Genomic DNA, 60,948 nt, shown 5'->3' on the forward strand with positions numbered 1-60,948 from the left:
TTTGTGCATGATTATAGGTGCTCTGGTTCAAGACTTAGATTTTCAAAATGGTGGCGAAGGCCATTTTGGATTTTGGCCTCTAGCGAAAAATGCCGGGATTTTCGCGAGGGACATGGAGGCTATTTTTCTAAATGGTCCATAGAAGTCGAATCAATCGTCAAACCTTACTAGCCAGAGAGTGGTCACCAAATTGAGGTTTTTGACTTAAATATATAGTCCTTTTCAGTTTCGAGATTGTTCTTTACGTTGAAATAATCACACGCACATGTGTTAAATCACGTATCAGCCAAATCATAACAAAACAGTAATGTACTGACTTCTATAGTGCAAACAATCTCTTTAATAATACAAGATTTGCCGAATGAATGTAATCTATGATGTCAGTATGTTAATCCTCGCATGTCAGGTTTGTTCGGTCAGAAAAACGCAATCTAAATGTCCGAATTTCAATCCGAATGTCCGAATTCTAATCTCAGCTAATCTCTAGGATCTACAATCAAATCAAGGATCACCGAACTAATTCAGCCTATCATATTTCAAGTTAATATGTAAATGAATTCAAATGACAGAAATACTTGTAAAGTAGTTTTCTACGAGTTGATATTTATTTTAATCTCACCTGATATTCCAACAATGCAAATAAATAAAACACACAGAAGGCTGAAATACTTCATTGTACAAGTAGATGTTATTACATTGGTTAAGTGTAAACACGGTGTATGCGGTACTCCTAAAGCCGATTGCACTATCTAACAAATTCGACTTCAGCATAGTCACCTATTTTTGTGCAATGAACTGCTTAGACCCATTTATACACACACTGCAAATACAAAATTTCTCAATGTTTAGTAAAAAGGGAACAAAGCAGAAAAAGAGTGAATAGAAATTAGAGTTGATTAAATTGTACTAAAAATTTAATCAATTGACTCTTTTTTGTTTCTCTGTTTCCTTTTTACTCAACATTGAGCAATATTTACAATTTGGTTTATAAAGAGTGCAGGTGTTATTTGTTGTAGTTGATTAATTTCAATTGTTAAGTTCCAGACGACTCTCTGAAGTTAGTGGATAATTAAATCTGGTCGACCAGAAAAACTCACTTTTTGGTCAGATGGAATCACCGACGTTTCGGCCAAAACCTATGGCCTTCAGCTGGGTGGATGATTTAGGGTCATCCGAGGTCAATCGATGAGGAAGTTGCTTGATGACCCGATCCCAACCATGTGACAGATTCACTCTAACGCCCCCGCTCCTATTGAGTGACGGTTGTTCGGCTCGTACCCACACTGCTTCTTTGACTCCCCGTTCAAACCAACGGGGTTCACGGTCCAAAATGACAACGTCGTCAATGTCAAAACTGTGACCACTGCCCTTAAGGTGTTTGTAGACAGCGGAATCGTTGCCACTTGAACTGGCGCGTCTATGTTGGGACATGCGACTCTGCAGTGGTTGGCCGGTTTCACCAATGTAATGTTCTTGGCACACCTGATCTTCAGCGCACTGGACACAATACACTACACCACTTAAACGGCCCTTGGGCTGTTTGTCCTTTGGGTGTACTAGCGACTGCCGCAGGGTATTGGTTGGCTTGAAGTGTGTAGTGATGCCGTGATCGCGGTAGATCCTCTTTAATTTCTCTGAAACATCCCCATGGTAGGGGATGGTGACAAAAGTCTTGGTACCAGGAGACACGGTGGGTTCGCTGGCTGGTTTAGCGTCTTTCTCACCACGATTTAGGGCCTTGTCAATTGCCCAGTCTTTGTAACCACACGTTTTCAAGGAGTGGCGCAAGTGTTGGTGCTCATTGATCTTATCAGAGTCCTTTGTGATGATGGTGCCGGCCCTGTGATAAAGAGTGTTCACTACACCGAGTTTCTGGACCAATGGATGATTAGAGCTGAACTGCAAATATTGATCTGTATGTGTTGGTTTGCGAAATACTGATACTGAGAGAGTGCGATCTTGGTTGACAGTAACCAAGCAATCCAAAAAAGGAAGTTTATTGTCCGTCAGACCTTCTTGGGTGAATTTGATGTTATTATCCACTTGGTTAATATGCGCAAAGAACTTGTCGAGCTCCGAAAACTTGACTATAACCCAAGTATCGTCAACATAACGATACCATTTGGAAGGTGGAGATCCGGGGTAAGACGACAAGGCACACAGTTCAAATCGCTCCATGTACAGGTTGGAAATAATCGGAGACACAGGGGAGCCCATCGAACAACCATGACATTGTTGGTAAAAGTTATTGCCATAGCTGAAGTAAGTATTGTCCAAACATAGGCTCAACAATTCACAAATCTGATCTGGCGACAAGTCTGTGCGTTCTGACAAAGTCTTATCCTCCTTCAAAACGTCCCGAACCGCGAGTACCGTGTCTGCTGGAGGGATGCTCGTGAACAAGGCAGTGACGTCGAAGGATGTAATCGTCTCGTCCGCGTCCAACACAATACCCTGAATTTTCTCCGCGAAGTCCTTTGAATTCCAAATATGATGTTTCGATTTGCCAACCAAAGGGCCTATGATATTAGCGAGGTACTTGGCAATGTTGTAAGTGACCGATCCTATGCTGCTGACGATACGACGTAAAGGTACACTGGCCTTATGAACCTTCGGAAGTCCATAGAAGGTAGGTATAGTTTCAGACGTGGGGTATAATTGATGTTTCAATTTGATGTCAATAACCTGTCTTTCTCCAAGAATTGATTCAACTTAGCCGCGATCTTGCGTTTAATACCACTCGTGGGGTCTTTATTGAGGGGGGTGTAAGTCTTTGTATCCCCTAACAACTCTTTGGCTTTCTTGTCGTAGTCTGTCGAATTCAACACCACTGTGCACCGTCCCTTATCAGCTGGAAGGATAGTAATGTCTTTGTTCTTTTTAAGACTTTCCAACGCAGTAAATTCAGCTTTAGACAAGTTATGCTGGGGGGGTTAGCGCTGATGACACTAGCACTTACCCGCGATCTCAGTTCTTCAGCATTAGCTGGTCCCAAACGAGCATTGCGAATCGCCGATTCAGTGGCAGTAATGATCATCAATGAAATCATCCACCCAGCTGAAGGCCAAAGGTTTTGGCCGAAACGTCGGTGATTCCATCTGACCAAAAAGTGAGTTTTTCTGGTCGACCAGATTTAATTATCCACTAATTGATCAAATCCCAGATGACTGAAAGTATACACAGTGTGACTCTCTGAAGTATTTTTCACGCTTTTGTCCCACAAAGTCCACTGTAGACTTGGAGACAACTGGCCTATCCTTTGCATACACAATCCTTGCAATGATGACAATATCAAATTTCACGATTCACTCCTTTCTTCTGTGAACAGTTTCCATCCAGTCTGTGAGAGGAACCTGTATGCAATAATATCAGTCCTTAGAATAGGGTTGTCTGTTTCGAGACTGCTTTTATATCTACCAGGAGAGTTGAGAATATAATCAACTTCTCACAATTTTGACTCCCCTCATATGTGATGCGATCGAGCAAAATCAGTCGGAACTCGGAAATATTGATTTTGAGGTATAGCCAAACAAAGGAACTATTTCCTTTTGATTCCTATTGTTTTGGAAACTCTTTAATCGTTCATATCTTTGGAACTAGTTGTTCAATTTCAATGGGGTTTTCTGCAAAATCGAGTATGGAAAATGCTTTTTATTATCCTATCAGAAACTCAAAATTTGATATTTCCGAGTTCCCACTGATTTTGCTTGATCGCATCACATATAGGCCTAGCTTCATATGGACCAAATTACCTAGCTTGTAAAAGCAAAATGTTAATGTTTCATACCTGTAATAACTGATATTGTCAACAAGTCATTAAGTACTGGTACCTTTTCTGACCCATTGAAACATGCAATTATTTCACCCATAATTAAGAAAGGGTCTCTCAAAGCTGATGAATTAAAGAACTATAGACCTGAACATCCCATATAACACTGTGTATACTTTCAGTCATCTGGGATTTGATCAATTAGTAGATAATTAAATCTGGTCAACCAGAAAAACTCACTTTTGGTCAGATGGAATCACCGACGTTTCGGCCAAAACCTTTAGCCTTTGACCACTGGACAAGTGCGCTGAAGATCAGGTGTGCCAAGAACATTACATTGGTGAAACCGGCCAACCACTGCAGAGTCGCATGTCCCAACACCTTGAGGGCAGTGGTCACAGTTTTGACATTGACGACGTTGTTATTTTGGACCGTGAACCCCGTTGGTTTGAACGGGGAGTCAAAGAAGCAGTGTGGGTACGAGCCGAACAACCGTCACTCAATAGGAGCGGGAGTGTTAGAGTGAATCTGTCACATGGTTGGGATCGGGTCATCAAGCAACTTCCTCATCGATTGACCTCGGATGACCTTAAATCATCCACCCAGCTGAAGGCCAAAGGTTTTGGCCGAAACGTCGGTGATTCCATCTGACCAAAAGTGAGTTTTTCTGGTTGACCAGATTTAATTATCTACTAATTGAACAAATCCCATATATATACCTCGAAGGTTGTTGAAAAATGTGTCATTAATAACATTCTCTTACACAGCTCCTTGCATCTGGAACAGTCTACCTGTCATCATCAGAGAGTCTGCCACATAACCTGCTTTTTAGAAATCATTGAAAACATATTTTATAATTTTGCATAAAGAATCTGACTGAAACGGAACTAAACGACTGGAAAAATCTTGAATCACAGGGAAGACTTGCGGACCTCTGGAAAGGAGATTACGCATGTTAGACGGAGCATGAAGTTGATCAGCAAAGCTAGACTCCAAATTGTTGAATCAAATTCATTGCTCCATTTTATGTTTCCTCAGGTTAGCAAGTCGTGCCCTCTTTGAAATCCATATGATACAATTTCACATTTTGTTACAATTACATTTCAAGACACAACCGGATCATCAATATCTTTGAAAAGGAAATTAAAAAATACAACGGGTGTGATATCTACTGTGAAAAGATCATCTCAGGTGCCCTGATCACGAATGACGATGATGGAATTGAATTCGCAAACATCTTTCAGGACATTCAAGCAAGAAAACCCACGGTTGTTTGATGTATATAGAATTGGCTTCTTTATTAACTAAATGGAAACTATAGATGGCGCTATTTATCCTAAATCATATTTCTTTATTTGCAAGGGGTAGGTGATTAATACTGCCATTAAAACAGATGGAATAGGTAAAACAAGCAACAAAGAAATTTTATGAACATATTTTACCAAACAATAAAAGAAATTATTTGTAAGCTTGAAAGGGTAATTTCTAGTAACTAAATAGCGCCACCAATTTTGTCATTAATAGATACATTTTATGTCCGAAAAAGCTTTAAAAATGCTATAAAAGTGAATAATTTTGTAGAAGAGGGGAAATTAAAGTTGAGAATGACTCAAAAGCATCTGATATCACTTTTAGTTGTTTAAGCCTAAAATTTGGTTGTACATGATGTTTTGTTTAAAAAACAAATAAATTATCCCAGACTTATGTCTCATGAAGTGTTTCATCTTTCCAGTAACTTGAGGAAAGTTACAACACAAAGTTCCAAAAATTATACTCCCCTTTGTAGCTAGCTCATATTGTGCGGATTTAATTGCAAAATCCTTGTCTTCGTGATTCGGTCACTCGGCCATGTACATCCCCGTTTTCGAAGTGGGTTAAAGAAACTTGGCTTTCCCAAACGTGTCGCCAAAGCTGTTTCCAAGTACGCCTCTGTCAGTTCCATGATTGGAACCAACATCATTTGGAGACTGCGAAACAGGCTCACCAAAGTCAATTATCTCTTCCTGTTTATCATCACGTTGTTTGTAATTCATTCATGTAATGATTTATAATGCCGCTTTGGTGACCCAAATGTATTTGTTCATTATTGAATAAAAAATTATGTATGTGTATGTATGTATATACAGGGTGTCCCAAAAAATAAGAGGCCCCTCATTTCGCTTTTTTTCTCCTAATTTTGAAAAGTTGATCAAACATATTTTGGTATGTAAAGAAACCTTGAGTCGTTAGCTTTAATAAAGCAAAACAATTATATCAATCGGCTCACAACTTTTGAAGATATGCTTTTTTAAAGAAATGTATCCGTTTTTCACTCTGTCCACGGAGAAGGTTTGGCTACTTCAAAGATTGAAAAGGAGTACACATACCATGCATGAATATCAAACATTCCTCAATGATAACTTTCTTTATGGAATGGGCTTTACCAGTGGGTTTATGGGCAATGGATTTTGTTAAAAGTGTCATTAATTTGTGAGTAAAATGGATGCTTTTTGATGATTTTGCTTTACTTGCAATTACTTATTTTTTCTTGGTTATTTATGCCTTTTTGTTTGATTATGTTTTTTACTTTCTTAATTTGTTGTTTCTTGCTTTTTTTATTTTTTATTTACAACATAAGTCATTTCTCTTTTTGGGATAAAAGGTAGCCCTAAAAGGCTGTTTGGTTTGTCTTTGGTTCTTCTGAAGTGAGTTTATTGTGGTGCTCTGCCCTCTACCTGGTTGCATACTTGGCGAATACAGGTTTCAGCCCAGGTCCTCATTGCATCAATTGCGTTGCGTACAGTCCTTGTGCGCCGGATACTTGCGAATGCATTCAGTTATACGTTTGCGAAGATCTTGGATTTTGCCACAAAGGAAACAAATCAAGTGGTGTGAGGTCTGGTAATCGTGCAGGCCACTCCACAGCATGAGCCATCCCAACCACTCTGTTTGCTATCCGTGGACAGAGTGAAAAACGGGTACTTTTATTCAAAAGAGCATATCTTCAAAAGTTGTGAGCCGATTGAAACAATTGTTTTGGTTTATTAAAGCTAACGATTAAAGGTCTCTTAACATACCAAAATATATTTAATCAACATTTCAGAAATAGGAGAAAAAGAGGGCGCAATGAGGGGCCTCTTTGTTTTGGGACACCCTGTATGTGATGCGATCAAGCAAAATCAGTCGGAACTCGGAAATATTGATTTTGAGATATAGCCATACAAAAGAAATATATTTTGCTCATATCTTTGGAACTGGTCGTTCAATTTCAATGGTGTTTTCTGCAAAATGTAGCTTTGTAAATGCCTTTTACTATCGTGTAAGAAATGGAAAATTTAATATTTCCGAGTTCCGACTGATTTTGCTTGATCGCATCACATATGTGCCCTGTAATTGGCAAAAGTACTAGAACTCAATAGCTCTCATTCCCCTATTCGAACACTCTTTCGCTGGTATTTTTGTCACACCATTGTTTCATTTTGGTCTGACCCTGTTTGCAAGTTTCTTTACCGATATCAGTTACTCTGTTAAATGACTATATTGACACCCTCTGTTGGTCAACGTTACATTAAGGTTACACCTAGCTTTCTTGCCTTGCGGGGCTATTATATATTGAAACTCCATTAGGTGCAAATCCTCACTATGGAAGCCTCCGGCCTCAGCCATGCCGACGGCCTGCGGCTTTGAATGTTTTTTAAAACCTGGCGGGCTGGGGCCGTGAAGAAAAAATATTTAAGCCGCAATCCCGGTAGGGCTGAGACCGTAGATTTTTATAATGAGGACTTGCAACCAATGGAGTTCCAATATATAATAGCCCCGCAGGGCAAAAAAGCAAGGCGAATGCCTAACCTGAACGTTATAGACAGCTCTTCATACTTAGAGACAACCCGTCACCCACTTTTATTTCTTTACCCCTTCACCCCCTCATTCTTGAGACCCTACCAGATGCGGGGGTTATTTTTACATTATGTTTGCATATTCTTAGCCACTGACCATCTGGCACCACTATATAGGCTGCATAATACCTACTCTACAATGACATAAACATGATCAAAAAAGTCAAAATGTAGTTTACTTTACCAGCGAGATAGCATACCAAAACACCTGAGCGTAGATTGTAAACGCACTTGTGGTTCCTTTCTCGTGATAAACTTATTTTCCTAAAGCATATTTATAGCCAAATTAGTGAGCGTGCTGAAGAAGAAGTAGTTGGTGCGCATGTGTCGTGGGTATGATAAGCGAGAAAAATAGCCTTGAGTCCAGATTGCATGTGGTTATCGCGAACGTATTGTCTGTGAACATGAAGGATCTAGTTGATTGTGATTGGCCTGTTGATTTGACTGACATCAACGGTTTACTATGTTAACGTCCCAATTATTGGTCAATAATATTGAGTGCGGTGATCAGTTAATATTATTGAGGTACGCATGCGGTGTGCGGTGATCAGATGTGTGCCTATATTAAAATATCTTCCCTGAAGTAATACACTGCGCCCAAAACGTATCAAAACACTCAAAACAAAAGACATTTCTTAAAGATACTACAACTAAATTAAAAATAAAGAAGTCGATAGATAGAGAATTTTGTTCTGCGTATTTTGATATGATATGATATGACTTTATTTTCCTAGCTTATAGTAATTTGAAAAAGTAAAAGAGCTTTTCAAAAGTAACAACAATTTGCATTGGCTTTTCCTCGAAGCACGCAGATGTTATCACAGCAGAGTGAGTGTTCATCCATTTGGCTTTATTGAACCCGTAACAATAGGCAGCATAAGTCGCCTTTAATGAGGAAATATTTGAATTTGTTACTTTGAAACTCGAGACCATTTGTCATTCAAATGAGTATAGTTTAGGTGAATAAAATCGCATTGTGCCAAATAAAACTCTCCATCTATTGACTTCTTTATTGTGCAGTTTTGATATGGCTTTGTACCCCTAAAGCACTCAATGGTCCTTTCTGTTTATTAACCGGAAAATTGAGGCAATCAGAGGAGTCGTTGCTTCTGCTCGATTGCAGATTGTTATTTGCGATGAACGACAGAAAGCGACTGTGAAGGAGACTAGGGGAAAAGCAGGCGTTTGGAAGGGGACTAGGATCCGGACTAGGATGCGCTTTGGGTTACAGGGGTGCTGATTGAGAGTTATGGCACGGGGATCATCAAACTAGCATCAAGACCTTGTTCACTACTTCATCAACTATCTTCAGTTGACCGCACTACTTCATCAGCTATCTTTAGATAAGAGCATATTACTTCATCAGTTAGCTTTAGATGAACACACTAGTGCTCTGTTATTAGCACCAAAACCTTGTACACTACTTCAACAGCTCTCTTCAACTGATAGTACAATCTTTCATCAGCTATCTTCGGGTGAACACATTGCTTCATCAGCTCTCTTCAGCTGAGCACACTACTTCATCCGCTTTTTCAACTGAATATACTACTTCATCAGTTATCTTCAGCTGATAACGCTAATAACACTCTACTTCAGCTATCTATATCTTCACATAAAATATGTAAAGCATGAAATACGCACATGTATTTTCATTTATTCATTCTATCGATTGCGGTAAGATTTTCCAATACATGTAATAAGTACTGAACTCCCAAGAGCGTGCCTGGACTTTTTATCACACATTGTGTTCATTTCGCGTGAAGCTCGCAAAAATTTTCACAATATTTTTTTGATAAAATCAAGATGGCCCCGAATGTGTGAGTCTCTCATCCCCCTCCCCTTGTCAAGCACACAACTGTTCCAAGAGGTCCAGATCAACAATATAAATCTATAATCAGACAAAATCAAAAATGCAAAGAATACAATAATACAAAATAAGGATGTGAAAATAATACTTACATGCCAACGAAATAACCAATATAAATGTAATTTACATAGCAAAGACCAAGAGCATGTGCCCAATTTTAACAAAACAACAGGACAAAGTAGTCAAAAATATGTACATAAAGTTTAATATCAGAAAAAAATTATTGCACTCCTTTGTTTAAAACTGTAATATACAAAAAGACATAGAAATTTGAGGTCTTTGGGGAAAAATGTTTATTCGAAAAGTAAAATTTTTAAAATAATGGACTTTTAATGGCTTTTCCTCCTAGCTACATACTCTTTTTAAAATAAATATCATTAGTTATAAAGTTTACTTCGAGGACTTTTAAATATGACCAATGTCAATTTTCTTATTTTGCCATAAAATTTGTATTATATCGCGAATTCAACAAAATTAAAATGATTTGATATCAGAAGTACATTCCCCGTATTTAGAATGCAATTTGGTGTGTCTGATGTGCTCTCTGGCCTCACAAAAATACAAAGATGGGTGACCGACACCTAATAGATTTTATAGACAATATGAAAATTCACCATTAGTATTTCAATTAAATATATACAAATTTCACAAGTAATAAAACAGTTAAAGATTTAAAACACATTAAAATTGATATATGAGAAAATGTCGGCAATATTTCAAAAAACTAATTATTCATTTAACCTTTAGCCAAATACAAGCTTAAAGCCATGTTTGCAATATTTTATTTCAGTGTATGAAAAGAGTTTTTGCCATTTATTACAACAATATTACACACTTAAAATGTCTTCTTCTTTCTTCTTTCAATTTCTTCTTCTTTCTATTCACGTGATGTACATCAATTTTTAGTATTATTGCACGGGGTTTACGTGCACATACCTATGCACGATCCTGGAACCTAGGATTGATTGCAGATATCAGAACCGGGGATGCTCCCTTCTCTTTCGAACAGCTCGGACACATAAGGGATACTACACCCTATCCAATTTGGTGCTTTTTTGCATTTTTCTCAAAAATTATAGCGCATTGGTGACAAATTAGATATGTATATTATAGGGGCAAGGACTACAACTACTGCACTGGAAACTTTATTGCAACACAGACAACAGTTGTTGAGTTACAGTCAAAAATGAGGGAAAACCAATATTTGATCAATAAATCAATAACTACTTGCCTTGAATTGCTGAATTTTCAGTGCAGTAGTTGTAATCCTTGCCCCTATAATATACATATCTAAAGCAGTATTCAGACTTTTTATTGTACGTACAATATTGTATGCAACATATCTACGTTGTTTAATCTATTGCCATTCTATTTCCAGTAATGTTTAAGTTCTAACGAATGTTTGATGACGTAAAATCGATAATATATTTCTACTAGATATTACATGTAACATATTATCGATTTTTCGTCATCAAACATTCGTTAGAACTTAAACCGTACTGGAAATAGAATGGCAATAGATAAAATAACGTAGATATGTTGCATTCAATATTAATACAATATTTAACGTGCACATGGGTGATTCTTTCTGTACACGGGATCAATGGCTTTACTATTTTGGATCTCATCACTTTATCATATCAATGATTCCTTACTAGCTTATAATTCCTTGCATCAATTGGTCGCATTGTCAGTACAGTAATAATCCAGGTAAATCTAGCAATTTGTTTTTCTCAACTTGAAACTTACTAAACCGACTTATTGTTTTCACTACACTGAATTACATCCTCATAACATCATACTAAAAGACATTGTTTTGTATTTATCTTTAAAAGAAACAACGACAAGTACATGAACTTAAAAATTTTCAGAAAAGGAAATGCTGCAAGGATATCATACAAAAAGGACTGAAGGTTTCTAACAAAATGAGCAGTGCGGCCAAATTGATATTCCATGACAATCTTTGTTCGTTCACCATTACAAGCTACCTAAAATCTCTAAATAGATAAAATTGCATAATTATGTCCCCGGGTTTCCCCCGTAAAGCCCCAACATTTCGAAATTTTTCACTTTTTGCAGAACTTCGGCAAATCAAAATTTGTTGATTTGACCCCCCCCCCTCCACTGGTTATAGACGCAAAACTAGTTACTACTTTTTCAAACATGTGACTTTGGACCTTATAATATTTTCATACCTTAAAATAACTGAAATTAAGCCTCTTTCAACTACATGGATTTCTAAGGACCAAGTGAAATATTCTTTTGCCTGGACTATACGTTAGGGTATAAAAAAAATAATGTACTTTTAGCTGGATTGAAGTCCTCTATGCAGCAGTGCATTTAATTCGTGGTCTGAACAATCAGTCGGAACCTGTTGAAATAAGTAAAACAACTATTCTGAATTATTCTCAAGAGTTTAGAATGTTGACGACTGAAGAATGCAAAAGAGAATAACAATTTGGTTTATTATATAGAGAAAGAAAGGAAAATAAAATAAAAATTACATGGGTAAAGAAGAAGAAACTCTGCAAGAAAAAAAGGTCTTTTGAAACTGAATTTGGAATTTATTTAAATAATCAAAAGCAATGTTTTAATATTATTCTGATCAAACATTGGTACTCACAATTATTGCATTGTTATTTTAACAAAAAGTTCTAATCAATCTGGTAAGGTAACGGAACCGGTCTTATCATAGAACCTTGTAGCAAAGCCACTGAGCCAAAAGTATAACTAACATACTCCAAAAACCTGAAATTGTCGGGACTATATAGTTGACATGACAGTGGCGACATGTGTAATAGACATCCGTATGTCATACAATCCACTGGTTAGTCCTTCCAATGATATCATTCTTTCGTTTTCCTCTGCATTTTGTAATATCATATCATATTTTGACCACATTGTTAGCATTGTTATAAATGATTTGAACATAGAAATGGTTAAAACACACGGCCTCTTCATAGCACCATGTAACGAAGCCAATGAGCTCAAAATATAACTGAAATATTTCACAAACCTTTAATAATAGATATCCGTACTTCATAAATTTCCCATACGGTTACTCCTTCCAACCATGTCATTCTTTCATTTGCCTCGGCATATATGACATTCCAAGTATCAGTTCCTGACAATCTATATTCAACCTGAAATCCAACTACCGGACGCTTTATTGGCCAAGACCAACGCACTTGAAGATTTGTATTGACGCTAATATCGATCCATCGTATAGAATAGGATCTGATACACTAGGATCTGAGCAAGAAATAAAAGAGTTAATCAAATAAAATGTAAGCTCGAGATTTGGACACAGCCGTCACTATAACTTTATATCATGATCCAGGCAGTAATCCCAAATTTTTGTTGCACGTCAGCGGGGCAGGGCGGTAACCGAAAGGGGCACCCCCTAAAATTGACCCGCCCTCTCCCACCACTAGCTCAAAATCAAGAATACAATCTATACTATCCGGGGATTCACCAAATTCTCATACTAGTAACCAATTGAAACTGATCAATCGTGTCGGGAAGAAACCAGTGTTGGACCGATATTGCGTATAAGCTCGTATGCTGATGTATGGTAGTATATATATATCAGTCGCAACCTTTCTGGTTGTCAGACTCTTAAATCGAAAATATTGGTTTTTTAATATTTTAATATTTTGCTGACTGCAATTATGAACAAATCTTTTCAATAATTTGCCATAAAATTTGTATTATAGCGCCAATTTAAAAAAAATTATTTGATATTAGAAGAACATCCTCGTATTCAGAATGCAATTCGATATGTCTGATGTGCTCTCATGTCCCAGAAAAATGCTGTGCTGATGTTGCTATCTGATGAGCCCTTAATCTGAAGGAGTGGTTTCAATCTTATAGCGATTGTAATTAAAGAACAAATCTTTAAAGATTGAATATTCAGTCGAAATGATTGATTTTTCAATCGTATGCTGACTACAATTAGGGACAAATCCTTTACAATATTGAAAATATAATTTGAAGTTTTCATATACAAAACCAAAATTTGTGACACTGACCTGACAGTTTCGTATGTCTTGGACGACATACTTCTTCAGAGTGATTAGTATCCCATCATCCTCTGTGCTGGTGGTAGCACAGCTCCATCCCTTGGGGCGTGGTCTTGAGGAGAGGGTCATACATGACTTAAATGGTAGGCCCCTCGTCCCTGTTCATGACGGCTGGGCCTCTCTTACGTATCCAGATTGATTCTCTGATGAAGCGAGTACTCGCATCACACTCCTTCTGTAAAACTTTGGTATCGTCCCAGTTGATGACATGGTTCTGTTGAATGGCGTGATCCGCTATGGCTGACTTGCTTTGCTCTGTAACTGACTCTTTTCTGGTCTGGCGCGTAAAGTTCTTTTTGCCCCTTTCCACTTTTTCCGTTTCTTTTTGGTGTTCCTTAAGCCGGGTGTTCAATTTTCGGCCGGTCTCACCAACGTATGTACAGTAACAGTTTTTGCAGGGAATCTCATAGATACAGTCAGTTTTGTCTAGCGGGTCAATTTTGTCCTTCGGATGAACTAAAAGCTTCCTCAGCGAGGTGTTTGGCTTCATGGCAGTGGCAATGTTGTGCTTCTTGAACACCCGATTGGCTCTCTCAGCCACGCCTTCGACATATGGAATAACTACAAGTCCCTTGGTCTGCTGAGAAGTGTATTTGGTTTTGTTTTTGGTAGCTTTCAAAGGTTTGTCCCTGATCTTCTTTTTGACTGTCTCAATTGTCCACTCTGGGTAGCCACACGTTTTCAATGCTTTCTTGATGTTGTCTTCCTCTTTCTGTCTGTCTTCTGTTTCTGTCACGATCTTGTCCATTCTGTCCAGTAAGGTGCGTACTACTCCTAACTTGTGATATATTGGGTGGTGGGATCTAAAGTTGAGATACTGGTCTGTGTGGGTAGCCTTGCGATAAACCAAAAGTTTGACTGAGCCATCCTCCTTTCTGACGATGAGCGTGTCTAAAAATGGGATACGGCCGTCTACTTCCTTCTCGTAAGTGAACTTTATGCTGTCTGTTGGATCAGTGTTGTTCAGGTGGTGTGTGAGGTTGTCAACTTGATTGTCTTTCACTATTTCAAGGATGTCTTCGACATACCTCTTCCAAAGTCTAGGCTTACAATTCAAGGGCGCTGTAGCGATGGCTTGCTCTTCTAAGAATTCCATGTACAGATTGGCTGTGATTGGAGACACTGGCTGCCCATAGCTGCGCCAAACAATTGTCTGTAAATCTTGCCCCTGAATGAGAAGTATGTTGTGGTAAGTACAAAAGCCAGGAGTTCCATCACGTCATCAACTGAGAGCAGTGTTCTGTTTTTGAGAGACTTGTCTTTAAGCAGGCGTTGTTTTATGACCTCAAGCGATTTATCCACAGGTGTATTAGTGAAGACCGACACCACGTCGTGAGAATTAAAGATCTCTCCCTCCTCTATGTATACTTGGGCTAAATCTTCTGCAAGCTGTTTGGAGTTCTTAACATGGTGTTCCGTCTGTCCAACTAGGGGAGCCAAGATGTCTGCTAGCGCTCTGGATGTATTGTAGCTGATAGAACCTGTATAATCAACAATAGGTCTAACTTTGTTGCCTTCCTTGTGGATTTTGGGTGTTCCGTAGATCCTAGGTACATTTTCCGCTGTGGGGAACAAATGGTCGTACTGCGATTTGGTGATCTTCTCTTCCTTCTTCAACCTACTCAAAATGCCTACAAGTTGACGCTTGTAGCGTGGAGTGGGGTCACGGTCAAGCTGTTCATAAGTCTTTTCATCGCTAAGCATACCTTGTAATTTTTGTTCATACTCATCAGCCTGCATGACAACTGTTGCTTTGCCTTTGTCTGCCGGAAGCACAATGATAGATTTCTCTTTGCGTAGCTCATGAATCGCCTGTCTTTCCTCTTTGGTGATGTTCTGTTTTGGTGTTTTTGCACTACGTAGAACTCCTGCCATCTCCGATCGCAGTACAGCAGCTTCGTTGCTAGGTAGTTTTCTACATGCTAACTCCGTCGCGACGATGTATTCCTCATGAGGTAACACAGTTGGCGAGGGTGCAAAATTCAGCCCCTTGGCGAGTACGGACTTTTGCGGTTGAGTAAGCTCAAATTTAGACAGATTGACGACCCATTTCTTTAGTTGTTCTCCTCCTAGTTCCGGGTTTTCTGCCGTATTCCTGCGGTTGCTGTTCGGGGAGCGAGATTTTTCTATCAGCCGATCCAACTTTTGTGTATGCCGCCATTTTGTTTTCTGAAATGTGTTCTCTGTTTTCCGGGTCACATGATCAGTCACCTGATTTTTGATGTCGTCGGTAACCCGCGAAGAAATGTCATTTTCAAGCCTCGATTTCTGCTGTTTGAAGCCATTTATACGGTTGTTAGTAACTCGGATTCTTTCCCGGAGAAGCTGGTGTTGTGCTTTTTCTATTATTTCTCTGGCTCGGTTCGTCTTGATCGGACATTTCAGTTTGAGACTCCGTGGTGTGATACGCAATTCTTTACAGCGGAGTGTGAATACGAGGTGGTTTCTGTGACGGGCGATCTTTTTGCCTACTCCTTCTAAGTCACGCACGATTTTCACGGTGTTTTGTCCATAGTTATTTCTTAAACTTGTGAAGAGATTCATCAGGTTTGTAGATAAATATAATTTGAAGTTTTCATATACAAAACCAAAATTTTTGACACTGACCTGACAGTTTCGTATGTCTTGGACGACATACTTCTTCAGAGTGATTGGTATCCCATCATCCTCTGTGCTGGTGGTAGCACAGGGGCCTACCATTTAAGTCATGTGTATGACCCTCTCCTCAAGACCACGTCCCCTAAATTTATTTATAAATGAGGATTCTGTTTTTATTGGGGCACTCTGTACATTGAGAGTGAAACATCACAATCGGTTCTGATGTTTTACTTAAAATATTCAATGCAGAAGAAAAATTAGAGTTTTTCATAGATCTATATCCTTGACCAAAAATTAACATGAAACATAAAAAGGTCTTAATAATACCTTGCGTTGATGATGCAGAGGTCATACCTTCAGTCACTTCTAGTGTGGTTGGTGCTGCTGCAGTGGTATCAGTGATAGATTCAGACCGAGTTACCTCTTTTCCTGCAGTTGACTCTGTGGGACTGACAGGAGTGGTAGATTCAGGCTGTGGTAGCTTTTGTCCCGTAGTTGATTCCACAGGACTGTCTGGAGTCGAAAATTGAGGCGTGGTTAACTCTTCAGTATTACTGACAGGGGTGGCAGATTGAGGCTGCGTTACCTCTTCTCCTATAGTTGATTCAGTAGGACTAACAGAAGTGGTAGATTCAGGCTCTGTTACCCCTTCTTCTATAGTTGATTCAGCGGGACTGACAGAAGTGGTAGATTCAGGCTCTGTTACCCCTTCTCCTATAGTTGATTCAGCGGGACTGACAGGAGTGGTAGATTCAGGCTGTGTTACCCTTCTCCTATAGTTGATTCAGCAGAACTGACAGGAGTGGTAGATTTAGGCTGGGTTACCCCTTCTCCTGTAGTTGATTCAGCAGGACTGAAAAGAGTGGTAGATTTAGGCTGGGTTACCCCGTCTTCCGTAGTTAATTCAGCAGGACTGACAGAAGTGGTTGATTCAGGCTGTGTTACCTCTTCTCCTGTAGTTGATTCAGCAGGACTGAAAGGAGTGGTATATTCAGGCTGTGTTACCTCTTCTCCTGTAGTTGATTCAGCAGGACTGACAGAAGTGGTAGATTCAGGTTGTGTTACCCCTTTTCCTATAGTTGATTCAGCATGACTGACAGGAGTGGTAGATTCAGACTGTGTTACCTCTTCTCCTGTAGTTGATTCAGCAGGACTGACAGGAGTGGTAGATTCAGACTGTGTTACCTCTTCTCCTGTAGTTGATTCAGCAGGACTGACAGAAGTGGTAGATTCAGGTTGTGTTACCCTTTTCCTATAGTTGATTCAGCATGACTAGAAGGAGTGGTAGATTCAGGCTGTGTTATCCTGTCTTCCGTAGTTGATTCAGCAGGACTGACAGGAGTGGTAGATTCAGGCTGTGTTACCTCATTTCCTGTAGTTGATTCAACTGAAATGACAAGAGTGATAATTTGTGGCAGAGTGGTCAGAAAAACAAATGTAGATACTTTTTGAAAGTTGATCGTTACACCAGAATTGGAATATCTAAAACATACGACATGTATTGAATTAATTTCAAATTATTTAAGTTATCGACAGAATATACAATAATAATGCATATCTTAGAGTGAGTGGCCAACAGGTGTTTGGTGAAGTCCAGTCAGGGGCGTAGCAAGCAACGGCGGCACCAGGAATTTTTTTCTGGGGGCATGGTTGGGGGTGAATTTCAGGGGGAAAATCGACAAATTTTGCGCAAAATTGTAGCAAAAAGTGGAAATTGACGTTAATTTTGGGGGTTTTGCCTCAAAAGTGTGGGTGGGGAGTAAACTGGAGGCGGGGCAAGAAACATATTGGGGGAGCAAATGCCTCGGAGTAATACGAGGACCTTTTAACATCTTCTTTATTAGCCAAACCAAGCCCCTCCCTCTAACGTAAACGTGAAATATCGAAAATTGCAGTATTTCTAGGCAAAAAAGAAAACCAAGTGGCCTAAAATTATATGGTTTAATTGCCATGAATTGGCAAATGGCCATTTGTGACTCACTCACACTGCAGTTACTGTCCGTTTTCCTATACACATACACAGTGCTCTCACCATTGACGCGTGACCTCTACAAACAGTGTATGTTATAGGTATATGGGCATTGCCTAGTTAACATCACTGTGTGAAAAATAACCGGCCAATGTTTAAAGTATTCTCCAAACTTCTAGCAAATATATTTCTCTAACATGACCTAAAATTACAGCTAGGTTAGATGTTCAGAAGGGGTCGCACTTTCGTAGAATATGAGTGAGGGCAAAGCATAGCTAGCTCATAGCTAGCCAACTCCCCGTGTTAATTGAATGGAGATTTGACCGAAAATATTGAGCTATATTGGTAACGGACCGCTCCGTTCTGAAGGATGCCACAAAAAAACGGTACAAGCTACATTTAAAATATTCCATGAAATTCTAGAAAATATAGTTTTGTAACATGTCCTAAATTTTTAGCTAATTTAGGTGTTTGGAGAGGGTCGCACTTTTGTGTTTTAGGAAGGATATGTAAACGACAGATAACACCAAAAATATGAAGAAATTATTTCCAAACCATGTTAAGTCAACAATCATTATGTTGCTCATTTTCAAGAATGCTGGTTAACAAAAAGCAGGCCATTGTCTCATTTCGTGAACAAAGGTCCACATACCATTGTTTCCTTTCGTTTCCTTTATAATCGGTTACCCAACTGAAGCTATAATACCAGCTTTATTGCGATATCGCACATGTAAAACAGACACATGTGCACAACCAGAAAAGATCCGATTTAATCAAATGAGCTGTTTTAATGAGTGTTATCTTGGTTTAATAGCTTTTAATGGGATTTAAGTCCTGCAAAGGTCGAGATGAATTCTACTGTATACATGACTGCATCATGTTCTCTATATTAAATCTTTAATATACATGAATTTTAAGACCACTGTTAAATAGATTAATATTTTCATACTATACATCAAGTAATTAACTAATATACAGGAAACAAGAGGTAAACATTTTGAAACTTTGTTTTTGATTTATTATATGGCTGGGAATGATGTTAACAATCTTTAACGTATTTATTCATCTGTCATTGATGATGAGAGGGTCATCCTCGTTCATCTAAAGCTGGGTAGGTCACCTTTTTAACACGCCGGGCTAGAAAGTGCACTATTAAAATAACTTACAGTAATTTAATTTTCTAATTTCCTATTTTGTCTGAATTAATTTATGTAAATTAATTCATATGTTTTCATGTTTGCCAAAATCTATAAGCCTTGGCTAAAATGTATGGTTATGAACTTTGAAACTTTAAAGGCTGCAAAAAATGGAAGAGGAAGTCATTCCATTTTTTTTTTCATCGTAACTAAATTTGATAGTCCTGGGCCTACCTGTAACATGTGTAATGAACTTTATTCTTAGCTATACAGAATTCACGGGTCATTTGATCATTATGAAAATTATTATTGTGTCGTCTCGTGAATCATGGAAACCTTTGAAAAAACATGTATACATAAATCCCAGTTATATAAATCATTCCATGTCAACAATTTTCATATTCTATAGAAAATAATTGGAAAAAAAAATTGTGATTACATCCCACGTACACTCGTACGTACATTACAGGTCTCCTTTTACCATGGACTAATTTAATAATAGTAGTGTTAATATACGAATTTGAATTTGATTATTCTTTGCCAAAAAATAATGTAATATTATTATGATAGTTTTCTTGTCATTTTAAGCCAAACTAATGAAGTAAAGGAACAGAAAACTCACTCATTATCTCAGCCGCTTAATTGTGGTGTTCTAATGGGGATTTTAATTCAAATTTGCTTTTGTCCTAAAAACACAATGAATTTGGTTGAATCAATTCTCGCTATTCGCAATAAGGGCGCCGCCAGCGGTTTGCGATGTAATCGTGATGTATCATGGGAAAAGGTCGACATCCAAGTCCGCGCAATACGAATATTACCATGCTATTACATAGGAACACGTGACAATATTTTTTAGTTTGTCAAAATAAAGGTGTTACACGCGAATCGATACTCAATAATACTTAATAATGTGATTTGAAATGTGCACAATTAATTTTTTCTCTATCGATTTGCGTGTAATACCGTTATATTGACAAACTAAAAATATTGTCACGTGTTCCTATGTAATAGCATGGTAATATTCGTATTGCGCGGACTTGATGTCGACCTTTTCCCATGATACATCACGATTTTCCCATGATACATCACGATTACATCGCAAACCGCTGGCGGCGCCCTTATTGCGAATAGCGAGAATTACGTGTAAGTTGGGACTCAGTGTGGCATGTGTAAACATTACAAATATGGCAAAAATCAGTTTTGGAAGAAATTGACCAAACTCGTTTTAAAAGATCGTACATTATGGGTTTAAATAGCTTTTAACTACTTTTTACTAACGTAATCGGCCTTTTTGACACACACCCCAACAATGACTAATAATGACTTCATCAAACTTTTGAGTTGTTCCTTCAAGTTTATATTTCAAATTTTTACACACAAAGGTAACTATACTTCCTTGTGTTGACATTCATCATATATATCTCCCATTTGTCTTTATTATACAGTCATGGTAACAACAAAAAATGTCAAACTTGAATATATTAGGCCCCTTAACATTTTCAACGGATACTTTTATAGATTCTGTCGCGATTCTTTATAGTACTACGCCTGATGAAAGCAATTTATTTAATGTTTTTTCTTTAATTATTTGAACATGGCAACACATAATATTGTAAATACCATAAAGATGGAAATGTTAAATTTGAAGAATATCATTTTGGCGTATAATTTTATTAAACTGCCTTATAACGAATCTTACAGGGGCCCATCAAGATCTGGTACAATAGGATAAACCACCCTACTGCTTTAGTGTTGACAAAACACTGCACTTATTATAATAACGTGAAAGTATGGTAGGTGTTACAATTTCAGCCATGAAGGTTCTGCTTTCATCCATCTGAACCTCAACCTGAACCCCTTATTTCATGTTCGCTTTTGCTCGGGCCCATGGACCCTCTGGGCCCATGGACTTCGTCCACCCTACCCACCCGCTTGCTACGCCCATGAAACAGTACCGTTAAAGTTCCAATGAAACAAAATTACTTTACTTACATGTTGCAGATGGAATAGTTGATGACATTTTTGTCTCTTTCCCGGTTGTAAATTTATCAGTACTGCCAGGAATGGTAGATACAGGCTGTATTGCCTCTTTTCCTGTAGTTGATTCAGCAAGAGGAGTCGCAGATTCACGTTTGGACACCCATACTCCAGTAGGGGTGACAGAGTTAGGTTGCGTTACTTCTTCAGGTGATGATTCAGTAAGACTGACAGGGATGGTAGAATCATGCTGTGTTACCACTGTTCCTCCTGTGGATTTAGTTAGACTGAGTGGAGTAGTAGATGTTGGCTGGGTCCTTCATCTTCTCTTGTTAATATGGGTTGTTGGGTAGATGGTTGAGATGTAGAACTCCGCAGTGTAGCATCTGCGAAAGTAACAAAATGTAATGAACACCATAGTCTTTACAAGTTGAGGGTAAGAGACGGGTGGGTGTGTGTGTGGGCGTGTGGGTGGGGGTGTGTGTGTGTGTGTGTAAATAGTAATAGTAATAGTAAAGTAACATGCATGTGCGCTAAAGATTTCAACAATTCAACAATTTTGCTAGGGATAAATGCTACACAGCATCACCATCAGGTCAATAATTGCATTTGTACAGACGGAATCACGTGACACACCATCAAGCGCTAGATTACAAATAAACTGAATTAATGAAATAAAATTCACCTCAAGAGATATCTTTCCATTCCATTTAATGAAAAGAGTCATAATCCTATTGACCAGGATAATTGCACTCTCTCAATCAATCAATCAATCGAATTTATTTCCATCAAAATTAAAACATATACGATGGAGGAGCACAACTAGAAGCAGAAGCCTGTATTATGTCTATAGAATTGCGGTCACAGACCGCACACAGTTTAATTCATACAATACATACAAGAGCTTATGATTTGAAAAGACCGCCACTTGACGATAATTTTATTCATAGCATGTTTGCAGTATATTTCTGGTATTTATTCCTAGCTATAGGCCTAATGACAGATGTATGTTTATGGTATGGTGCAGGTCTGAGCTGAATGGCATATACATGGTGGTGTCATATTTTTTTGATATGATTATATTCTCAAACAGTTGAATATATCACATTATTACATTGGCATACCGTGACCGCCCCAACCCCGGGGGGCGGAGAAATTCAATTTTGCCGCCCCTTCCTCAACAGCCCGAAAAGGTTGACCCAATTTTTTCTCGGTCGTTTGAAAAAGTGAAGAGCAAAAAAAAAAAAAAGGTTTCAGGCGCTAGCACCCTAAAAGCATTAAAAGCATACATTTTGATGTATAGTACCATTTTTAAACAAATTTTTTGTGCTGTATCAAATTTTCCGCCCTTTTTTATTCACTAATTCTTTTTGCCGCCCCCTTAGATTTTGCCGCCCCCAAAGCCACCCCCCAAAATACGCGCATGTAATATTATAGGTCGATTTAAAAACATTTCGGTGAAATTGCGGATAAATATATGTGTTGAAAGAATACGGCAATCGCAGCTGAGTGTATTGAACTTCCAGTTAGTGTATTGAAAACAAAAAACCTGACAATTTTCTTGTAATGGCAACGTCAAAAGGTGTACTGAACATGCGCAGATCGTAAAACGCGTCATTTCAGCTAATGAATGGAAACGCTGTGGTATCTCATATCGTTCAAGTGACGTGCTTAGCTTGATTCGCTCGGCCTATCTCGAACAAATTCGTCATGCGTAGCTGTTGAAGAACGAGTGTATTCACCCTACTATCACGACAATTTTTGACACGAAGATATAGGGTTGGTGACGCTGTGTGCTTAAAATGTGGAAGGAAGGTTTCGTGGTCAGATGCTAAAGAATAAGGGTCTTTTTTCAATTCAATTCAATTCAATTCAATTCAATTCAATTTTATTTTTTCCATCATATATAACAATATATATCATAAAACAAGATATTACATATTAAATATGACTAAAGTTTAGAAAACAATATATCATAAATATCAAAAGTTATTTTATAAGCAATTACATTTTAAATACATGTGATGTGGATGCCATCAAAACGCTAGGCGTGAGGCTGATGGCACCCAGAGTTACAATATATATTATACATTAGAAAAAACACACAAATATGTATAAATAATTAACTTGAATAAATGAACTAATGTATCAATGAAATAATAATAACATTAAGAGGATGTGATATTACTTAGGTACATGCGTGTACCCCATGAATATAATGAAAAAATATTGTTTTGAAAGAACATCCAGAAAAAATGAGGGTGCAGGGCAAACATCCATGGGGATTAGGGAGATTTATGTGACTGATGCGTACTCATTATTGATTTTTTCAGAATGGTATTGATCCAGAATGTGAGTAGTCATATTTTGTTTAAAGGAGGAAAGGGAACAAGAGTTTTTAATTTTGTCTTTCAGTGAATTCCAAGTGGTAGGTCCCTGGGTTTTGATTGTATTTTTAGCTAGCTGGGTGTTAGTTGTCGCGATGTAAAGGTCAAGGGCCTGTCTGGTCTTGTAATTATGGATATCAGAATTAGTCATAAAATGATTATTTGGTAAGTCTTGTGGGAGGAGGTCATGGTGGTAACGATACATATGCGTTGCAAGTTGAAATGTGTAAATATCACGAATTTTTAGTTTTTAAGGAAATAAAAGAAGAGTTGTATGATCCAGCCAAAGTGAAAAAGTACATGTTCTGATGATTTGTTTTGCATGATAAAGAGGGATTCTAAATTGCTATTATTTTTGTCACCCCATACCAGTGTACAGTAGGATAAGTATCGCAGAACCAGAGTGTTATATAATGTATGGAGGGAATCCTGGTTTAAGAATGGTCTGACTTTTCTGATTATGCCATTATATTTTGAAACTATTTTTGGATATGTGGGAGGTATGGGTCTTCCAAGAAAGGTTGTTATCAATTAAAATTCCAAGAAATTTAGTTACTTCAACTTTTTCAATGTGTTTGTTATCAATCTCAATGTTATGATCAGGTTTATTGCTATATTTATTTTTAAAGATCATGAAGTTAGTTTTGTCTATATTTAAAGAAAGCTTATTTAGTTTAAACCAGTTCGAAATTTTCTTTAGTTCTATGTTTATTAAATTTTCAAGTTGTTTCGGGTCTTTGTGGGAGAAAAGAATATTTGTGTCGTCAGCAAAAATAATGAAATGGGAGGAAGGTGATGAGAGTGGGAGGTCGTTTATATATAAAAGGAATAAAAGTGGCCCAAGGATTGATCCCTGGGGAACACCGCAAATTATATCACCTTCAACAGATTTATGATGATTATAAACGACATACTGTTTTCTTTCAGAAAGATAATTTTTAATCCATAGATTGGCAAGACCTCTGATACCGTAACCATTTAGTTTGTGGAGAAGTATATTATGGTTGAGGGTATCAAAGGCCTTGCTTAGATCTAGGAATATTCCAAGACTGTCGTCTAATGCCCTGGTAATTTTGCAATAAAGGTCATTAATCGCCATGTAGGTGGATCTGTTTGGTCTAAAACCATATTGGTGGGGGCTTAATATATTATTTTTAGCAATGAAGTCAAAAAGCCGGGTGTAAATTATTTTTAAGTATTTTGGAGACAGCAGGTAGTATTGAAATCGGCCTATAATTACTGTAAATTTGATTATCACCCGATTTATAAATAGGGATTACTTTAGCGATTTTTAGTAAAGATGGGACAATGCCCGTTAGTAGAGATCTATTGAATATATGTGTAATAATAGGAGATATTTCATTAATTATTGTTTTGAGTAGTTTAGTACTTATATTATCAAATCCACTACTGTTGCTAGCCTTAAGTTTTTTAGTGATATTAATTATTTCCTCGGGGGATGTTGGGTTTAGGAAAATACTGTTTTGTTGATTTATTGAATTAAATGGGGAAATGTAGTCATCGTCAGGAGCAGTTATTTTATCAGCTAGTTTGGTGCCTATATTGATAAAAAAAGATGTTGAAATTATCGGCTATTTTAGTTGAATCGGTATTTTTTTTGCCATCTTTATCTTTAAAGAAGTCCGGTAATTTTGAGGGAGATCCTAAAAATTTGTTCTTCCCGAAGCAGATGATGTACCAGTAGGAGTTTTTAAATTAAATGTACTGGCCTTTTAGGGGTAAAAATAGAAAAATGGGGGGGGGGGGGGGCCTTTGGAGGAAACATCACAAATATAGGGTCTTTGAGGGCAAACGGGTAAAAACAAGAGGTCTTTGTGATATCACATAATGCATATCTTAGTACTGAGTGGCCCCCAGTTATTTAATGAAGTCTAGTGATAGCTTTTTTTCTTACAAATATATCGAGGGTTGAGAGCCAGAAAGCCTTAACTCACAATCACCTGCTCCCACAAAAAATGAGCATAAAGTCACTAGGGCACTATAGAAGATACAGTCCATTAATCATTAAAAAAATCAATAGACAAAAGACACTGTGGAGGAAATATTGATTTTGAAGACCAAAGCAAGGAGCCAACTTTATGCTCATTCTGTGACAGCTGGTCTGAACCTCGATATTTTAAGTCATATATGTAGCCAAAAAAACGGTGAAAATCGCATGTTTATAAAGGGGGGGGGGCATATTTAACTGGGTAAAGTGTAGCCGTGTCAAATTATTTTATATAATATATAGACTCGATTCTAGATACTAGAAAATCGACACCCAACAAAAATGAAAAAAATACCCGTTTTGCGCGAGGGTGCACTTATGCATACTGCAGTTACTGTCCGTTTTCCTATACACAATACACAGTGCTCTCACCATTGACGCGTGACCTCAACAAATGATCTACGTTGGAAGAATGGGCACTTGCCTAGTTAACATCACTGTGTAAAAAATAACCAGCCAATATGTTAGCTATTCTCCAAACTTCTAGCAAAAATATTTCTCTAACATGACCTAAAATTACAGCTAGGTTAGATGTTCAGAAATAGTCGCACTTTTGTAAAATATGAGTGAGGGCAAGGCATAGCTAGCCAACTCCCCGTGTTAATTGAATGGAGATTTGACCGAAAATATTGGTATCGGACCGCTCACTTCTGAAGGATGCCACAAAAACGGTACAAGCTACATTTTAACTATTCTCTGGCAATCATCATGATGAGTTTCTTATATAGTATGCCGAAATTGGGTACTGTAGGTGATTGACAAATGGTCGCACTTTTCTGATAAATAAGTGACAGTGAACATGAAATATCAGCGCCCATAAACCCAAGTTAGTAGCTAGTTAGTGGAGGCCGTCACGGGACTGATTATTGACTATTGAAGTGCCTTATTAATAGATACGCACGATTTAGGGCAAGAAAAACAAACCGGGACACTTTTGGAGACATCATCATCATCATCATCATCATCATCATCATCATCATCATCATCATCATCATCATCATCATCATCACTTTCTACATTTTTTCTAAACAACATAGGGCCTACCGTTTTAATAAGATTTTTTTCTTGAAATGCATGTAACTATAATTATTGTTTAGAGCGTGATGAAATAAAACATCACGATTTTCATCACAAAACAAATATAATGCATAAGAAATCGTTTGTTTTAGAGCGTGATGATGAAATAAAACATCACGATTTTCATCCCGAAACAAAGTAATACATAAGAAATCAATTTTTCGTGAGTGATGAAATAAAACATCAAAATTGTCATCACGAAACAAAGTAATACATGAGAGAAATCGTTTGTTTTAAAGCGTGATGAAATAAAACATCACGATTTTCATCACAAAACAAAGTAATAGGCCTACAAAAGAAATACATTTTTCAAGAGTGATTGAATAAAACATCACGATTTTCATCACGGAACAAAGTAATACATAAGACATCGTTTGTTTGATTGCAATCAACCGCGACAGTTCGTCTCACACACATAACAATGCACTGCGATCAAATAGGTTGATGACAACATTTGATTGAATGGACTGCACTGCGCCATGATTACGTGCACCGGTTCAAATCCTTTGTTTGGAGCCAATCAATAATTTCACGTACAGCCTCTATGCAAATTAGAGTTTACACACGCTGCAGCTGGGGTAATCGACCGAAGCTTGTTGCCGTTAGTGATCGAATGCATGAGCTTATTTGCTTTACTGAATCGATTTACTGGATTAATTTCCTGTTAACTGGGTTTAATGCCACAAAGGTCGAATCGCCTTTACCATGGACCATGACTGCATCATGGATGTCAACAGTCAAAGTGATATCATAATGAGTTCTATAATGGAGAATGCAGGAGAATACAGCGGCCCACGCCATACTCCAAGAGTTTCTAGAATGTGTTCAAAACCAACTTGATTTTAATGCTAATTTATTGCACATGCTAAGGAAGCCTGAATAGCTTTTTGAAATCGCCGAGTGGGAGGGTTTTCAATGAAATATTTTTGTGCAAAAACTGAAGCATCCTATGTATAAAAGAATATATAAATGTTAACTGCACATCATAACGATTCGTAATTCCCAATTGTGGTACAGTTGATGTCGTTTAGGAGTCAGAGAATTTTACTTTAAGTTTATATACATTAAAATATTTTTAGAATTTAGTGAAAATGAAGACTGATATTAAAGCTCGTGAAAAATCTATGTAAAATTACATAGAACCCCGCATCCTAAACAACATCAACTGTAACACGATTGGGTATCGCGAATCGTCATATATGATGCGCAGTTAATATTCATAATATATTCTTTCATACATAGGATGCTTCAGTTTTCACACAAAAAAATTTCATTGAAACCCTCCCACTTGACTACTTCAAAAAGGTAATAAGCCTTGTGCAATAATTTAGCATTAAAATTTTTCTTATTTTAAAGCCGTTCGAGAAACACTTTGATTTTGGCGGACGCTGCTGTGGTGTACGTGTAAAGTGGTCGACAAGCGTTTAATGTGAACAAAAGAAACGTACAGCGGAAGCATTCTTAAGCATAAAACGTGTAATTTGGCTAATGTTGTAAGTGTGTGTATGTGTGAAAGGTGGGGTATGTGTGTGTGTAAAAGGCTTCGTCAGTTTATGATAATCTAATCTTTTATTTTCTGAAAAATTTCAGAGATTCAATTCAATTCTTTGACATTACCTGGTTTATCAGTTGTCGCTAAATCTTCCAAGTCAATGGTTGTGAGGTGACAGGGTGCTTCATCACTGCCATCATCACAATCTGCTTTACCATCACACAATGAATTTACATCGACGCATCCACCATCATCGCATACGATTTCTCTGATTCCACAGCAGCCAGGCGGTTCATCACTTTTATCTGAACAGTCAAAACTTCCGTCGCAATACCAAGAATCATTAATGCACACGCCATCGTCACATAGAAACTTGCCGCTCGGACAAGAATCTGTGCCCAATATACACAAATAAGACGATGGTCAAACAAATTATAAAAGCATTAATCAAATGTACGTTGATTTATATAATCTTACTATAATTTATATATATAAATTTGGCAAATGTTGTAAGTGTGTGTATGTGTGAAGGGTGGGGGGGGAGGGTGTGTGTAAAAGGTTTCGTCAGTTTATGGTAATCTAATCTTTTATTTTCTGAAATTAACTTTGGGGTTCTATGCGGACTTATATAAAGGGCACGTTTTACCAAATCTAAAAGTGTAAATATTAAAATTCACAAAAAGGTCCACTTTTGGTGATAAAAACGTCGAAATCGGCCCTTCAAGAAAAATTCACTAAAGGTACATATTTGAGAACTCACCCCCCAATAAAGTATTCTTAAGCATAAAACATGTAACTAAATAATAAACCCCAAAATGCTTGTGTTGTGTAGGCCTAATGATTATTAACATTCCACAAAACCATAATTACGAGGCCTACTTCCACTTCCTTTAGATTCGGATCGCTCAGTGGGGGTTGTACCCCAATGCCAATCCTAATAAAACAAAGATCCACTGCTGTTAAAACGTTGATAGGCGAAAATGTGATTACGGCTAAATGATTGTACAGAAAATTTAAACATTTTATCACAGGAAAACATAAATCGGGAGTTTGCTAAAACATCCACACCAAATTGGTATGACGAGATTTAATTCAATTCTTTGACATTACCTGGTATAGCAGTTGTCGCTAAATCTTCCAAGTCAATGGTTGTGAGGTGACAGGTTGCTTCATCACTGCCATCACCACAATCTGCTTTACCATCACACAATGAATTTACATCGACACATCCACCATCATCGCATACGGTTTCTGTGATTCTACAGTAGCAACCAGTTGGTTCATCACTTTCATCTAAACAGTCAAATAATCCGTCGCAATACCAATAATCTGGAATGCACTTGGTATCATTGTCACATAGAAAGTTGCTGCTCGGACAAGTACCTGTGCCCAATATACACAAATAAGACGATAGTCAAACAAATTATAAAGGCATTAATCAAATGCACTTTGATTTATATAATATCACTATTTATATCACTATTATATAATTTGGCTAATGTTGTAAGGATGTGGGGGTGTAGGGTGTGTGTGTGTAAGGCTCCGCCAGTTTATGTTAATCTGATCTTTTATTTTCTGAAATTAACTTTGGAGTTCTGTGCGGAATTTTACCTAATGCAGAAGTCAAGTCTTCAGTCACTTCTTCTCCTGTAGTTGATTCAGCTGCACTGGAAGTAGTGATAGATTCAGACTGGGTTGCCTCTTTTCCTGTAGTTGATTCAGTGGTTGATTCTAAAAATGTAAATATTACAATTCACAAAAAGGTCCACTTTTAGTGTTAAAAACGTTGAAATTGGTCCTTTATTTAAGGAAAAATTCACTAAAGGTACATTTTTGAGCCCGCACCCCTAATAAATTCTGGCTGCAGGCCTGCATACAATAAAGGCCTACTATCACTATATTAATTCAGATGGCCACATCTAAAAACCATGCTTGTAATAATTGCTCTAAATACGTGCAGGAACATTGTCTGATATTAAAATACCGAAAATGGCTCCGATTGTGGTTGTGGAATGCGCCAAACTTATATGCTCTCTCAACCACCCCTACTTGGTCCGAGTCAAATTTTGGACTTTGGGGCATATTTAATCAAATCATTTGTATCTGAAATCATAGAGAATCAATAATATCCTAGTAAAATGATTAACTACAATAATAATATACATTGAGATTACATATACATTGAGATGCATTGGATTAAGCCCCTATTTATTATGTCTATACTCAAAACCCAAAAGTATCATTAGCGATATTTTTACAACACGTAACGCCAATTCTGAGCATGGCGGTCCTTTACAGTTCTTTACTATAGTCCTTTTCAGTTTCGAGATTGTTTTTACATCGAAATAATCACATGTACGTGTGTCGAGTCACGCACAAGCCAAATCATAAAAATATAAAAGTGCACTGACTTCTGTGGGGCAAACAATCTCTTTAATAATACCAGATTTGCCGAATTAATATAATCTATGATGTCAGTATATGAATCCCGGCATATCGGTTAGAATGGACAGAAGAACGCAATCTAAATGTCCGAATTTCAATCCGAATGTCCAAATGTCAATCTCAGCTAAATCTGTTGGATCTACAATCCGGGATCACCGAACTATTCTAGTACGTATCAAGTTTATATACATATTAAGTCTAATTCACTGACGAAAATACTTTTAAAGCAGTTTTCAACGAGTTGATATTTATTTTGATCTCACCTGATATTCCAACAATGTAAATAAATAAAACACACAGAAGGCTGAAATACTTCATTGTACAAGTAGATGCCATCTTATTTGGTAAGTGTAAACACTGTGTATATACAGTGCTCTTAAAGCCGAATTAATGATGCAGCAAAATGTGACGTCAGCAAGCTCACCTGACCCGTTATTTTTGTGCAATGAACTGATTAGACCCTTTTAGACTTGTTTATATATACAATGCAAATACAAAATTACTCAATTTAATCTTTTTTGTTCCTCTGTTCCCTTTTCACTCAACATTTAGTACCTAGCTATCACAGATGCTGACCGCAGGCCGCAATCTTTTTTAAGCTAGCGAACAAATGCGCAACAAATAAACTGTCAACAAAATTTAATTCTATAATGAAAAGCAGTGGCGGCGCCACGGGGGGACATGGGGGGGGGGGGGCAAATGTCCCCAGTCAGAACTCTTGCCCCCTGTTGCCCCCAGAAAAACCCAAAATTACGAAAATTTCCACTTTGTTGATTTTGCCCCCTGAAATTCACTTTGCCCCTAATGCCCCCCCGAAAAATTTTCATGGCGCCGCCACTGATAAAAAGTATAACATAAAAGCATACAGCCAATGATTTACAATAATTTGCAATGTATTGCTGCTGATTAATGTCACTTATTATGTTTCAGAAGCCTCTCTGAAGTATTTTACACACTTATGTCCGATAAAGTCTACTGTAGACTTGGAGACAACTGACCTATCCTTTGCGTACACAATCCTTGCACTGATGACAATATCAAATTTTACCATTAACTTCTTTCTGAGAACAGCTTGGATCCCCTCTGTACTACTTTCTTTTTGACAGAATTGATGTGTTTTTACCAGAGTTGTAACTTGTCGAAATACATCCACCATATCACCTTTTTTTTTGGATTCTGCATTATCTTTGCTCAGTATTAAAAGGTATAATATTTTCACTACCTAACATCTCTGGTACCAGCTTTAATTTGAGAGCATTTTTTCAACCGCATTTGTTAGTGTTTCTCTCGTAGAGAATTGTAGCCAATACTAGTCTTGTAAAGCGGTTTTCAACGAGTTGATATTTATTTTAATCTCACCCGATATTCCAACAATACAAATAAATAAAACATACAGAAGGCTGTACATAATACTTCATTATACAAGTAGGTGGCATTCTTTTTGGTTAAATGTGAACACGATTTATACGGTACTCTTAAAGCCGACTTAACGCTGTAGCAAATTCGACCTCAGCAGCTCACCTGCCCTGTTATTTTTGTGCATTGAACTGATTAGGCTCATTCGTTTTAACAGACTGCAAATGCAAAATTACTCAAAGGGAGTAAAAATTTAATTAATAGACTCTTTTTGTTGGTCTGTTTTCTTTTTACTCATTTTTTTAATTTTTAATTTAGAGTACATGTATTATTTGTTGTTGTTGATAAATTTCACTTGATGTAGATGTGATTCGCTGTCACCTCATTCAACATACTCTTTGAGCATATTTATGTGACATACCTGCCTGCTCTTACATCTACCAAGAGTGTTGATAATATAATTAACTTCACAAAATTTGCCTCACCTCATATGGGCCAAAGTACCTAGTTTATAATCATGATAACGAATGCCCTGTATTTGGAAAAATGACTAGAATTCATTAGCTCCCATTCCCCTGTTTGAGCACTCTTTTGCTGGTATTTTTGGTCTTTTGGTTTTATTTTGGTCTCACCCTGTTTGCAAGTTTCTTTACCGCTATCACACACTCTGTTAAAACCATAATATACGATTTCGATTATTTTTTTACTCAAAATGCTGAAATAATAACTGTCTACTCAACCTGGTCTCCTAACTAAACTGCCGGATATAGTCAGTTTATATATGGCTTTAAACTGACTATATGGAGCAGTTTAGATGACTATATTGACGCCCTATGGTCAACGTTACATTAAGATTACGCGTTGCTTCTTTGACCCTGCGGGGCTATTATATATTTGAACTCCATTAGTTCCAAGTCCTCACTATGGAAGTCTCCGGCCTTAGCCCTGCCAGGCTTGTGGCCTTGGTATTTTTAAGTCCAGAGTACGGGCTGGGGGCCCAGTATAAAGAAATGATATCAAGGCTGCCAGCCCGGCAGGTGTGAGGCCGTAGACTTCAATAGTGAGGACTTGCAACTAATGGAGTTTCAATATACAAAAGCCCCGTCGGGCAATAAAACAAGGTGACTGCGTAACCTTAACATTATAGACAACCCCGTCACCCATTTTTATTTTTATTGTTATGTGTGCTTAATCATGGTCCACTGACCGGGTGGCATCGCTATAGGCTGCGTAACACCTTCCTCGCAGTAACAAAAGCCATATATACAATAGAACTAAATTACAATATTAAGTAGTCGATAGAGTCACTTTTGAAACTCGACCATTTGTCATTTAATTGAGTGCAGCTTAATTAAATAAAATCATATCAATTGGCTACTTTATTTTGCAATTGAGATTTTGTGTCTTTAAGATATGGCTTTTGTTTTAAGTGTTCGGATACTTTTTGGCGCAGTATAATAATTATATAGGTAAACTGTAGTCCATTAATAGAGAGGATCAGGTAGATAGCACATTAATCCACCTGAGCGTGGATTGTACCCCTAAATCACCTGAGGATCCTTTATGTTTATTAACTGGAAAGTTGGCGCCAATCAGAGGGGTTGTTGCTTCTGCTCGATTTCAGACGGTTTGTTATTTGCTACGAGTAACCTAGGAGCAACAGAAACCGACTGAGAAGGAGATTAGGGAAAAAGCAGCTGGCGTTTTGAACGGGATAGGATGCGCTTTGAGCCAGGGGCTAGGGGTGCTGATTGAGAGTTATGACACGGGGATAATCGACCTATTGCTCTGTAAATGGCACCAAAACCTTGTACACTATTTCATCAGCTATCTTCAGACGAGCACACTACTTCATCAGCTATCTTCAGATGAGCACATTACTTCAGTTGAGAGCATTTAGTTGACCACAGTTGAGCACATTCACGGCTGTTTAATAGCATATCATTTTAAATAAAAGGTGAACACTGATGACGCTATTTATCTAAAATCGTGTTTTCATCTTTACAGTGTCTACTTCTTGTAAAGATGAAAACACGATCTGTGCGAGCATAGGTGTGACTAAATTTTAAATTCTCGTTGTGGCGGGGGTGTGACTAAATTTTAAATTCTCGTTGTGGCGAGGAAATTTGAACATTTCGATTGTGTTTTTCTGACAGAACGGACACCCTCGATTACGTTGATTCGGAATATATTGTATTATACAATTATATATTATTAGATGGCTTTGAGTATACGAGAATATACCACATGAGTCACGAAAATTTCGACCGAGCCAAAGGCATATAATAATGCATCCAATATCCTTATATAATATGAAGCTTTTATGAAGTAGTAAATGTTGTTTACACCCCCCCCCCACGCTGTCATTTCCAGAAATTCTGAAAAGTGACGTGAACTAAGATATATGGGTTGACACATGTGGTTTTGTTTATCAATATGTACCCAAAACGTCACTATTAAAGTAGCTTACTTACTTTCAGGTAATTGTGGACGTGTGATATTAAATGTAGGTGGACAGTCTTTACAAATGCAGGGGTCTGTAAAAGCTGCAATTATAACACAAAAGGAATCATATGAGAACAGTACGTACAGTATAACAAAATGGGTAAGTTATATATAGCTTATGTTCTGATCCCTGGATCAATTGGCTATTCAAGTTGAAATCCATATGTCCTATGTAAGACATGACTTTAATCTCCCACACAGGGGGTATAGATTTCAAATGGAGTTACCCATTCTGGTATACCCCAAATAAAATTCACACAACCTGTTTGGGAGATTAATAACTCCCTCCCCAAAAACAACAACAAAAAAAAACCACACAAACAAACAAACAAACAAACAACAACAACATAAAAAATTGTACAACAATTAATTGCTCTAATCAGATGTGAAGATTAAACAACGATCAAATTTGGAAAAGAACTTGCTCTATTATTCAAAGGCTCGCAGGATAGTTCTGAGCAAGAATCTTTCATCTTATTCTGATGCACTGAATGCTTGCGAGCTGGGTCTCTCTCTGATGATATTATTTAAAGTTTCCCAATTGGCTTCCAACACCATAAGTAAGAACAAAAGATCTTCTTCCCCTGGCAGGTGGTATCATGCTTGATGCCTTTAGATGCTGACAAAGTGTTTTGTCTTACTACTTTCCACGTAGCAAAATAGCTTATCGACATATTTTTGAAACAATTGATATTTTGTTCTTTATAATAATACCTCCTGCAGAATATGGAATAATTGTTATTCTCAATGTTTTATTAATATATTCAAAATAATTTGTCACTGGTTTTTTTAAAAATGTTTTTGATCATGTAATTTAGCCTCAGGTCTGTAATGTGATGAAATTAATGAATAGAATATAGTACGATACCATAAAATAGAATTATAATTTACTTTTGCTACTGGATATCGTCTTAAAGTTATTGAAAGAACATAAAAGTTGCCTGGTAACAATAGCCATCAAATATGCAAATATATTACTCTTTAGGTAATATACTTGAAACATTTTTACTTTGTGAAAATGATTGAAGAAATAGAACATTGAATTGTGCTACATACCAGGGACTGTGGACATACATGGTGATTCAGTAGGATTGATATGACTGGTGGTTTCTGTTGGTGATCCATTGCCTATCGATAAAAACAAACAAAAGGTAGATAATTTCCCCTGCCCAGGCAGGTTGCTCGATAATATCATTATTCATTAAAATTACGCGTCTTGCATTATTCATAAACACGTACCTTTTGTGGGAAAAGTGTTATTCTCCATGTTTTATTGATACAATTCAAAACGTTTTTGTTGTTTACACGTGTTATTTATCAATGTTATTCAGGATCAATTCCAACAATAGGCCAACCGTTATAGTTCTGATCAAAAATTACTTCCTTACATGTTGCAGTTGTGTATGGAACAGTTGATAATATTTCTGTCACTATCTCAGTTATAAATTTGGTCACCCATACTCCTGAAGTTGAATCAGCAAAACTTGCAGGAGTGGAAGATTCAGGTTGTGTTGCTTGTGATGTTTCAGTAGGGCTTAGAGGAGTGGCAGATTCATGATGTGTTGCCGCTGTGCCTCTTGTAGATTTACTTTCACTGAGTGGAGCAGTAGCTGTTTGTTGGGTCCTTTCATCTTCTGTTATTAATACGGTTTGGGTATTTGGTTGAGATGTAGAACTCCGCAGCGTAACACCTGTGAAGATAATGAACATCTTAGTCCTTACACGTTGAGGGTAAGGGACCGGGAAGAGGGGGAGGGGCGCTCCAATAGTAAAGTGATATGCATGTGCTGTTACCATTTTCAACATGGTCTTGGGGGGTGTCTGTGTGGGTAAATGCTAAAGAAAGGGAGGGGGTCGTGGACAAATGCTATAGAATGAGGGGCTTTTGATGGAGATCCTAAAATGGGTTCTTCCCGGGGCAGATGGAGTACCAAGTAGGAGTTTTTAATGTCTTGGGAGCGAAAGCCGGCCTTTTGGGGGTAAAAAAAAGAAAAATATGGGCTGGGGGAGGACTTCTTTGGGGGACAACATGAATGATAATATTTGATCTCTGGGGGCAAATTGGGGTCTTTGGGATACCACATAACGCGTATCTTAGCAAGTCCAGTGATATTTTATTTCTTACAAATATATTTATACAAGGGAGAAGGGCATTTTTAATTGCGATGAAAAGTATAGCCGTATCATGTATACATTTTGATGTCAACAGTCATGGGTCTGGGATTTTATTTTCATACATTAGTGGAACCAATGTTTTTGGTATCCTTAAAGCTGTTATGATAAGGATTTGATTGATTCCCTTTTCTCTATGCCCCCCATGGTTTCCACGAGAGGTCAATGGTCACAATGGAGCAAAACTGAAAAATAGTCCCATCATGATGTATCTCAAATTGTTCCTCTCATCACAGGCAGTAAAAAAGTCAATTCCATTTTATTTCTATTGTACTTAGTTCAGGAGTTATAAGGTCGAATAGATCAAATGTCAAAAATATCATACCCAGAGATCAAAATTAAACACTGGCTCGATTTCATCGAAAGTGGTCTCCCCTTAAGATATCTCAAACACATATGGAATTCACAATTATAGTTCAATAAAAATATGTACAAGCATATCATCTGACCCATGACAAATACTAAAAAAGTCATTTAGTGTCATGCACTAGAAGTGACGTCATAATCGGATTAACTATCATAGCAATAGATGAATACAATTTTTGAATAGATCGCCCTGCACTACAAGCAGATTGCACTAGTCACCTGCGTACCTCAGCAAACATAGATTTAATACAATACCGCTCTTTTCAACGATACTAATCTTACAGGTCTTTCTTTGACATCTATGGTTCAATGCATCGGTACCGCGTGTACGTTACTTCGACGGCGAATATTACTGAATAGAGAATATCCGATCCGAAGTTAGTCTTGGGTATCAAAAGAACAGCGTAAAGGTATTGGTATTGGTACGATATCATAGTGTGCAAGATTATGCGGATAATTATTTTGGGATTTTATTACTGAATAGAGAAAAACCGACAGACACGTGCGTAGATAGTCATTAGGTCATTGGTACCAAAAATAATGGTATACGTGTAAAGTGGTTGACAAAGCGTTTAAAGCGAACAAAAGAAACGTAAATCGGAAGCTTTATTTAGCATAAAGCGTGTAACCAAATATTAAACCAAAAAATTCTTCAGTATTGTGTAATGATTATTAACATTCCTCAAAACCACAATATGGGGCCAGTACCGCTACTTCCTTCATATTCAGATTGCTCAGGGGGTTGCACCGCTGGTGCCAATCCAAATAAAATGGTCCACTGCTGTAAAAACGTTGGGAATTAGACCTTTTTTGTAGGATAATTCACAAGAGATCCACTTTTATTGGTACAAACGTTCAAATTGGCCCTTTATTTAAAGAAAAATTTAGAAAAGGTCCATTTTTGAATGAATTTCTGGATGTAAGTCTGTCTACAATATACTATTGCTATAATCAGATGGCCACACCAATAAACATGCTCGTAATAATTGCTCTAAATAATACGAGCAGGGACATTGTCAGAAATTTGCACATATGGCCTACCAGTAAAAATGACTGCGAATGCGATTATGGGATGTGCTAAACATAATATATTATGCTCTCCCAACCACCTCTACTTGGTCCAAGTCAAATTTTGCACTTTAGGGCATATTTTCATCAAATCATTTGTATCTGAGATCATAGAGAATCAACAATTTCCTACAATAATTTACTACAATGATAATATACATTGAGTCGGGTGGGTGAAGTCGCCTCTATTTATTGTGTCAGTACTAAAAAAAGTATCATTAATAATATTTCAAAACACGTCACGCCAATTCTGAACATAGTTGAGACAGTTCGTCCTGCTTGCGGTCCTGTACAGTTCGTACTATAGTCCTTTTCAGTTTCCAGATTGTTCTTTACGTGTTGAAATAATCACATACTCACGTGTTAAATCACGTATTAGCCAAATCATAACAAAACAGTAGTGTACTGACTTCTATGGTGCAAACAATCTCTTTAATAATACAAGATTTGCCGAATTATTGTAATCTATGATGTCAGTATGTAAATCCTCGCATGTCAGGTTTGTTCGGTCAGAAAAACGCAATCTGAATGTCCAAATTTCAATCCGAATGTTAATCTTAGCTAATCTCTAGGATCTACAATCAAGGATCACCGAATTATTTTAGCATGTTTGAAGTTTATATATCAATTAATTCAAATGACAGAAATACTTGAAAGCGGTTTTCAACGAGTTGATATTTATTTTAATCTCACCTGATATTCCAACAATGCAAATAAATAAAACACACAGAAGGCTGAAATACTTCATTGTACAAGTAGATGTTATTCTTTATATTGGTTAAGCGTAAACACGGTGTATGCGGTACTCCTAAAGCCGATTGCACTATGTAACAAATTCGACCTCAGCATGCTCACCTGACCTGTTATTTTTGTGCAATGAACTGATTAGACTCATTTATACACACACTGCAAATACAAAATTGCTCAATGTTTAGTAAAAAAGAGTGAATAGAACTTAGTGTTGATTAAATTGTACTAAAAATTTAATCAATTGACTCTTTTTTGTTTCTCTGTTTCCCTTTTACTCAACATTGAGCAATTTTAACAATTTTGTTTATTAAGAGTGCAGGTGTTATTTGTTGTTGTTGATTAATTTCAATTATTGTTAAGTTCCAGACAACTCTCTGAAATATTTTACACACTTATGTTCCATGAAGTCCACTATAGACTTGGAGACAGCTGGCCTATCATTTGCATACACAATCCTTGCAATGATGACAATATTAAATTTCACGATTCACTCCTTTCTTCTGTGAACAGTTTCCATCCAGTCTGTGAGAGGAACCAGTGTATGCAATTATCAGTCCTTAGAATAGGGTAGTCTGTTTCGAGACTATCCTATATGAACTATCTGGCTTGGGAACAAAAGTAAAGATGGCAAATATTTCTGATGTAGATGTGCTTCACTGTCCATCTCATACAGCATATTTGTTGAGTATACCATTTGGGCATAACTGTCTGCTTTTACATTTACCAGGAGAGTTGAGAATATAATCAACTTCTCACAATTTTGACTCCCCTCATATGTGATGCGATCGAGCAAAATCAGTCGGAACTCGGAAATATTGATTTTGAGATATAGCCAAACAAAGGAACTACTTCCTTTTGATTCCTATTGTTTTGGAAAGTCTTTAATCGTTCATAGCTTTGGAACTGGTTGTTCAATTTCAATGGGGTTTTCTGCAAAATCCAGCATGAAAAATGTTTTTTACTATCCTATTTAACTTCAGAAACTCAAAATTTGATATTTTCGAGTTCCCACTGATTTTGCTTGATCGCATCACATATAGACCTAGCTTTCATATGGACCAAATTACCTAGCTTGTAAAAGCAAAATGTTAATGTGTTCATACCTGTAATAACTGATATTGTCAACAAGTCATTAAGTACTAGTACCTTTTCTGACCCATTTAAACATGCAATTATTTCACCCATAATTAAGAAAGGGTCTCTCAAAGCTGATGAATTAAAGAACTATAGACCTGAACATCCCATATACCTCGAAGGTTGTTGAAAAATGTGTCATTAATAACATCGACAGGCACATTTAAAAGAATGGCCTTGGTGAGGTTTTACAGTCGACCTATACCAATTCACAGTACGGAAACAGCTTTGTACAAAGTGAAAGATATAATCATGAAATGTATGTGTCAACATCAGGACGTTTTTCTGGTTCTACTGGATCTCAGCAATGCCTTAGATACGGTTAACCATAAAGTGTTGCTTAAGAGACTGGCTGATGAAATTGGGGTTCGAGGTAGGGTATTAAGATGGGTCCAGTCGTATTTGTCCTGTAGAACAACTCGGTGTGTATAAATGATGTGCTATCTGACCCTCATGACATTGAGTTTGGTTTACCTCAGGGGTCCATTGTTCACAATTTATACTCTTCCTATAGTATTGTAAAACAGTTAGGCATACAACTTTATGTTGGCTTTAACCCAAAAGATCATGTTTCCACATCTTCTTCGCTTCATCGGCTCTCTGCATGCATCAAATCCACAAAGAACTGGGTTAATAACAACATACTCAAGCTAAACGATGACAAGACAAGTAGTTTATGGTTATAACATCACTACACCTAAAACATCACATATCTCCTATTTCTTGCTTGTCGAGGACGTTACAAATAGTGATAGTGTTCGTAATCTTGGTGTCATCTTTGACTCACAAATGTCCATGTCTTCACATGTAAAATCTCTCTGCACCAACTTAAACTTCCAACTTCGCAATATTTTGCCTATACATAGGTTTCTAGACTATGATACCTGCCACCTCGTCAAACGTGCCATTGTTCTCTCCAGACTGGATTATTGTAATGGACTCCTTCTTGGATCAACCAAAACAGACATCCAGAAATTACAGAGAATCCAAAACTGGACCACGAAAGTTATTTGCCAAGCGTTGAAACAAGATCATGCCACGCCGTATTTACATCAACTGCATTGGCTACCCGTTGAGGATAGAATTACCTTCAAGATCTTGGTGATAGTGCTCAAGTGCTAGTGTTCAAATGAGATGACACCGGATTACTTATCGCATTGTCTTTCTCTTCACATTCTAAGCCGTCAAGGTCTCCGTTCAGAAGCAGACACAACTCGCCTCTCTGAGCATAACTCAACAACGACATTAATATCTTTTGAAAAAAGGACATTCTCTAGCTCCTTGCATCTGGAACAGTCTACCTGTCATCATCAGAGAGTCTGCCACATTACCTGCTTTTTAGAAATCATTGAAAACATATTTTATAATTTTGCATAAAGAATCTGACTGAAACGGAACTAAACGACTGGAAAAAATCTTGAATCACAGGGAAGACTTGCGGACCTCGGGAAAGGAGATTACGCATGTTAGACGGAGAATTTAAGTGTCTATCTAATTAAGTTTATCAGCAAAGCTAGACTCTAAATTGTTGAATCAAATGCATTGCTCCATTTTATGTTTCCTCAGGTTAGCAAGTCGTACCCTCTTTGCAGAAATCCATATGATACAATTTTACATGTTGCAAACGGCTGCATGCAATTTCGTTACAATTACATTTCAAGACACAACCGGATCATCAATATCTTTGAAAAGGTAATTAAAAAATACAACGGGTGTGATATCTACCGTAAAAAGCTCATCTCGGGTGCCCTAATCACGAATGACGATGATGGAATTGAATTCGCAAACATCTTTCAGGACATTCAAGCAAGAAAACAGACTTATTTCTCATGAAGTGTTTCATCTTTCCAGTAACTTGTCCTTTCGTTGCTTTCATTGAGGAAAATTACAACACAAAGTTCCAAAAATTATACTCCCCTTTGTAGCTTCTTCATATTGTGCGGATTTGATTGCAAAATCCTTGTCTTCGTGATTCGGTCACTCGGTCATGTACATCCCCGTTTTCGAAGTGGGTTAAAGAAACTTGGCTTTCCCAAACGTGTCGCCAAAGCGGTTTCCAAGTATGCCTCTGTCAGTTCCATGATTAGAACCAACATCATTTGGAGACTGCGAAACAGGCTCACCAAAGTCAATTATCTCTTCCTGTTCATTATCACGTTGTTTGCAATTTATTCATGTAATGATTTATAATGCCGCTTTGGTGACTCAAATGTATTTGTTCATTATTGAATAAAAAAATCGTATATGTATGTATGTGCCCTGTAATTGGAAAAAGTACTAGAACTCAATAGTTCTCATTCCCCTATTCGAACACTCTTTCGCTGGTATTTTTGTAACACCATTGTTTCATTTTGGTCTGACCCTGTTTGCAAGTTTCTTTACCGATATCAGTTACCATACTGCAGTTACTGTCCGTTTTCCTATACACAATACACAGTGCTCTTTCCCATTGACGCGTGACCTCTACAAATAGCCTACGTTAAAAGTATGGGGATATGCCTAGTTAACGTCGCTGTGTGAAAAATAACCGGCAAATATTAAAAGTACTCTTCTAAAGTTCTAGAAAATATAGTATTGTAACATGTCCTAAATTTTTAGCTAATTTAGATGTTTGGAAATATGCGTACTTTGGTGTTTTAGTTAATGTTATAGGTAATAGTACATTGCCTAGTTAACGTCGCTGTGTGAAAAATAACCGGCCAATATTAAAAGTACTCTTCTAAAATTCTAGAAAATATAGTTTTGTAACATGTCCTAAATTTTTAGCTAATTTAGATGTTTGGAAATATGCGTACTTTGGTGTTTTAGGAAGGATATGTAAACGACAGATAGCACCAAAAAATATGAAGAAATTATTTCCAAACCGTGTTAAGTCTGCAAACTACCATGTTTCTCATTTTCAAGAACGCTGGTTAACAATAAGCACGCATTGTCTCATTTCGTAAACAAAGACCACACAGAATTGTTCTCTATAGCGCTCGCTTTATAATCGTTCACCCAACTGAAAGTATAATCCCAGATCATTGCTCCACTGTACGTGTAATGCAGAAACATATGTTGTGTGTATTTAACCAGAGAAGATATGATTTAATCAGTTGAGCTGTTTTCAATTAGTGTTATCTTGGTTTAATAGCTTTTAATGGGGTTTAAGTCCTGCAAAGGTCGAGTTGAATTCTACTGTAGATATGACTGCATCATGTTCTGTTAAATGACTATATTGACACCCTCTGTTGGTCAACGTTACATTAAGGTTACGCATCGCTTTCTAATGTAGTCCATTAATAGAGAGGACCGGGTAGATAGCATTCTAATCCACCTGAGCGTGGATTGTACCCCTAAAGCACTCAAGGGTCCTTTCTGTTTATTAACCGGAAAATTGAGCCAATCAGAGGAGTCGTTGCTTCTGCTCGATTGCAGATTGTTATTTGCGATGAACGGAACGACAGAAACCGACTGTGAAGGAGACTAGGGGAAAAGCAGGCGTTTGGAAGGGGACAAGGGTCTGGACTAGGATGCGCTTTGGGTTACAGGGGTGCTGATTGAGAGTTATGGCACGGGGATCATCAAACTAGCACCAAGACCTTGTTCCCTACTTCATCAACTATCTTCAGTAGACCGCACTACTTCATCAGCTATCTTTAGATAAAAGAGCATTTTACTTCATCAGTTAGCTTTAGATGAACACACTAGTGCTCTGTTATTAGCACCAAAAACCTTGTACACTACTTCAACAGCTATCTTCAACTGATAGTACACTATTTCATCAGCTATCTTCGGATGAACACATTGCTTCCTCAGCTCTCTTCAGCTGAGCACAATACTTCATCAGCTTTCTTCAGCTGAGCACACTACTTCATCCGCTTTTTCAACTGAATATACTACTTTATCAGTTATCTTCAGCTGATAACGATAAAAACACACTACTTCAGCTATCTATATCTTCAGCTGATCAGCAAACTACTTCTGTAGTTTAACATGTTGAATGCTGTTGTCATATAAAATACGTAAAGCTTGAAATACGCACATGTATTTTCATTTATTCATTCTATCTTTATTGCGGTAAGCTTTTCCAATACATGTAATAAGTACTGAAGCAGTGGCGTGCCTGGACTTTTTATCACACATTGTGTTCATTCGCGCGAAGCTCGCAAAAATTGGCATTTTTACAATGTTTTTTTGATAAAATCAAGATGGCCCCGAATGTGTGAGTCTCTCATCCCCTTCCCCTTGTTAGGCACACCACTGATCCAAGAGGTCCAGATCAACAATATAAATCTATAATCTGACAAAATCAAAAATGCAAAGAATACAATAATACAAAATAAGGATGTGAAAATAGTACTTACATGCCAACGAAATAACCAATATAAATGTAATTTACATAGCAAAGAACAAGAGCATTTACCCAATTTCAAATGTCAACAAAACAACAGGACAAAGTAGTCAAGAATATGTACATAAAGTTTAATATCAGAAAAAAATTATTGCACTATTGAGGTCTTTGAGGAAAAATGTTTATTCGAAAAGTAAAATTCTTAAAATAATGGACGGCTTTTCCTCCTAGCTACACACACTTTAAGTAAATATCATTAAATTTATAAAGTTTACTTCGAGGACTTTTAAATATGACCAATGTCAATTTTTAATATTTTGCCATAAAATTTGTATTATATCGCGAATTTCAACAAATTTAAAATGATTTGATATCAGAAGGACATTCCTCGTATTTAGAATGCAATTTGGTGTGTCTGATGTGCTCTCTGGCCTCACAAAAAATACAATGGTGGGTGACCGACACCTTATAGATTTTATAGACAATATGAAAATTCACCATTAGTATTTCAATTAAATATATACACATTTCACAAGTAATAAAACAGTTAAAGATTTAAAACACATTAATATTGATATATGAGAAATGTCGGCAATATTTCAATTATGAATACATTTTGAAAAAAAAAATTATTGATTTAACCTTTGGCCAAATACAAGCTTAAAGCCATGTTTGCAATGTTTTATTTCAGTGTATGAAAAGAGTTTTTGCCACTTATTACAACAATATTACACACTTAAAATTTCAATTTTCAGTATTATTGCACGGGGTTTACGTGCACATACCTATGCACGATCCTAGGATTGATTGCAGATATCAGAACACCCCTGCCCAATTTGGTGCCTATTTTTGCAAGGACTACAACTACTGCACTGGAAATTTTATTTCAACACAGACAACAGTTGTTGAGTTACAGTCAAAAATGAGGGAAACCCAATATTTGATCAATAAATCAATAACTACTTGCCTTGAGTTGCTGAATTTTCAGTGCATTAGTTGTAGTCCTTGCCCCTATAATATACATATCTTACTTGTCACCAATGCGCTATAATTTGTGAGAAAAATGCAAAAATAGGCACCAAATTGGCCAGGGTGTAGTACCCCCTTGACGTGCACATGGATGATTCTTTCTGTACACGGGACCAATGGCTTTACTATTTTGTTATCAGACATTTACATGTCTGTTAAAAATGAATCCTTTGTTCATACATACTCGCTATATAACAGCATTCGTGATTGGTCGATAGGCGGGCATAAACAACGTTTATGCCCGGCGTTCCGGTCATAAACAAGCCGCGCGAGAACTGATGGACGCTCGCGAGTATAGGATATTACGCGTCTATGTTCGCGAGCTATTTACGCAAAGCGCGAGTGATGTACGCGATGTTCCCGCGCGTCCAAGCACGATGGGCTGAGCAAGTGAACGTTTTCTTACAGTTAGCGATGGAGAAACTGTTAAAAAATGATAAGGAACTGGTAGTTTTTAGTTTAAAATGATAGTATTTTTAGTTTTGGAGGAAAATAACAGCAAGCAGAATGTTGCGTATGTATGAACGGGGTTCATTCATATATTTTCATGACTAAACGTTGTTTATGCCCTCGGGCTAAAGCCCTCGGGCATAAACAATCGTTTAGTCATGAAAATATATAAATGAACCCCTAATTCATACATACTCATGATATAACGACGTTTCTGATTGGATTTGCGCCCTTTTTTGCTGGTTATAAATACCGTTTATGACCAGTATGAAGGTCATAAACAAGCTGCGTCACGCAGCGTTGGAACCCAATTAACGCGATCTACAATTTGCTAGTGTTGCGTACACGCGCATGTCACCGCGCCCATCACACGCGGAGCGCAAGAGATGAACACGTTGACTCCCGGCCGTTGACCTCACGAGCTGCTTCCTGCAAAGGCTCTGCAAGTAGGCCTACTCATTTTCTCCCAATTTTTGAAGGAAACGGTATGAAAATGTTATTTAAACTTGCATACCTTATTATTTTCATTTGTTTTGGATTGCTAACAATGTTCAGAATGTTGGGTATATATGAACGGGGTTCATTCATAGGATTTCGGGCATGATCGTTGATTTATGCCCTCAATCCTATGAATGAACCCCTAATTGACATCGCATAGTGGCAGCCTGGATCTCATCATTTTATCATATCAATGATTCCTTACTAGCTTATAATTCCTTGCATCAATTGGTCTCATTGTTTTAAATTAATAGCTAAATAAGGAATCAAATTATGTAACCAAACTAAATTGACAGTTATGTTATCCTCTATCTTTGAATCGATTTGTTTACTCGACAACTGACTCCTGAAAATATGAAGGGTGGGTTGCAGAGTAAATAGTAAATAACAATAGTTGCGGCATAACTTTAAGAATTTACTCGTAGGAACTTAATTGCGCAGATGGAAGTCACAAAATCTCCAGCTACTCGCCAAATTACTAAACTAAATTTCAGTATCTTACTCGGGAGTTACGCTGATTGTGTGCACTTAGCGGTCAGTACAGTAATAATCCAGGTAAATCTAGCAATTTGTTTTTCTGAACTTGAAACTTACTAAACCGGATTATTGTTTTCACTACACTGAATGACTACGAGGTCCTCATAACATCATACTAAAAGACCTTACATGGACAGGAAGGTTCAAGTGGGAAATTTTATACATTGTTTTGTATTTATCTTTAAAAGAAACGACGACAAGTACATGAACGTAAAAATTTTCAGAAAAGGAAATGATGCAAGGATATCATACAAAAAGGACTGAAGGTTTCTAACAAAATTAGCAGTGCGGCTAAATTGATATTCCATGACAATCTTTGTTCGTTCACCATTACAAGCTACCTTAAATTTCTAAATAGATGAAATTGCTTATTTATGTCCCCGGGTTTCCTCCGTAAAACCCCAAAATTTCGAAATTTTTAACTTTTTGCAGAACTTCGGCAAATCAAAATTTGTTGATTTGCCCCCCCCTCCACTAGTTATAGACGCAAAACTAGTTACTACTTACTTTATAATATTTTCATACCTTAAAATAATTGAAATTAAGCCTCTTTCTACTACATGGATTTCTAAGGACCAAGTGAAATATTCTTTTGCCTGGACTATACGTTAGGGTATAAAAAATAATGTACTTTTTGCTGGATCGAAGTCCTCTATGCGGCAGTGTCATTTAATTCGGGGTCTGAACAATCAGTCGGAACCTGTTGAAATAAGTAAAACGACGACTGAATAATGCAAAATATAGCAATATTTTCTACAAAAGGGATAACAATTTGGTTTATTATATAGAGAAAGAAAGGAAAATAAAATAAAAATTATAAGGGTAAAGACAGAGAAATTTTGCACGAATGGATGGTCTTTTATGTATTTGTAACTGCATATGGATTGTCTTTATTATCAAAGACAATGTTTTAATATCATACTGATCTAAACTTAGCTGCAAATTATTGCACTGTTATCAATATTTTAATAACAAATTCTGGACAACTCCTTGGTGAACTATCACGGAACCGGCCTCTTCACAGAACCTTGTAACAAAGCCACTAAGCCAAAACTGTTACTCAAATATTTCAAAAACCTGAAACTGTCGGGACTATAAAGTTGGCATGACAGTGACGACATGTGTAATAATATATATCCGTATATGTCATACAATCCACTGGTTAGTCCTTCCAATGATAACATTCTTTCGTTTTCCTCTACATTTTTGTAATATCGTACTGCTCTACGATTTCTGACCACATTATTAGCATTATTATAAATGATTTAAACACAGAAATTGCTAAAAACCCACGGGGATGGTTACCCTTGTGAACCTGGGCAACTAGCAGAACTGGCCACTTTAAAGCAACTTGTAACAAAGCCAGTGAACCCAAAATATAACTGAAATATTTCACAAACCTTGAATAAAAGATATCCGTACTTCATACATTTCCCCACTGGTTACTCCTTCCAACGATGTCATTCTTTCATCTGCCTGTGCATATATGACATTCCAAGTATCAGTTCCTAACAATCTATATTCAATATGAAATCCATTTACTGGAAACTCTTTTGACCAGATCCAACGCACTACAGGTGTTTCGAGTGCTTGTAGCCATCCTTCATATATAACATTTGAGACTGAGTAAGAAATAAATAAAATATCAGCTGCGAGATTTGGACACAGCAGCCATTGTAACCTTACATAGTGATTCAGGCAGTAATCCCAAAATTATTGCTGATCTAAATTCTTGTTGCACATCAGTTGCATTGTCGAAGGAAGCGGGACAGGGCGGTAGTTGTAAGGGGAACCTTTCTAAATTGCCCCCTCCCAACACAAGCTCCAAGTACAAGAATGCAATATCCGGGAATGCACCAAATTCTCATACTAGTAACCAGTAGAAACTGATCAATTGTGTCGGGAAGTAACCAGTGTTAACTGGACCAATATACATGTATATATTGCATACACTGTTGTGTACTCTCTTAACTTGACTGATTGTTAGACTATTAAATCGAAAAGATTGGTTTTTTCAATCTGTTGCTGATTGTAATTATGGACAAATCCTTCTCGACTTCATGCTGAATATTCAGTCAAAGGATTTGAATATGCAATATCTTTAATCTAAAAGAGTGGTTCTCAATCTTATAGCGATTGTAATTGAGAAACAAATCTTTCAGTCGAAATGATTGATCTTTATTGTTTTTCAATCTTTTGCTGATTGCAATTAGGGACAAATCCTTTCCAATTAAATAAAAGATTGAACATTTCAGTTTCAGTTTGAATCTCATTCCAACCATATGCAACGTTTGCCTTTTAGAGTAACCCTATCAGTCTAAGGAAAGAGTTCAATTGGCATTTTGGATTGACGTCAAAAGATTGAAATATTTCAATCGATTAATTAAAGAGAATACTGATGAGTCGGCATTTTATGATTACAACATACAAAAATTTAAATATTATATGTCGTTTAATATTTACCCCGTAAATTCCCTCATTCGTATAACCATTTATCGCTATTGAAAACCATAGTAACCTTGATGGGATGCCTTTGTAGCCGGAAAGTGCTGGCAAACACATGTGACCACCCTGGTGAACATGGATACCCAGAAAACACCCAACGTTTTGGTCATTATTCGCAAAAGGTTAGAAAAGGTTACATTAAAGGTTTACATTTCGGATTATATAAAGGGTGTAAAACGTTTTCATAACTTTTCACATTGTTTAAAAACTTACTGCAAAATATTATAACATAAAGATATTGAAGTGTTGACGAAATATTTTGCAAAAACTGTTTGCCAAAAAATCTATTACGATAACATTTTGACAACATTTCAAAAATGTTGTTGTAGTGCGTTTTTATGCCCTTTTCCAAAACCAAAACCCAGAATATAACCGTATTAAGCTTTTTAAAACGTTTTGTGTTTCTGGGTAATTAACCTGGGCAGCTCCATAGAAACTTTTAACATCGCCATTGAGCCAAAACTATAACTCAAAATATTTCACAAACCTGTCGTGGTAGGAGCATCAGTAGTTGGCATGCCAGTTGGTGGGATGACAGTAGAGACATTGTGCCTGGTAGATATCTGGACCTCGTACTTTGAATTCGGTGTTAGATCTTTCAACGTTGCCGTTGTTTCATCTGCCTCGGCATATGTGTCATTCCATATATCAGTTTCATGCAATTTATATTCAATGTGAAAGCCATCTGCCGGTATATTACGAGGCCAAACTACTTGAAGCTCCTTATGGTATACTTCTAACCATGCTTCATATATAATAGTTGGATCTGAGAAGGAAATAAAAGAGCAATAAAATGTCACCTCGAGATTTGAACACAGCCACCACTCTAACTTTCATTTCATGTCCTAGGCATTTATTACCTAATTTATTACTTTAGGTAATAATTATAAATCATAATTCAAAGTTTTCTCAAGGTTAGATTAAAAACAAAAACGGCAACAGGCAAATAAACAAAATGTAATAATAAAATACAATAAACATGTAAAGATATGCAATTACTATTTTTTTCTTCTGTTGTTGATTCAGCAGGACTGACAGGAATGGTAGATTCAGGCTTTGTTATCTCTTCTTCTGTTGTTGATTCAGCAAGACCGAGAGGAGTGGTAGATTCAAGTTGTGTTACTTCTTCTCCTGTAGTTGATTCAGCAGGACTAACATTAGTGGTAGATTCAGGCTGTGTTACCTCTTCTCCTGTAGTTGATTCAGCAGGACTAAAATTAGTGGTAGATTGAGGCTGTGTTACCTCTTCTCCTGTAGTTGATTCAGCAGGACTAACATTAGTGGTAGATTCAGGCTGTGTTACCTCTTCTCCTGTAGTTGATTCAGCAGGAATGTCAGGAGTGGTAGATTCAGGCTGTGTTACCTCTTCTCCTGTAGTTGATTCAGCAGGAATGTCAGGAGTGGTAGATTCGTGCTGGTTGAGGAGTACAATTACAGGGGTGTGTAGAAACTGCAATCACAACACATAAAGAATTATGAGAACAGTGGCAGAATAACAATGTGGTTATAAGTCATAACTTACCATGCATATCTCAAGCCATATTCAGTATTATGATCAGTGGATCGTTATTCACAAAATCAAAATCAAACAGATGTTTAAATTACAACGATCAAGTTTTGAAACAAACACTTTATTCAACGGACCCGCAAGATCGACCTGAGCATGCATTTGACATCTTATTCACTTGCACTGAAATGTTTGCGAGCTGGGACTGCCAGGTAAACTTTTAAAGGAGTTTGCATGTGAGTTTAGTACCCCCGTTGCTGACATACTTAATGCATCCTTTGCTGAGAGTTATGTTCCCCAAATATGGAAGGATGCCACTATTGTACCTATTCCTAAAGAAATGCCAGCAACAAGTGCTTAGCTCAGGCTTATCTCCCCAACTGCTCTTCTGGCTAAGGTCAGTGAAAGTTTTGTATCCAGATGGATAGTTGAGGATATTTCCAGCTCAATTGATCGTAATCAGTATGGGAGTATTAAAGGATCCTCAACTACTCACTGTATGATAGAACTTCTCGATGTGCTCTACAAGGGTACTGATAAAGCTAACACAGTCGGTACGTTGGTGGTGACGGACTTCTCCAAGGCTTTCGACTGCGCCGACCACACCCTGGCCATACAAAAGCTGTATAACCTTGGTGTTAGAAGTGAGCTCATCCCATGGATTGCCAATTTCCTCACATCCCGGCGTCATAGAGTGCAATATCAATCTGCACTATCTGAGTGGGAGACTCTTTCATGTGGCGTGCCACAAGGCACCTTACTGGGTCCCATTATTTTTATTGCTCTTATCAATGATGCTGCTGAAAATGCCAAAGCTTGCAGCTTCAAGTATGTCGACGACCTGAGCCTTGCGGAAGTCCGTCCTGCCAACCAGCCTTCTCAGATAGATTTGGATGTCCAGAACCTGGATGATTGGGCCAACATGAACCACCTGAAGCTTAATCCCTTCAAATGTAAGGTTATGCAAATCTGCTTCAAAAGGCAGCCGCCCAACCCACCTGATCTTGTTATTGCTGGAAAAAAGCTTGAGTTTACATGCTGAGCAGACTGAAGCGTTTTGGAGTACCCGTGGAGGACCTTGTTTCTGTATACGTAGGATATGTCCGTCCCACTGTTGTGTATGCTTCGCCTGTATGGCACGGCAGTATCACCATCCAGCAAACTCAACGGATTGAAAGAATCCAAAAAAGGGCCTGCCGCATCATTCTTGGTTCAACATATACCTCGTACACAGATGCATTGTCCCTCACGGGTCTCCAATCGCTTGAAGAAAGGCGTCATCACCTTTGCTGTCAATTTGCAAAGAATTGTACCACCTCTGAGAAATATACTCACCTGTTCCTTTTCAACAAGAGTTCCCATGGTATGTGTCTTAGAAGATCCAGCACTTACCATGTCCCAAGGTACAGGACCAATAGATATGCTAACAGTCCCATTCCTTGCCTCACAAGGCTTCTTAACCATCAGTGATCAGTGTTTAAAATTTGTCTTGATGATCTGATCTTATCTTGTTTTTCTGATGTGTGTTGACTAAGTTGCTTTACTGTGTCCAATCTATGTGCAATATCTTGTTTTTCATTGAATTGAATGTAACTTCATTGAATGAAGTTCTTAATGCCTGTGTTTATTTGTGTGTGAGGGCTGATAATCTGGATGTGAGAGTATATGTGACCGTCCACGGCGAATGAGCCGTAAATTCCTCCCCCGGTCAATTTTGTTTTATTTCGTGTTTAAACAATAAACATCATAAACTTAAAAATGGTATATCATTTGACTTCAAACGATATCCAGAAGCGGGGTTATGGTTTGTTAAACTTTGCTCCTTCAACAAAATTATAGCTTTTTAAGTTTTTACATGTGTCTCTTTTTCCACATTGTTGGCAATAAATATCAAACAGTCATAATTGGCGGTCATTTCAAATCATCCCCAAGTCAACGAGGTTTAAGAAAGTTCTCTCATTGTTAATTGTTGGTTATGCATACCTGTACAAAATACAATGCCTGGTAACCCACCACTTGAACAGGATTTAGCAATATAAGCAAACAAAGACCAGAGCTATTAAAAGTTCTATAGCCATCTAAGATAGAAGCTTATTATCCACTTCAACAATAGGATTATTGATTAGTTTTGACTATCGAAATGAGACGGATGTCGGGCCAGCTTAAGTTACCGATGAATATGACCTTCGTACACATTTTACACCTTAACTCAGAACACAATTTAGGGAATTTACGGCTCATTTGTGCTGCCGGGTCACATATGAGCGTTGTGTGTAGAAATACGATGGGTTGTGCGGAAATGTGAGAGGTGTGTGGGGTGAGTCTATGTATGCACATGAGAGAGTTTATATTTGGAGTGTTTGCAGGGCTGTGTGGATATAATTGAGTTTTGTGAATTTTGATTTATAATTCAATGTAAATTTAATATGTGTTTGATGTATTCAAGTGATTCAGTAAGTGCAATTAATTTCTTTTAATAATCTTTAGTGTGTTTTTTGTAATGTAATGTAATTTTGTATGTTTTTATGTCATTATAATTGTAATATTTCATGTAATTTGGCCTCCGGGCCACGAATTGAAATAAATTTAATCTGAATCTGAATCTGAATCTGAATCTCTAGTTCGGACTGGGTTACTTTTTGTCCTGTAGTTGATTCAACAAGACTGACAGGAGTAGGAGATTCAGGATATGTTACCCTTTCCGGACTGACAGGAGTGGTAGATTTAAGCTGTGTTACCTCTCTTCTTGTAGTTAATTTAGTAGAACTGACAGGAGTGGTAGATTTAAGCTGTGTTACCTCTCTTCTTGTAGTTGACTCAGCAGGACTGACAGGATTGGTAGATTTAGGCCGTGTTAACTCTTCTCCTGTAGTTGATTTAGCTGAACTGACAGGAGTGGCAGATTCAGGCCGTATTACCTCTTCTCCTGTAGTTGATTCATCAGGACTGATAGGAGTGGTGATTTGTGGCAGAGTGGTCAGTGTCTTTGTGATAGACCCAATGGCTGTCGCGAAACACAAATGTAGGTACGTTTTTGAAAGTTGATCATTACGCAAGAATTTGAATATTTACATATGAATATTTAATATTTACATATGACATGGATTTGAATCTCTTGAAAGAACATACAAGTCTCAGCAAACAAAAAACGTTTTCGCCATCATTCGCAGAAGGTTAGAAAACGTTGCCAGGAAACGTTAATGTCGGGTTATGTAAACGAAGAGCTTATATAAAGGGTATATAACATTCCAACATAATGTTATTAAATTGTTGACAAAATATTTGCCGAATTATGTTTACAAAAACATTTTACAATAACATTTTGACAACATTTAAAAAATGTTGTTGTAGTGTGTTTTCATATTAAACGTTTTAAAACGTTTTTATATATAACCCAACATTTAATGTTATTAAAACTTTTTTACCAAAAACAAAACCTTATATAATTTTGTTACGTACAGGGCGATTCAGCAGGAGTGGTAAGAGTTGTTAGTTGTGTCATAGTTGTCAGAATTTCTGTTGTTGATCCATTTCCTGTCAATAAAAACAAATACAAGGTAGATTATTGATTTGGATAATAACCTAGAAGAAATGCAAATCCATGAAGTAGGTTCTGAATGTTCTTGGTTTTTGAACATTCAGAACTTATTATAGGCCTATAGATTTTGATTTCTTCTAGGTTTTTGAAAGAACTTAAAAAGTCCCACCATCCAAGTTTACTGATACACGTTATCTAGTTTAACATCAAGATTTATATTGAGTCTTGTTCTTTAAAAAAATGTATATTGCGGTAACAGGGTGATTGGTGTGTAAAAGTGTCACATTGTCAATCAATTGAAACAATAGAGACATATCAGATACAATAAAAGCATAAGAGCTAAAAAGAACAGAAAACTTATAAAAAAAACATTCAAAACCCAGACAATAATTGATTTGAAATGACTGGAGATGCAAAACAGTATTTTCGGATACCAGATGATCACATTATAGTGACACTTTTGGAAAAAGCTTCCAATATATAGTACTAACCTTTATCTTCAAACTCCCCCCCCCCCCATTTCCTGAAATTCTGAAAAGTGACGTGAACTGAGATATTTGGGTTGACAAATGTATTTTTAACATGTTTTTTTTATCAATATGTACCCAAAACGTCAATATTAAAGTAGCTTACTTACTTTCAGATAATTCTTTGATGTTAAATTTAGGTGGAGGGTATGTACAATTGCAGGGGCGTGTAGAAGCAGCTGCAATTATAACACATAAGAAATTATTTTTTTAAATATTTTTTAGTATAACAAAAGCGGCCAGTTCAGTTGAATTCCATACACACCACATGGAAGACATGACTTTAATCTCCCACACAGGGAGTATAGATTTCAAATGGGTCACCCATTGTGGTAAACCCCCAAGTAAAACTCACACAATCTGTGTGGGAGATTAATGATATTTTGTTTTTATACATAATACCTCCTGCAGAATGTGGAATAATAATTGTTATTATCAATGTTTTATTAAGGGCTGGGGTATGAACGTTTGGACAGTATTTATTTTGGGACATTAGAGCACATCAGACATATCGAATTGCATTGTGAATACGAAGAATGTCATTCTGATATCAAATAATTTTGATTTTTGAAATTCGCAATTTGATACACATTTTATGGCAAATCATTAAAATTGATATTTTTGATATTTAACAGTACTTGAAGTAAACTTTATAAATCTGATGATTTATACTTAAAGTGTATGTAGGTGGGATGAAAAGCCGACGATCAATTGAAAATTTTGACCTTTCGTATTGAAGATATAGATTTTTTTCCCAAAAAACCAAAAAAAATTAGGTCTTTTTGGGGAAAAATCCATATCTTCAATATGAAAGGTCAAAATTTTCAATTGACCGTCGGCTTTTCCTCCCTGCTACATACACTTTAAGAATATATCATTAGATTTATATAATTTACTTTCGAGGACTGTTATATATCAAAAATTTGAAAAATATCAAATTTTTATAATTTGTCATAAAATTTGAATTATATTGTGATTAAAAAGAAAGAAAATTATTTGATATCAGAAAGACATGCTTCGTATTCAGAATGCAATTCGATAGGTCTGAGGTGCTCTCATGTCCCACAAAAAATACTGTCGAAACGCAATAAACGCTCAATTTGGATCCCTTAATATATTCAAAATGTTTTGTCAATGTTTTTTAAAAATATTTTTAAACTTAATTTTGTAGTTCAGCCTCAGGTCTGTAATGTGATGAAATTAATTAATAAATAGGATAAAGTTACGATGCCATTTTATAGAATCATACTTTTGCTATAACAGAAACAGGTCTGGATCTCGTCTTCTAAGTTATTATATTGAAAGAACATAAAAGTTGCCTGGTAACAAAAACCATGAAATATGAAAATACAATTCTCTTTAGGTATTATACTTGAAATTTTTTTACCTCGTGAATATTTCTGAAAGAAACTGATTGAAGAAATAGAACAGCATGAATTATGCTACATACCAGGGTCTATGTACATACATGGTGATTCAGTTAGAGTGGTCATTGTTTCTGTTGGCGATTCATTGTCTGTCGATAAAAACAAACAAAAGGTAGATTATTTCCCCTGCTCAGGCAGGTTGTTTGCTTGATAATATCATTATTCATTAAAATGACGTGTCGTGCAATTTTCATAAACACGTAACTTTTGTGGAATAAGTTATTTTCAATGTTTTATTGATATAATTCAAAAGGCTTTAGATGTTTACCCGTGTCAGTCTCAATTAAATAAAACAGTACCGTTACAGTTCCGGTCAAACAAAATTACTTTCTTACATGTTGTAGTTGTGTATAGACCAGTTGAAAACATACTTGTCACTTCCAAGGTTGTAATTTCAGCAGGACTGATAGGACTGATAGGAGTGGTAGATTCATGTGTTATTTCTTCATCTGATGATTCAGTAAGGCTGACAAGGGTGGTAGAGTCATCCTGTGTTACCGTGGTTCCTCCTGTGGATTTACTTTCACTGAGTGGAGTAGTATTATATGTTGGCTGGGTCCCTTCATCTTCTGTTGTTAATACGGTTTGGGTATCTGGATGAGATATAGGACTCCGCAGTGTAGCACCTGTGAAATTAAGAAAAAAATATACACATTGAGAGCAAGGGAACTCCAATAGTAAAGTGACATGCATACGCGGCTGCAATCTTCAATACGGGAGTCTTTCTGGGGCAAAATTGTCTGGGGGAATGCTAAAGAATGGAAGAGTGGGCTTCGTGGGCAGATGCTAAAGAATGAGGCCATTTGGGGATAAAAACTGATTCTTCCCGGGGCAGATGATGTACCAAGTAGAAGTTTTTAAATGTCTTGAAAGCAAAAGCAAAAATTTGCTTCTTGGGGTAAAAAGGAAAAAAATGGGCTGGGGAAGGACTTCAACATGAATGAAAAATATGGGGTCTCTGGAGGCAAATGGTGAAACAGCAGTCTTTGGGATATCATATAATGCATATCTTAGTCCCCCCCGGGTGGTTGGTGAAATCCAGTGATATATATGTAGCCAAACCGGTTCGATGTTAAAAATCGCATGTTTATACAAGGGAGAGGGGAATCTTTACCTGGGGAAGTATAGCCGTGTCATACATTTTGATGTCAACAGTCAAAGTGATGTCATAATAGAGAACAGTACAGGGCGCTATGGGTTTGGGATTTTATTTTCCTACATTAGTGGAACCAATGTTTTTTTTGGCATCCTTAAATCTGAAATAATAAGGATTTGATTGGTTTAATTTTTTCTATGCTCCCTGTAGTTTCCACGACCACAATAAGTCAAAGGTCATATTGGAGCCAAAACTTCAAAATAGTCCTGTCATTTGTAATGTATATATCTCAAATTGTTCCTCTCATCACAGGGAATAAAAAAAAGGTCGATTGTCATATTTTTCGAATGTGCTTAGTTTAGGAGTTAAGGTCGAATAGGTCAAATGTCAATAATTTCATACATAGGTCAAAATTTAAAAATGGTCCGATTTCACCGAAACTGGTCTCCCCTTAAAGCCATATTGTATCTATAAAAATAGATTAGTATTCTTTTTCATAAAATGTCAGATATTTTCCCTTTTAAATTTGGGCCGAACAAGTGAGGTAAAGCAAAGAAAATTAGAATTTACTACCAGCGCCAATGCGTGTTACTCCTGTGGTCGTAATACGGTACGATCCTTTGATGTGTGTGTGTACGTACTGTATTATGAACATCGCATACGTGTTCGACTAATATTTCCATCGTAAACATAAACCATCTTATTAAGACGATTTATTCAAAATCTCCGATTTAGACAAAACTACGGCACCTGATTTTTGCAGCGTATCTTTATTTAAGTACATTACACTCGACATTACAATCATGTAAAAACCAGAATATAAAACAATAACGAGGGCCTCCTCCTCAGCAAATGTTACGATATGCCTTTAACATACGATATCGCAAACATAATTCTTTAATACTTAATACTGAACTTGAACTTGAACTTAATTCACAATTTTAATGCATTTTTGTATTGTCATGTCACCCTTCAGAGTTCATGTAGCCAAAGTTCAATAAAACAAAGTACAAGCATAACATTTCGACCCATGATTTCATCCGATTCTGTGTTTATACGTTTTTCAAATAAATTATTGTCCTATTTGGTTTGCTCAGAGGAGTAATCTAAAGGAAATTTCGATTGAATCATTGCATTTTGAAAATTTGGCTTCTGTACTTGAGATATTTCACATCATTTGCTTATTTACTCTTAGCCTTGTTCAAGGCCTTCTAAGATTTCCTCCCTGCTTGAACTATTTTCGGGCTCGCGAAGTCAGTGAGCAGGTGAGGGCCACAGATTACGGCTATTAATGACCGTGCGTATGCTGAAAATCTACGACTAAGCTCAAGTTCGTAATCTGTGGCCTCACCTGCTCACTGACTTCATGAGCCCGAAAATAGTTCAAGCAGGAGTAAATCTTAGAAGGCCTTGAACAATACTCTATATGGCCTAACAAATCCCTACCTACCTACCCTAATATATTTTTTTATGTTACGCCAATCAAACAATTTTCCCTTTGGGCCTAACTCCTGAACTAAGCCCCATAGTGCAATGTGACAATTGACTTTTTTTTTTAATTCCAAGCAATGAGATGAACAATTTGATGTATATTACACATGATAGAACAATTAATATTTAATTTTGGCTCTATTTTGACCTTCTTCCACTCGTGGGGATATATAGGGACAACGACAAAAATGGAACCTAGTTTTTTTTCCTTTGAGGGGTAAGGATGCCAAAAAAACACTTAATGTAGGAAAGCTAGATGCTAGCTCAAAAAATCACCACATAGTGCTATGCACTAGAATGTTGGAAATTACTTTAGTATTATATTACTGTACAGGGAAGATCCGATCTGAAGTTAGTCATTGGTATCAAAAAGAACAGTGTAACGGGATTGGTATTGACATTGGTATGATATCATAGTGGTGTTATATGCAGGATTTTGCGGCTGGTATTTTATTACTGAATAGAGAAAAACCGACAGACACGTGCGTAGTTAGTCATCAGGTCATTGGTACCAAAACTAATGGTGTACGTGTAAAGTGGTTGACAAAGCGTTTAAAGCGAACAAAAGAAACGTAAAGCGGAAGCGTGTAGCCTAATATTAAACCAAAAATACTTCATTGTTGTGTAATGATTACTAACATTCCTCAAAACCACAATATGAGGCCAGTACTTCTACTTCCTTCATATTTGGATTGCTCAGGGGGTTGCACCCCCAATGCCAATCCGAATAAAATGGTCTGCTGTAACTTTGAAGTTAGACCTTTTTTGTAGGAAAATTCACAAAAGGTCCACTTGAAATTGAAAAGGTCCATCTTTGAACCTACACCTCCCAATTCTGGAAGGAAGTCTGTCTATAATATACTATTGCAGTATTGCTATAAATCAGATGGTCACGATACGAGCAGAGCAGGCACATTGTCAGATATTAGGGAAAATATACATTGAGTGTGGATGAAGTCGCCTCTATTTATTGTGTCAGTACTAAAAACTAAAAAAGTATCATTAATAATATTTCAAAACACGTCACGCCAATTCTGAACAAAGTTGGGACAGTTCGTCCTACTTGCAGTCCTGTACAGTTCTTACTATAGTCCTTTTCAGTTTCGAGATTGTTCTTTACATTGAAATAATCACACACACATGTGTTAAATCACGTACCAGCCAAATCATAACAAACAGAAGTGTACTGCCTTCTATGGTGCAAACAATCTCTTTAATAACACAATATTTGCCGAATTAATGTAATGTATGATGTCAGTATACGAATCCCCGCATGTCATCTAAATGTTCGAATTTCAATCCGAATGTCCGAATGTTAATCTCAGCTAATCTCTAGGATCTACAATCAAGAATCACCGAACTATTTTAGCATGTTCCAAGTTAATATTTAAATTAATTCAAGTGATAGGAATACTTGTAAAGCAGTTTTTAACGATTCGATATTTCGATAATCTCTAGGATCTACAATCAAATCAAGGATCACCGAATTATTTCAGCCTATCATATTTCAAGTTAATATGTAAATGAATTCAAATGACAGAAATACTTGTAAAGTAGTTTTCTACGAGTTGATATTTATTTTAATCTCACCTGATATTCCAACAATGCAAATAAATAAAACACACAGAAGGCTGAAATACTTCATTGTACAAGTAGATGTTATTCTTTACATTGGCTAAGCGTAAACACGGTGTATGCGGTAAAGCCGATTGCACTATGTAACAAATTCGACCTCAGCATATACTCACCTGACCTGTTATTTTTGTGCAATGAACTGATTAGACCCTGTTAGGCTCATTCGTTTTATTTACACACTGCAAAGTGTTGAGTAAAAAGTGATCAGAGCCGCAAAATGAGTGAATAGAACTTAATGTTGATTAAATTGTACTCAACATTTGATCAATTGACTCATTTTTGTTGCTCATCGTGTTACGATGTTACGAGACAGCTGGTCTATCAGCTGGTCTATCCTTTGTG

At 37.0% G+C, this 60,948-nt stretch overlaps 4 protein-coding genes across 4 annotated transcripts; all 4 read right to left on the reverse strand.

Moving 5' to 3' along the window:
* Window positions 1-472: 472 nt before the first annotated feature.
* Window positions 473-3,037, reverse strand: LOC140159755 (uncharacterized). Its single transcript, XM_072183210.1, has 3 exons — window positions 2,960-3,037; window positions 1,483-2,610; window positions 473-490 (listed from the first exon to the last, which is right to left on the reverse strand). Exons 1-3 carry the CDS (start codon window positions 3,035-3,037, stop codon window positions 473-475), a joined length of 1,224 nt encoding a protein of 407 aa, XP_072039311.1.
* A 6,316-nt stretch (window positions 3,038-9,353) lies between these two features.
* On the reverse strand, window positions 9,354-60,671 carry LOC140146878 (uncharacterized). The gene is made up of 11 exons (XM_072168770.1): window positions 60,562-60,671; window positions 56,720-57,010; window positions 56,408-56,473; window positions 55,068-55,136; window positions 54,352-54,426; window positions 53,691-53,896; window positions 50,385-50,835; window positions 49,873-50,151; window positions 48,281-48,502; window positions 45,152-47,580; window positions 9,354-10,447 (listed from the first exon to the last, which is right to left on the reverse strand). Exons 1-10 carry the CDS (start codon window positions 60,614-60,616, stop codon window positions 47,570-47,572), a joined length of 1,725 nt encoding a protein of 574 aa, XP_072024871.1. The 5' UTR covers window positions 60,617-60,671; the 3' UTR covers window positions 9,354-10,447; window positions 45,152-47,569.
* LOC140159797 (uncharacterized) lies at window positions 13,670-17,689 on the reverse strand. Its single transcript, XM_072183213.1, has 4 exons — window positions 17,685-17,689; window positions 16,546-16,925; window positions 14,962-16,007; window positions 13,670-14,761 (listed from the first exon to the last, which is right to left on the reverse strand). The coding sequence occupies exons 1-4, from the start codon at window positions 17,687-17,689 to the stop codon at window positions 13,670-13,672; spliced, it is 2,523 nt and encodes an 840-aa protein (XP_072039314.1).
* LOC140159829 (uncharacterized) lies at window positions 17,499-36,253 on the reverse strand. The gene is made up of 8 exons (XM_072183215.1): window positions 35,932-36,253; window positions 35,600-35,671; window positions 34,513-34,584; window positions 29,849-29,968; window positions 29,348-29,620; window positions 28,363-28,629; window positions 21,289-21,659; window positions 17,499-17,578 (listed from the first exon to the last, which is right to left on the reverse strand). Exons 1-7 carry the CDS (start codon window positions 36,251-36,253, stop codon window positions 21,556-21,558), a joined length of 1,230 nt encoding a protein of 409 aa, XP_072039316.1. The 3' UTR covers window positions 17,499-17,578; window positions 21,289-21,555.
* Window positions 60,672-60,948: the final 277 nt, after the last annotated feature.

Source organism: Amphiura filiformis, chromosome 1, assembly GCF_039555335.1.
Source record: "Amphiura filiformis chromosome 1, Afil_fr2py, whole genome shotgun sequence".
Lineage (NCBI taxonomy): Eukaryota > Metazoa > Echinodermata > Ophiuroidea > Amphilepidida > Amphiuridae > Amphiura > Amphiura filiformis.

Coding starts and splice junctions, on each gene's coding strand:
- LOC140159755 (XM_072183210.1), bottom strand. CDS start 3,037: ATGATCATTACTGCCACTGAATCGGCGATTCGCAATGCTCGTTTGGGA. Junction 2,611..2,959: donor CTGAAGAACTGAGATCGCGG/GTAAGTGCTAGT, acceptor GGACTTCCGAAG/GTTCATAAGGCCAGTGTACC.
- LOC140146878 (XM_072168770.1), bottom strand. CDS start 60,616: ATGAAGTATTTCAGCCTTCTGTGTGTTTTATTTATTTGCATTGTTGGA. Junction 57,011..60,561: donor TTGCATTGTTGGAATATCAG/GTGAGATTAAAA, acceptor TTAATTTCACAG/GTGCTACACTGCGGAGTCCT. Junction 48,503..49,872: donor TGATGCTCCTACCACGACAG/GTTTGTGAAATA, acceptor TTTCTTACTCAG/TCTCAAATGTTATATATGAA.
- LOC140159797 (XM_072183213.1), bottom strand. Junction 16,008..16,545: donor CACACTAGAAGTGACTGAAG/GTATGACCTCTG, acceptor TCCGCTGTAAAG/AATTGCGTATCACACCACGG. Junction 14,762..14,961: donor TTGCAGAAGATTTAGCCCAA/GTATACATAGAG, acceptor CTTCTCATTCAG/GGGCAAGATTTACAGACAAT.
- LOC140159829 (XM_072183215.1), bottom strand. CDS start 36,253: ATGTTCATTATCTTCACAGGTGTTACGCTGCGGAGTTCTACATCTCAA. Junction 35,672..35,931: donor TCCATACACAACTGCAACAT/GTAAGGAAGTAA, acceptor TTTTATCGATAG/GCAATGGATCACCAACAGAA. Junction 28,630..29,347: donor AGCGACAACTGCTATACCAG/GTAATGTCAAAG, acceptor TATTGGGCACAG/ATTCTTGTCCGAGCGGCAAG.